The sequence below is a fragment of the Camellia sinensis genome, chromosome 4, assembly GCF_055761805.1.
Source record: "Camellia sinensis isolate YWXY chromosome 4, ASM5576180v1, whole genome shotgun sequence".
NCBI classification, from domain to species: domain Eukaryota; kingdom Viridiplantae; phylum Streptophyta; class Magnoliopsida; order Ericales; family Theaceae; genus Camellia; species Camellia sinensis.
The window spans coordinates 97,627,423-97,699,511 of record NC_138964.1 but is presented as its reverse complement, the minus strand read 5'-3'; the positions used below and the strand labels follow the sequence as shown (position 1 = coordinate 97,699,511).

Sequence of the window (72,089 nt, the reverse complement as noted above, 5' to 3'; positions counted from 1 at the left end):
GATTTCATCCATTAAGGGTTTAACAAATCTTTCCTGCTCTTGATCAATTAATCGTTGCAAAACCGGAGGAATTTCTTCCTCGTCGTTTTCATCAAAATTTTGAAAATCCTGATTTAAGCAATAAATCAAAGGCACAGAAAAATACTCATAAACCACATCCATATCATTCTCATTAAATACTTCCAAGCCGTCCGATTCTTCTGTTACAACAGACTCAAAAGAGAAAGAAAATGACGACCTAGACAGGACTGTGGCATCCGGGTTATCACGCACAGGAATACCGGACTCAGACTTAGTCAAGCTGGAACCTGATTCCGACTCACAAGACTTGGTGGAATCAGATTCCGACTCACTACCTGACCCGGTGCTGCTGGACAAAAATCCTTCTTCATATTGCCAGATGAGAGAAGGTGCGATGGATGCATCCAAAATAGCTGATGATAGGCCCGCGGTCGCTTCACTCCCAATCATGCATACCGAGGAGTTGTCCCCCAAGCACTTCTGTTCGATCGGAGGATCTGAAAGTAGACATGCCAGTGCTACCCCCATTTCATCTTCAGCGTCCTCAGATTGCACTTCCTCACTCTGCTCAGCCTCAGCCAATGAGTGTGTCTGCTCTTTGGCAGTGTCATTCTCAGGTAGTTGTAGATCAAAGAAAATCTCAAACCCCGGTACGCGCTTCCTCTCTGCGTTCAACCACGGCTCGGGGAAGCCACAGAACGGAAAGTCTTTCCCCTCCCGGACGAAGCGTCCGTTTAGGGTACCCTGAATGGGCCGGTGCATTAAGTCAAAGGGCTTCCCCATTGTTTTGCTCTGGCTCTTCCAGCCATCTCCTTTCCTTTCCTTATCCAGTCCTCTTTGGTGGGTAGGTAACCCAATCTAAAAGTGTGAGGGTTGTGTGGTACTTCGGCCAATGCCGCGACGCCCTTCCGGCCGCTTTTCCCCAATCTCATCCCGGGGATGTGCTGGAGTTTGTTCATGAGATAGACTGCTTGGGCACTGACATATACCCCTTCATTAGTTGCCATGATGTCCTGTACAACCCGAGCCTCAGCCAAGGTAAAACCTGATATGAACACATCTTCCATACCGTGCTCGATTTCTAGAACAGGCGTAGACACCTCCGGTGGCGGATGAATCGATGAATTTCCAAAAACAATGGCTACTCCCTTCCCAAAGGGGTATTTCACCACTTGATATAGGGTAGAGGAAACCGCCTTTACTTGATGCAGCCACGGCCGCCCCAAAAGCAGGTTAAATGTTGCAGGGACCTCTAAGACATGGAAATCTATCTCATGCTGTCCTGGCCCAACCTTTGTTTGAATCTTAACCGTTCCCATTACTTCCCGGCTTGTGTTGTCATATGCCCGAATCACCTGGGTCGTTGGCACAAAATCCGCGACTTTTAAACCGATCGCGTAGGCTGTTCTTGCCGGACAGACGTTGATGGCGGAGCCTGTGTCGACAAGCACCACGGGTATCCATTTATCTCTACACTCCACAGAGATGTAGAGTGGCTTGTTATGGTTTGCACCCTCAGGTGGTAATTCTTTATCAGAAAAAGTCAACATCGGGGCAGCCCCTCCCGAAAAGACTAGGCCTACCAGCTGTTCGGGCGTGGTGTCTATGGAAAGCTTGGCTTTGTCCATGGCTGAGAGGACGGCCTCCCTATGTACTCGAGAAGCCATAAGCAGCCCCCAAATGGAGATGTCTGCTTGTATCTTCTTTAATTGTTTCAACACGGCCTCATCCTCGAGTTGCTTTTCCTTTTGCTTCTCTGCCTCCCTATCCTTTCCAGACGCCTCTGGTTGATCCAGATGTGGAGGCTTGAAATACCGTCCACTCCTGGTCATGTGATCGACTTCGCCGATGTACCAGGTATCATCTGGTTGGTGATTCCCCCAATCTTCGTCGGTGTGGACAAGACACAGATCGTCATCCTCCCACCACATTCCAACTGCGATTGACAGGCACCTGTCCGGTTCTGGCATGACTGTCCCGATACTTGCAGTACCTCCTATTCCTATGCTCGCGGCATTCTCCATCTCTGTACTTGCGGCGGTCTCAACCCCCACATGGGCTTTTGCCTTCCTGATTCTCTCAGAATCTTCAAATTTTTCCTGTTCTGACTGTGTCAATGCAGTAGATTGTTCAGTAATCCCTGTACTCAAAATGCTCCATTCCCGAGCGAAATTCTTGACATCGGCGCTCCCCGGCGATGTACTTTGTTCTTCGACGTTCCTGGCTGTTACTGACATTCTTGCCCCTGCCGGGCCTTGTTCTGACTGAAACTCTCCTACCACATCTGGCTGATCGTCCAACCATCTTGTGGCCTCTGCCGATTCCTCGTAATCGAACCAGTTGACGGCTGAGTCTTCTGGATCTTGGTTACTGTAAAACTGGAACTTGGCAAGATCCTCTTCCACAGCTGTCAAATCATCCGTTTCTTGTCCTCGGCTGTCCCCTTGGATTGCACACAGCTCTCCCTCTACTGGAAACTTCACATCTGGTCTATTCTGGCCCATCGGCGAAATGTAGTCACTCGGACTGTAAACATTTCCAACATCACTCCCAAACTCCACAGACTCTGGCTTGACAACCCCCTTCTCCTCTGGAGTGTTCTCTTTCCTACTCTCGATGGTCACCACCGATGGCTTGGGCTGGTTTATGGAGACGTCCATCATGCATAAATCGGTGCAATCTAGAAGGAAAACTTCTGGCTTAGGCAGGTGAGAAGGCGTGATATAGATACTAGGATCGTAGGACACGACCCCAGTATGGATGAAATTGATTCTTTTGGGTGGTGGAGCTTGGTTATGTGTGGGGAGAGGATTTGTGGTAACATTGGGTTTCTTAGGAGGTAAAATCACCCCGTTATCAATGAGATATTGAATCTCATGGCGCAATCGAAAGCACAGGTCGGTGTCGTGACCGTGCTGTTGATGAAATGCACAATACTTGGCTGGATTGTGGGCAGCGGGGAGTCTTTCCGGTAAGGGCCGCGGCTCTAGGGGCTTCAAATGCCCTTTTCTGATCAAAACCCCCAAAGCTTTAGACAGGGGCATATAAAGCGGAGCGAAGGTTCTGGTATTTTTGGGAAGGTATTTGGTTGTTTATGGGTTGCTTCCGGACGCACCGGAGAATGGTGTGGCTGCCATATTTCTTGGGGGAGGGTTGGTGGTGACCATACTCACTTCGAAGGTCCTGGTAGTTGTAGTGCCACTCGGGCCTGCATTAGCGTTACGATTGAAAGTTCTGCGGGGTTGCTCCCAGTCGTTATCAATCAATCCTTGTTTCAAAGCGTCCTCAATCTGCACCCCCATTTCATGTAGATCTGAAAAGGTAGGGAAGGGGAGTACAATCATCTTTTGCATTAGCTTCGGCTGAAGATTGCGCACAATCATCCGAATCTGGTCCTTGTCCGTGGGCTTTAAGGTCATCATCGAAGCCTTAGCCCGCCATCTGGCCACAAATTCTGAAAAGCTCTCCTTGGGTTCTTGTCTCGTTGTTTCGAGATCCCGGGTCGTGATCTCAATTTGCGTATTGTACGAGTACTGCAAGATGAAGGCCTCAGCCATCTCGTCCCAACTTCTCTTGACTTCATCCTCCAATTTGGCATACCATGTGGCCGCTACACTGGACAGGGTCCGGCCAAATAAAGACAGCTTCTGCAGTCTAGTGAGGCCCATTGGCCTTAGAATGTCTGAAAATAATCTTAGGTGCACCATGCGGCCTCCAGACCCATCAAAACGATCAATTTGTGGCATTTTAAACCGATCTGGCAGCGTCACGGCTGCGTCGGTGTATCCGTCTCCAATGTCTGGAATGGACTTCACACCTTGAGATTTCTTAAACAGTTTTTCAAGCTTGCTCATTTTTAATGCCATGGGGTCCACCTCGGACTCGAAGGGAGAATCCGATTGATTGATAGGAATGGGTGCCTTGGATAGTTGAGGCAGAATCGGGGGCAGAGCTGGCCCCGTTGGGAGGTCAGTATCCTCTTGGACATTCTGGGTATTCGGCGTTTCTTCGGGTATCGGAACCCTTAGTGGAGGAGGGACTTGCAGTGAAGCTGACGCCCCAGTTTGCTGCTGCAATCTCACGATTAAGTCCGCGTGTTCACTCACAACCGTGGCCTGCTGTTTGGCGAACTCTGCCGGCCGAACAGCATCCTGCTGCATCATTTTCATGCTGTCTTGGAGTTGGTGCACCATCTCCTCTAAGCTAGCCATACTATTCTGCTCTGATTGGATTACTGGTATATGTTCTCTTTCTGTAGGTGAAACAGGACCCTGATCCCTACTGAACTCAGGTGGGGTAGATAAGGCCCTCTGAACTGACTGTGGAACTGATATCCTCTGCCCAGCTGTCCTCCGTCTAGTAACCGGGGGTAGGGAGTGGTACACTGGTTGTCCGTCTACCAGATCCTCAGATCGATGGAGCCGACGACCTCTGATCCAGAGTGCTTGGGGGATATTTACCGGGTTAGAAGCAATGGTGCTAAACTACCTAGCAAAAAGATAAATAAAGCAGTAAATAAACAAACAATCGGACGGCAAAACTGCTTAAAATAAACACATACAACATGCAGTTGGGCATTCACAATGCACAGTTTGGTAAACCGAACACACTGTTCCCCGATACTGATCACTGTTCCCCAGATTTCTGTTTCCCACATACTGAATCTGATACCCGCGGATATAACTGATTCTCGAATTCTGATACTCATGCCCTTAGGCCTGATGCCCCAGAATTGCAAACTGGTATGCACATTCCTGTAGAGATACACTCTAAAAGCACATAACAAGTAAGAAAAAGCCAAAACACCCCTATGTTGGGGTAGGGTTTCCCTGTCCTATTTTGTCAGGAGCTAGGGTTTCACTATGCACACAGCAGTTTCAAACAACCTAACATCGGGTGAGCAACCTGTCCTAGCTTGGAATGGTCACTATGGATCCGAATATGCACTAGGTCGAATGGTCGAAAAGGGTGCCCCGGTAAAACCGGGGTTTGTGTTCCCATACTGTCAGAGCCCATAGCCGGTCAGCCTTATGGTCATGCCTTGACAAGACAAGCCTCTGGCAAACCGTTCAGGAATGGCAGACGGCAAACACCGTGTTCCTAGGCGCACCAATGCACATGCAATGCAAAGAGACACATAAATGAAATCAAAACAGGATATCACGAGTTCGAGTCAAGCTCTCTAAATATCCCCAGCAGAGTCGCCAGAAACTGTAACAAGTCCGCGGGGGACCTCGCTACAGTTCGGACTCGATTTGTGTATCGGTTCTTAATCTGAACCAAAGAGTCCAAATCTGGCAAATCGTTTTGAGAAAAACAGATTTTTTGAAAGAAGCGCCAAACATGGACTGCTTTGCCAGATACAGAGTCGCCACCTAAATATTTTAAAATGGGAGAATTTAGGAAACCCTGACTCGGTGCCGAAGGCCACATGTCCGTCATCACCGGAGTTGTCTCAGCTCGGGAGCTAGGGTACGATTGGGGAAGGTCAGCTATGAGTACCCCCTCTTGCCCGGTCCGGAGACCGGCCTCTACTAACCGTGATATCTAGTTTTGAAAACTTTATGCGTTCTTATCCCGATTATTGGCCTAGAATTACTATGTTATGCGCGCAGCAAACAAGTATAGACTAGATCGCCTAATTTGGAAACAAGCATTGCATATCCGTTTGCTTTGAAAAGTGCTTTGGAATTTGCTACTCGCAAGTAGACTAAAACACGGATTTCAATGACTTTTCCAACTCAAACAATCCAACCTTCACCCACAGGCATTCAAACAGTTTATCATATAAGCATTTAGCCGCATGGCAAGCATACTGTCATGGCAACACTCACACGCATGCGCGATGCTAAAACATAAATACTTACATCGTACTCCGTGCCAAAACAGTACACTAGTTAGCAAACATACATGTCCTAGTTCATGTTCAGAATGGCTAATGCATCTCATGCAAAAAAATGCAATTTAGATAGGCTCGGCTAACCTAAACATGGCATGTGAAATGCGATCAACTATCACATATTCAATTTGTGAATTGAATTACAAATGCAGTTAGCGTGATGTACCGAGCCTAATGCATGCAGTACAAATGCATGAATGCACACATGCATAGCATAAGGTATGCTAAATTAAACGTGCCCTAATCTACCATCATAAGCAAGTAAATAAAAGGGAAGAAAGACGTGAGGTTGGAAGACATACATACACTCATGCACACTTATTACATGATTGCCCTCGCTCGGAGGAACCAAATAAATATTACAGTTCGAAATAATAAGCAAACAAAATTATTACAGAATTTCTAGTTAATAAAAAGAAGGAATGCGAAAGAAAGAAGAGGGTGGCCGCAGCCCCTGCCTCGGGATGCGCGAATGATGCATGCTCAAACACCGGCCCGCCTGGAAAACCCGCACCGCACCTCTGCCACCTCTGTTTATACTGCCCTGTCTCTCTGAAAATTTCCAAAGCCCTAGGACAGGTTCCTTGCATGCTGCAGAGCACCACCGGCTAGACAAAATTCCCACCGGCAGTGTAGAATTTCCATCGGCAGTGTTTGGATTTACCGGCCATTCGAAGATTGCCAACCGGCACTGAATTCTGCCGGTCGGCAGAAGCTTCCTGCAGAAGACAGTTTTGACAGCAAACAGAGAACAGACAGTGCATGGCATGGGGTTTCAGGCACATGTGAGCATGGTCATGCTTCCTATCATGTTTTAAACTCAAGGAAGCATGGTCCTCGATCCTCGAGCCATCAATGGTGCATGATAGCCCAAGGGATCAAATTTGCCACTTGATGTAAAGATGCATGCAACAAACAAAATGAGAACCAAAGCCTTATCAAATCGGAGTCAAAGGCCTCGGTGACCGAGAATCAAGGCACATTACATCACTTGAAGTATGAATGTCCCTTGATCCCCACATTTGGCTTGACACCCCAAACCAAATAATGCAATGCACGTTATGCAAACATGGCTTAAAATGCGACATGATACCAAGATGCAAGGCATGCTAAGTGTGGTGCAACTAGTATGGCAAGCATGCAATGTTAGGCGTACGAGATGCAAATGTAGTGCAAACATGGGCCATTTAGGCAATGGGATCGACATGTTACAACACTTAATGAAGCAATTATGCAACAAACATGAGATAAGCATGCAAGGGTGACCATAAACCACAAAGGGGCAGACATCAAACCATCTTAAAACAGTGGCCAAAAGTGCCTAAAATGGTGGACAAACTCTCATGCCACCATGCAAGCCAATGGTCTCGAAACTAAGGCACAAGAAAGGAGGTACCTCACTCCCATAGCATGACCAATCATAGCATGATTTAGACAAGTAAGAAACAGAATTTTTACAGGCAAAATAGGGCTCCAAATCCTCCTAATATGGCAGCTAAGATGGCTCCAAATGGGGGGTATGCACTAAGGTTCATGTGTAGGCATAAGAGGGCACGCCTTCAAAGCACAAAAGAGGTCACAAATGCACACATATGAGCATGATTTATGGATTGAAATATGGTCCTAAATGATGCCAAAACATGAGGATGGTCCAAACTATGCATGCTAGAGGTCAACATACTCAAAGCTTACAAGCCAAAACACAAAGAGATGACATCGAACAAGGCGAACATGGCTGAAATAGATGACCAACAGACCTCAAACGCGATAAAATAATACCAAAACCTTCATGGAACCATGCCAATATATGCAAGAATCATGGCCTAAGCACAAGAGGCGTTTCTAGGCCAAATGGAGCAATACAAAGCAAGTACTTTAAGCATGCAAAGAGACATAAATCCAGCCAAAAACAGAGGTCACACATAACCTAAAACACCCAAAAAACTTCTGTAATGAGGCCAAAAATGATCAAGCATACATGCTACCCTTTTAAGCCAAAAAGCAAGGAAACAAGACAATGAAGGGAGAGGGGTGTCCCTCCCCTATGCAAGACTTCAAACCACCTTCCTTACCACTAAAAATACACTGGTTTTCAGTGGTAAAGAGATCAAAACACTGAAGTAAACAAAGCCCTACCAAAGAGGCAACAAAAGGGGCCAAATAAGGCCTAACAAGGTGAGTTTGCACTCAAACTACAAGACAACCTTAATGAAAGTTCTAAAGCATGAAAATATAAGCCTTTTTCATGTTATGCACAAAAGCTAAATCAGCAAGCAAGATAGGTAAAAAAACTATTGCAAGTTTGGGGAAAATAAAGCAAGATGCTTACCCTTGAAGAACCTTTGAAGAACAAATGGTCTAGCCCTCTTCTTTTGATCAAAATTAGTCCAAAAACTCAAGAATCAACCCCCCAAGTCCCTCAAACTCGGAGCAAGGTGTAATGGTGTGTGTAATGGTGCAAAAGTAAGGTAAAATCACACTTTTGGGCCAAATAACACACACAAAGGATGAGAGGGAGAGAGATATAGATATAGGATGTATCTATATCTCTAAGCTCTGGTCTTTGCTTCAAAGTCTCTAACCTAGAGCCAAGAGGAGAGCCTTCCTCTTATAGAGGTCCCTCTTGCAAAGCTTATACAACAAGCTTGCTTAGAGGGACATCCCTCCATACACGTGTATGGAGGGAGGCAGAGTTGGTGCCAGCTATCACAGCTGGCACAAAATATCTCCATAAAGTGGATGAACAGTGGTCGGCTGCCCAAAAATGTCATTTCGACAAAATTTAGTGCCGACCGGCAACAAAAAGTGCCGACCGGCAATAAAAAGTGCCGATGGCATCAAAAAGCCAGCCGGTAACCTTTAGCTGCTGTCGGTGGTGTGTGGGGATGCCTCACAAGGCATTCTTTGCCCCTCCAAGGCAAAACACAAGTGTTTGGTGCAAAACCAGACACTAAACAGTCGAGTTCGGAGATACTGAGGCAAGGCGTGTAGCCGAGACCTCCGGGAACTCCAAACGAACACAAACATGGATGATCACCGAGTGTTCAAATGGTGACGTCCAAGTCTTGAGGACGGTCAAAAATGGGGTGTCTACACCCACCGGGCGTGCCAAAAATATATGTTGGCTTTTTTGGCTTTCGAAGTTTATTTTTGTAATTGTGAGCGTGCCAACAAGGATCAATTAGTCCTTACAGAAATTTAATTGTCAACCAATTATTAGACTATTGTGTTTTAGTTCTTTCAACCTTAATGAAAAGGACTTTTACTGGTGGCTTTGCTTAGGAGGAATAAACTAACAATGATTAAATGAAGAACAATTGCAGTATTTCATTAAGTAAAACGAAAGACTTACAATGATCCAATTCAGCCTCGTAGAGGTTTACAACAACAATCTACTTGAAACTACTCCTATAAACGAAATGCAGTGTAGGAATTTTAAAGTACAGAAATACAAAGACACAGGAAATGTAAAATTGGAAAGGAAATAAAGTAGATAAAACTGGATTTTTGGATCTAAGTCTCTGGGAGTTTTTCTGGGGCTTTCTCTGCTATTTATACTTCTCAAGGATAACCATCGAACTGCACTTCTAACCGTCGAACTGCTCCTCCATGATCGCTGATCATGTTGCCTTATAGTTAGCTCCACTATGCCAATACTTGCAGTTAGGTTTCCCTCTTGATTTTGAATTTAAATGTGAGTAACTGTTGAAGCCACATCATTTTGTATCTCTTTGCTGATCCAGTACTACACAGATCTTATGAAAACCAATACTAACTGCCACGTGTACGATCACGATCGAAGGTTTGAATTATCTTTCTATATTACCCTCAGCCTGCCACACGTCGAATTGTGATTGGCCCGTACAAAATATATAGCCAACAGATACAAATTTTTTTTTTTTATAAATATTTTTTGACGGGTTGGGAACAATTGAGTTATAATTTAAGTGAAATAATTTTCCCTTGATTGTAGAGATATCTCTCGCTATATTCTGATTGACTCTCTTTTTCTTTCTCTCTCTTTTTCTCTCCCTCACTCTATTGGAAAAAAAAAAAAAAAAAACTCATCCTCTCTATCTTTCTCTACGCTATTCTTCAGGGCTTGATTCATTATCAACAATTCTGATATTCTTCTTTCACTATCTGCACTATCATGTGATTCACAGTCTGCACTATTCTTCAAGACTTGATTCATCATCAACAATTCTGTTATTCATCATCAACAAGGCTTGCTTCATCATCAAGTTGTATTGTTTTACCATTTCAATATATATATATATATATATATTTGTATTTTTATCATTTCTAGTGTTGTGATCTTTTTTTTTAAATTTTTTTTTTAAGGAGAAAACAAATATGTCTAATCCAAAATATGAATCTGGATATAAAAAACTTAAGAAGAAAAGGAAAATAGAAAATCTTATTCAATCTAGAAAAGGAGCTCTTGATCAATTCATTACAATTAATAAAAATATAACAAAAAAGTTAGACAAAAATTCTGTAAATGAGCAAGTAATTTATTCAAAAGAATTAGAACATATTGAAACCATACAAAAAAGAGATGAAAATATTAAAAAAAAAATCTAGGCGAAAGTTCCATAAATGAACGAGTGATTGATCGTTTAATGAAACTATGCAACCAAAAAATGACACTACAAACAATTTAGGTAAAAATTCTATAAACAAACAAGTAATTGATTAAGAAGAGTTACAACATAATGAAACTATACATCAAAAAAAGAAAAGAAACAAATGATCATGTTCCTCCAAACATTTATGATCCAAGTGAATGGAATACTATTGATACAAAATTAAGAAATTTACTAGTAGAAAACGGTCCAATTAGAGATTATGATATAAATTTTCCCTAAGATGAACTCTCTAGACATTTTTTAACCGCCTATTATATTCGAAAATTACCAAACGAAGAGAAGCATGGCAGAAAATGGCTAATTTATTCAATAAATTTAGATAAAGTATTTTGTTTTTGTTGTAAATGAAGGAACAAGAGATTGGAGAAATTTGGGTGTAAAACTTAAAAGCATGAAACAACTAATCAACATATTAATAACATTAAGGCTTGGGTTGATTTGAATCCGGATCGTCCGTCGCACTTTCCTGTCGCCCTCCAAAACGACGTCGTTTTGGAGGGTTTTTTTTTCTTCTTCCTTTTGTTCTTCTTCTTTGTCTTCCTCTGGTACCCAGAAGCAACAGAGCTCAGATGAATCGGCTTTCGAAGATAAGAAATTCTCCAAGTACTTGAAAAAGGTCAAGCCTCTCTATGAAAATACCCCCAAACTAAAATATTTCTGGGAAATTTCATACACTTCTCTGCACTTCACTTTAGTTTGGGGGCATATAAAGAAGATTTCTGTGATGAAGCCGAACTGTTTCTGCGATAAGGAGATTAAAATATTCATTAGTTTTGCTACGAGTGATTTTTTGCTACGAGAAGAAGATCTGTCCCGTGCCTCCTGCCTTTGATTTTTTTCTATGAGTGGTTGATCTGTCAATTTCGAGAGTATATTAGTTTAAAAATACCCCCAAAATTTTTTTTATTTTTATTTTTTAAATTGGCCTGCAATTTGCGAAGAAATCAACTGATTGATTGCAAAAAAAAAATTTTTTTTGCGACGTAGTTGTTGATCTGTTGATTCGAAGAGTATATTGCTTTAAATATGATTTTTATTATTTTTTGAACGATAGATCTGAATAGCTTTGGAGGGGTTTTTTTTTTCTTCTTTCTTTCTCTCTCTCTTCTTATCTCCTCTGTCCTTGTTGTGTCTCTGATTTCTTTGACAATTGGTAAGTACCAATCTCCCACAGAACAAAGCCACACCTTAATCGTTAATACATTGGAATATACACTTCGATTCATCAGTTGTAAACAAGGCTTAAAGCAACTGTGTCCATTGATAAGAAACAAGGAAAGAAACGAAAAAGTGTTAAAGAAGAAACCCCATTTTTTTACAGATCTGGAAACCATTAATACATCATAATTTTTCCAGATTTTTACTGATCTGGAAACCATTACTTGATTTACTTGTATAACTTTTATACCTAGATTTACAAAATTATCGATCAACTCTCAACATCTTTTTTCCAGATTTACTTAAACCAATTCTGGGTCTCCAGATCTGCCTCAGAATAACTTTTATACCCAAAATAATTTCAAACCCAGAATAATTTCTCTGCTTCATCTTTTTTTTTTACCCATCCAAAATTTCAAACGAAGAACTAAAATCAAATTTCATCATCATCAACAAACCCAAAATAATTTCAAACCCAGAATAATTTATTTATCATCATCAACAACAATAACTAAAAAAAAAACCCATATTACCGGACAATTTGGGGAAATTATTATTATTATACTTTCAATGCCTCGTTTGTTTTTGTTGTTATGTTTTCTGAGGAGAAGTGGTTGGAGTTGTATGCTGTTGTTTTTGTTCTTATTTTTTTTTTTTTTTTGAGACAAGAGAGAGAGAGAGAGAGAAACAGCACCAAAACTCACAACCCTTGCTTTCAGAAATTGAAATTCCTCCGGAGAGGCACTGAGAACCGAGAGAGAGAGAGAGAGGGAGAGAGTTATCAGTGAGAGAGAGAGAGAGACATACGAGTGTTGGAAAGAAAGACAGAAAGAAGAAGAAGAAAAGAAAAAAAAAAACAAAAACCCTCCAAAACGACGTCGTTTTGGAGGGCGACAGAGTTGTGCCGCAGGAAAGGGCGACGGAGGATCCGGGTTCGGTTGATTTAGGCTAGGTTTGGCATCTCTTAAAAAAGTAAAAAAGTTAAAAAATCACTATCATAGTTAAGTCACATCATCTTATTTAAGTCATATCAATCCTCTACTACATCACTTCAAATCCAACTCATATTTCATAAAAAGTCAAAAAAATATACTTATTTAGAACATTCCAAACAACTCTTAGAAACAAGGTTAAAAAATAAAACAATCGATAAAAAAATCCTAGAACAAATCAATAAATAGAGAGATCATTGGAAAAAAGTAGATCCAACTATTTCTTCGCTTTAAAGTAGGTTTGAAAATGTTTTCGGTTTTTTTATTCAATTTTGAAAAATTAAAATCATTAGATGATGATAATCTATAAAAACATTGTTTTAATCTAGAAAAAAAAAATTAAAACATAACAACTTTTCTGATATGGATGGCTTTAGATTTATTTTCAAAATTGAAAGTTTTAAAAGAGAAATTTCAAACTAATCAAGAAAGCAATCTAGTTGATATACTAAATTATATAATAAAAATGCTTGACACCTCTAATTAGAGGTGCCATTAGTAATGTGGCAGTGGATCCCACCCACTGCCACTGTCAGTGCTGTGTTTGTTTTTTTTTTTTTTTCCTTTTTCCTTTTCCACCTCAATAGAGATGTGTTTAGAGCCTCTAAATTAGACGTCTCTAACATTACTGATTATACAAAACGGTTAGATTCTTTTTCAAATGCATGTATTTCTTATATAGTATTATTAATAATACCTGTAACAATTGCTTTTGTAGAAAGAACTTTTTCAAAATTAAAATTGATAAAATCTTACCTTAGATCAACTATATGTTATAAAAAATATTAAGTGGATTAATTATATTGGGAGTGTTTGTGAAGAGAGTTTGGTTAAAATTGAACTAAATGATAAAATACGTTAAAAGATAAAATGTCACATTAACTCATAATTATTTTATTTTTTCTCTCACAACTATCAAATAAACTTAAAAAATAAGAAGAAGAAGAAGAAGCTAAGTAACTTCTTAAAAACAATTATTTTAGCTAGGTTAAAATAGTTAAATAAATAAATAATCAATTTTCCAAACAAGATCATTATCAATTAAAAAAAATTATTAACAAAATTTGAATATAAAGATTTACTTAATATTTTGCATCTCAAAAAACTAAAAAAATAAATTTAAATAACTATTTTATTAAAAAAAAATTATTACATAAAAACTTCATTATTAATCATTATTTTAAGCCACAAATTAACTAGAGAGGTATTACGTGTTGGGAATTCCAGTCCTAAGAAAAAATTTATTAATTTATGATACAACAATAATAAATCCTTTAAAATTAGATGTATAATTGAGTTCTTAGAAAGTGTAAAAAAAAAAAAAAAAAAAAGCCAAGACATCACACCAGATGAGTTTTATATACACATTAAACTATTAAAATTTACAAATTAAAGTTCCAAAACATTTTCGTTTATGATAATAAGCACCATTGAATTTGCAAATGGTAGTTCGGCACGTTTGAAGCAAAGTACTTGTTTGGTATGCATTGAAAAAATATATATTTTGTCATATATATATATATATATATATATTTAAATTATATCAATTAATATTTACAACGCTGCTATACATCTCCAGTGACGTGGCGCGCTTTCATTGGCCAGTTTTTTTCTTTTTATTTTTTTTCCTTTCAATCCCGCAGTGCCACGTGGCACTGGGGGTCGCTGGGGGTGGGGTTTACTGGGGGTCGGACGCATTTTTGTAATATTTATTAACATTTCTTAACATTCTTTCTCTACTTTTCTCTATTTTTTAATAAAAAATTAAAAAAATATATATATTTAGAATATTTCAAACAATCTCTAATTACGGGAACTTTTAAAAAGTAAATTATAATCCATTTATTAAATTATAACTCACTTTTCTCTCTCACAAAAGGCTGATTATAACAATGGTAGTCTAAGTTAAGCAGGGATATAAGGTTTGGGATGTCCTAAAAAAGTGCACTTTTTGACTTATTGGTGGGTTTGAGTTGGGTTTGATGTGATGTGTTAGAGAGGTGATGTGATTTAAATAAGATGATGTGACTTAAATAAGATAGTGACTTTTTGACTTTTTGACTTATTTAGTATATGTCAAACTAGCCCTAAATTAAAGAAAATACGTTTCCAAACATAGATCCACGCGTCTACACAGCAAGGTTCCAGCACGACCCCATATCTCTACCTTAAAAAGCAGAAATCTCAGTCAACAACATTCAATCATGACAAACCACGTGTCTGTTAACCAAAATCTAACATGCCAATGATTTTCACGTGCTCAGAGGTGCGCGTGCATCTTACAAATCTACCCCCAAAGCAAGCCATAGTTTCATCTGTGTTCCTTGTCCCCCCTCCAATCCTTCCATCCTACTCCTACCCCCTCCCATAAAAACAACTTAACACACACACGCACCCCTTTTTTTTGTTTTTTCTTTTTTTCAAAGAGTCCTACTATTTGTAATTCATCAATTATTTTAAATTTTTTATTCCTTTATATTTCACTTAGAAATTCTAAAGAATAATGCTTGAGACCCCCTTTTGGGAGTCACCCCTCACCCCCCTTTGCCACGTGGCAGGGGATGATTGGTGGAGCAGGAAAAAAAAGAAAAAGAAAAAGAAAAGGTGACCAATGAGAGAGAGAGGGGGTCAAAGGGGGTGGGGAAAAAAGGGGGATGGATCATTACTCAATTCTAAAACTTTTAAATTTTTTTCTTCTCCTAAATAATACTAAAATTATCATTATAAAAATATTTCACACGTTCAATTGAATGCACACTCCTATATCCACACACCTCAAAAAGTCTCTCTTCTAAAAATCCTAACAAAACTTAAGAAGATGATTACTAGTCCATCTCCACATATTTATTTATGACCTGAAAAAATAAATGTAAGATTTTTTATTGTTGATTTAAAATTTCCATTTTATAGGTTTTACGATTTCCACGAGTTTGAATTTGTGATATCTCAAGTGGATTTTTTTGAATTATTTGACAGTTTTAATTCTTATTCCTTATCTTACCTGGGTTTTGTGATTTTATAAGTTTGAAAAAGATTTATTAATAATGTTCAGTTATCTGTTTCTGAACAAATAAGAAATTTTGATTACCTGTCCCGAACAAATAAATAATGTTCGGACTTATGTTTTTGAATTTCGATTATATGTTTGGAAGTTTAGTCCCGAAAAAATGACGAACAGTTTTTATTATTTTTGTCATTTTTTTTTCCCAAGAAACTTACCTTTACAAAACCAATATTCTCTGGGCTAAGAACACTATCAAAGTTGTGAACCTCCTTTGAATTTTTATTGTTGTACTCCTCTCGTCTCATGGAGTTGTGGTTTTCGAAAAAACTTTCACTCATTATCACTGCCGGAATAGTGTAGGTAATCAAATAGTTGCCGCTGCTACCGCTAAAATATTGCTGTTAAAGGGTTTTCAAGGTTTTGAGGGCTAGAATGTTTTGAAAGTGGAATTTGGAGAAGATGGATGTGTGATGATGGAAGTGAGTGCTCTCATAAACCCTAATTTATGATGTAATGTGTATGTGTAGGCTTAATTGTGAGATGGAGTATCCCAAAATTATTGATATTTATTTTAGTAATTTCATTTGAGGTTATTATTGTAATAAGAAAAGGGATAAAAAATAGAGGGTCCAAAATAATTGATGAAGTGCTAATAGCAGTACTTCTCCCCCAATAAGATAAATTACAAATACATCCTTTAAAATTTATTTAAAATACGAATTATCTCCTGTAATTTAGAAAATTATAAATATTTTATTATCATAATTTTTTATTTAACAGAATTAATTAAAAAATAAAATTAATAACTTCTCTTATATACAATAATAAAATTATCTAAATTATTAATTAAAATTTATTTATAATATTATTAAAAATTATTAATTAACTTGATAATTGTTAATAAAAAATAATTTATTATGAAATTAAAAATCTCAAATATAAAATATTATTTTAAAAATTACAAAAAAAAAAAACTATTCATATTTCAAATATTTGTAATTTACTCCTAAAGATATTCATGTCTCTCATCTCATCTCATCTCATGTAGCCTCTCTCTCTCTCTCTCTCTCTCTGTCTCTCTCTCTCTAAATAACGCCGTTAGAATCGGTCTATCTCTATATGCATCTCTGTTGCAGCAATCAACACTTTCAATTCAGCCCCTCTCTCTCTCTCTCTCTCTCTCTATAAATAACGCCCTCCTTTTCCTTTCAAGTCTAGGGTTTTGATTCTCCGACTACAACACAAACCTACCCTCTCTTTCTCTCTCTCTCTCTCTCTCTCTCATCATCATCACTTTCTCTCTCTAGAAATGACGACTTCAGCTGTGAAGAACAACAACTTGTTGCCTCCGGGTCTGGTCTCGAATCTCCAGGAGGTGCTTCTCAGCAGAAAAGGCGGCGGAGAGGATGAACAATCGAAGAATGCTAATAATGATGCCGATGATGATGATGAATCCACCAAACCACCTTCTTCTACTGAGCCTAATTTGGATGAAGATAATTCGAAACCTCTTGTTTTGGTCACCAATGCTGATGGAATTGACTCACCTGGCCTTACTTACCTTGTTCAAGCTTTGGTCCGCGAAGCCCTTTACAATGTTCACGTTTGCGCTCCCCAATCGTGGGTCTTCTTTTAATTTTGTATTTGTTTTGCATATGTATATGTATATCGTTAATCCATGAATGATTTTGGGTTTTATATTCGTTGCTTGATTCTCTTAATTTTCGAGTTTGGTAACGTGTGTTAAATTATTATTTTTTAAGTTTTTGTTGATATGTTGGTGGATTGGTTTTAGGGACAAATCAGTGTCGGGTCATTCGGTGACGCTTAGAGAAACGGTTACAGTGAGTTCTGCTGAGATCAATGGTGCCACAGCTTATGAAGTTTCTGGTATGATTGCGTTCCTGTGATTATCATTTTCATTTTATTTAATTAATTCCTTGTAGCAATTCGTGTTTTTTTTTTTTTGTTCAATTGTAATTTGGGATGCTCTAACAGTACATATATATATATATATATGATTAAATTGTGCTGATTTTAAATCTTTAATTTTGTGTTGTTATTTGTTTTATGCTCCAAGATTCTGCAAATTTGTTGCAATTTTTCCAACTTTATTGGCGGTTTTAATGGTATAAGGCCTTTTTTTTTTTCAAAATAAAGAAATAAAGAAATAATCTATTAATGATAATTAGGGATATTCAAACAGTGTATATATGATTAAATTGTGCTGATTTTAATAATTGTCTGTAGCTTGATCTTTAATTGTGTTGTTATTTGTTTTATGCTCTAAGATTCTACAAATTTGTTGCAAGTTTTGCACTTTATTGGTGGTTTTTAATGGTGGACTCTTGCATACAGGGACTCCTGTGGATTGTGTGTCATTAGCTTTATGTGGGGCGCTGTTTTCTTGGTCAAAGCCACTGCTGGTATGCTTTTACATGCTTTTTTCATGCATGGGATTATTGATGCTTTCTTTTGTTGGTTGTTTTATGATGATTTAAGCTTTTGATCTGATATTCAGGTAATAAGTGGAATCAACAGGGGTTCCAGTTGCGGTCATCACATGTATGTAGTTTGGATGCTGTTTTTATTTATTTATTTATTTGTATGTTTGTGTAACTAGATCTTTCTGATTGGGTTTGATTTTTTACCTTTGGGTTTGCACTCCAAAACATTTTTTGCTCATGGAGTTTAGCTACTCTTCTGCTGTAGTTTCTGAAGTTGTTTAGATGTGAATGGTGGCTTAATTGATTTTTATTTTTTATTTTTTTTATATTCATATTTGAGCTCTATTTTAGAGACTTTGTAATTATGTTTATTGCTTGGGAATTTTCTAGGTTTTACTCGGGGGTTGTAGCTGGAGCGAGAGAGGCATTGATGAGTGGTGTACCATCCATGTCGATTTCACTGAATTGGTGTGTTTTAGTCCTTGACTCATGATATTTGTTGTTGTTTTCTCATCGCAGTTGATATATGTAATATATTGTTGTCATGACCTAATTCAGGAAGAAGGATGAAAGTCAAGATACTGATTTCAAGGATGCTGTGACTGTCTGTTTACCTTTAATAAAGGCAGCCATAAGAGATATAGAGAAGGGTATTTTCCCCCAAAGTTGCTTACTGAATATAGAAGTTCCCACATCCCCTTTGACAAACAAGGTTTGCCTCTTTCAGTGTTTTACTCAGGATTGTAGTTGTTTTTACTGAAAATCACATGATACATTGATGAAATACTTGGCACCATCTATAATATATTATTGAAGATTTCTTATATAGTCTCCTTCGTCTAATAGTGATTTTCTCTCTCTTTATGGTTTTGGTTGATTCTTCACTTGTATATGACTGAACATTTTATTGTGGAATTTGATAAATCTAACAGTTCTCCTCGATGAACAAGCCCCTCTCACTTCAGTGGGTCGCACCATAATGAAACAGTGTGCTGTGAACCATAAAAAATTGGTGTGGATTTAATGTTGCCCTTTATTTTTCTTGGGAATCTAATGAGGAATATTTATTTCTTGAATTAATTGGAAATTATTGTTCATTGTTCAACAAGTAGCTACAATTCATTGGTCTGTTTCTTGAAGTATGAAACATGACTTGCCATTATAACGAGAGCTATGGCTGCGAACTGTGTGCTCTCAAGAGGTTCTGTTGGATGTGTTCTTCTGTAAAGTGTTTATATGCATGTACAATGGAATTATTAGAGTTTCTGCTAAAAAGTTATGCAAGACACTTACCCATAATCCAAGTACTACACATAGTTACACATGGAGTATACGGTACTAATAAACTACTTTTCTAGCAATGAAAGACTGGGTACTAGAGAGAATAGTTCATGTTATGCTTTTCCAAATGATATTTAGCCTATGCTTTAAAAACAAATTAACAGATGTACATTCCCTTACCATAGACAAAAGTGAAACTTTTCGGAGAAGTGTTTTTGCATAAAATTGGAACCAGCTGACCAAATGTTGAAGATGAGGATGAGCCAAAATTTCCACATAGCCCTTCATTGGTACCTGTATCTATCAATTTTCTGTTGATGCTAAGATCTTGCCTCCACTGCCTGCCATAGTTGAGAAAAGACAGGTTGCATAGGCCAGTGCCTGGTTTTCATAATCTAAATTTCATGGAATTTTTTCACTTTTTTAGTACTCTGTTGTGTCATCTAATTGGCCTTTGATTGTTGGGACGCTTTTAATTTTTGTGTAATTATTGAATAGATTTTAAGTGGTATCTGGTTCTGGTATTGTAGTGAAATTATTGTGTGAACATGGTAGCGCTCCTTGCAACCTATGTATAATTGTCCATGCAGGATGTTCTTTCAAACATGCTCATATCATGATGCCCAAAGAAGACAAAAAACCAAAATTGTACTGATATCTGCTATTTGTGGTCTTACTTCCAAGTAGTTTTGATCAAGGAGGTTAAAATCGCGATCCGGATCGTATGATCCTATGATCCAATTTTCCTTAGATGATCCGGATCGTGCTTTGGATTGAGTTTATGATAGGTTTTGACATTAAGGTTATTCTTCTGTATGAATTGTACTGATATTTGCTATACCCAAAAGTACACCTCATGCTTCTGGTTACAGTAGAAAGACTCCCTTCCCTTGTATCATTCAGTAAAAAAACTTCTTGTCAAATCAGTGAACTGCAAATCTGAAAACTTATGATTTTTCTTAGGGTGTGAAGACATGGCCTACACATAAGTGAGAAGGATATGTGTAGTGGCCCCATATAGTTGGCACAAGGATTTGTTGAGTGCATTGAGCAACTTCATGTTTTTATACGTGATCATGATTTGGATTGTGTTTTGGCAAGGTCAGTGTTAAACTGATTCACTGAAGAAATGAAGTGGAGAGCATGGTTTTTATGATATATGCTTCAGGTTGGCTGCAAACTTGATTATAAGTACATGGAATTGTATATTGATGTAATCTTCAGATTTGAGCTTATGAGGTTCAAGAAAGTTACGCCATTAGGTTCATCTTACCTGAGTTGTGAGTTTTTTGCTTTGAAGTATGAGAAACTGAGTAACCAAGTAGATTGTTTTGTTGCTCATGACAAACACTCACAAGGAACCTACCAGAAAGTTAAAGTTGGAATCCTGGAGGCAGAGTGAAGTGGGAAGCCGAAGCCCTCATTCAAAGCTTTAAAACTTATCTTTCGTTTTTGTATTTTTATTTATTTATCTTTCATGTCCATGCTTTATCTTGATTGGGTTTTGGGTTGTAAGGCATACAAAACATTGCCCCTTTGTATTGTGCCCGATTCTCCACCAGGAGGGTGGGCCCGCCAAGAGAAAAATAAAAAAAACGGCCCAAATAGTTGTATAACACCACTTTGTAGTGTGAGGTTGTAGGTTCAATTATTTTGGAGAAGTGTTTGATACCCTTTGCATTGAACAACTAACAAGCTAACTCCTATTGATGTATACAGTATGACCAAAAATAAAATAAAATAAAATTAAGTGATTGGTTGGTAGCTGTTAGTGTTGGCCGATGTTGATCTGCCCAGTGTTTTTCCCAATAAATAGACTTACTATCTTAGCTAGATCTGGCACCATATTTGGGGATTCTTGTCTATAAATCACAGCATGTACATTTCTTGATTGATTTCTCGATTGATTTCTCTTTATTGTCTTCTTAATAAAGGGGAAATGGTTTAATCTCTTGGCAAATTTTTGTCTGGTCACCATGGAAATTTTAATTGTAGAGCACTGAAAAAAAGGTTCCTTTGCTCTGTAGTTTGCAGTGAACCATTTCTAGGTAGGCAACATCTTATTGGTTGATAGCCAAATACACCTTGTACGCAGCATTATATCAGTGTCAATGGTTGAAATCTTTATTGTGCTCAGACGACCTGATCTTTATGACTGGGCCATTCATATTGTTATGCTAGTTTCATTGCTTCTGAAATCCACTTATTCTTTCAGTATAAAAATTTATCTTTGGCTGCATAGTTAAACATTGGGTTCTTCATTCATATGTTTGCGTTATATTCATTTGTTGGACAGGGTTTTAAATTTACTAAACAAAGCCTGTGGAGATCCATGCCTAACTGGCAAGCAATCTCAGCCAACAGGGCTACTGGACGTTTCATGTCCAATCAGCAAAGCCTTGGCATGCAGCTTGCTCAGCTCAGTCGGGATGCCTCTGCTGCAGTGAGTAGTTTTTGACAAGATTTGATAGCTTGTCTTTGTGGGATGAGTATAGTGACCTTTTCAGTGTGTTTCTCAAAATTTCACCTTTTTGTTTGTCAGGGTGCAGCTCGCCGTTTGACTACACACAGAAAGAATCTGGAGGTTGTTGAATCAGTTGGAGTTGCTGGAAAATCTGATTCCAATCGTTCAGTGAAGTATTTTCGATTAGAGGTAAGAAAAGTTTGACACTTGTGTTGGAAGCAATGTAACAATATGTGACAGTGATATTTTGTGGCCTTTTCAGAATGCATATGCGTAAGAGGAAAGCTATTACAATGTTTTTTTGATAAATAAAATCAGATATTATTAAAAAGTATCAAGGTGATGCAAGGAATATAAAACTAAAACCCACAAAAGGCCAAAAACTAAGAAATCAAATCATCCACAAAATCTATGAAAGCCAACACATCCGGATCCACTAACACCGTGACCCGGCTATGAAGAACCAAAAACAACCTATTCTCCAACCAAGACACCGAATGAGAAATCCTCTGAAAAGTTCATGTATTGCGCTCCAACCAAATCAGCCACATTAAGCACTGAGCAGCAAGCAATCACGCCTTTCGTCTACGCCTCCCAACTTTCGTCCCTCTTAAAACTCTAAAGAACTTCCACCGCCAACCTCTGCTGAATCCAAACCAACAATAAGTGCCCTTAGCCTAACCGTTACAAAACAATGGATAAGTAAATGATCTACTGATTCTGCATCTCCACAACACATAACACCAATTGGCCAAAATATGTCCGCGCCGAATCAAATTGTCAATAGTCAAAATACGCCCTAAAGCTATTGTCCATACAAAGAAAGCAACCTTGGAAGGAGACCCTATAACCCACAACTCTTCCAAGGAAACAATACTCCTGCCCCTCCCACAAGCTTATGATAATATGAGACTACCGACAAAAACCCCTTTGGCTTCAGACAAGCCCACATCAGAGAATTCCCCCCAACTTCCCCACACCACACCCTATATAGAAAGCTCAGAAGATCAACCAATTGGTCCACTCCACCTCCCAATCTTGCACCTCACGCCACAAAAGAATGTTCCATACAACTATCTGCCCTCGACCAATCCCATAAGAAGCCACCATCACATCTGGATCAATAGCAATGCAAAAAATCAAAGGGAACAACTCTTCTAGAGTCTCCTCAGCACACCATTTATCACGCCAAAACTAAAATTTGTCCCCCACCCCAACCTTAAAACGAATTCGCTTCCAAAACTCCTGATGCCCTAACCAAATCCCCTTCCACAAACTCCACCCATGCGACTCTCTCACCCGCTCAGTACACCACTCCCCCTGCCCCAAATTATATTTTGTTGCCACCACCCTCCATAACCTCTCCCACTCCCCTACAAATTGCCACAGCCACTTTCCCAAAAGAACCAAATTGAACGTAACCGAACTCCAAACCCCTAAACCCCCTTTCTCCTTTGGTCCCCCAAGAAAGTACCTCTGTAGTTTCTCTGTCCTCTTAGCCACTATCACCGGAATTGCATGCATCGACATAAAATATGTTGGGATACTTGAGAGCACACTCTTTACCAAAGTAATCTGCCCCCCTTTTGACAAATATTGCCTCTTTCAACATGCGTTATTGCTGCACACCATCCACCACCCCATACCATACCATACCATACCATACCATACCATTGACACCTTGAAGGTTGCTTCGGTAAACCTAAATAGGAAACGGGTAACATGGCCTCCTTACACCCCAAATTGCTACCAACATTGGTAAGCACTCCACCTTGCCCGCCAGAATCATCTAAGATTTTGCCAAGTTCACCCTAAGTCCTGACACTACCTCAAAGTACAACAAAACACACCTCAAGTAATTAATCTGATCCGCATCCGCCCCAAAAAAAATAAGAGCATCATTAGCATAAAACAAATGAGACACAACCAAGCTCACTGTTGAATCCCTCCCCACCTGAAAACCTGTCAATAGACCCCCTAGAATTGTTCTAGACAATAACCGGCTCAGGGCCTCCATGACCAGAATGAACGGAAACCAGAATGAACGGAAACGGAGACAAAGGATCTTCCTGTCGAAGATCCATCCTTGAATGTCAGAAAGAATCCCTCAGGCATACCATTCACTAACATCGACATCCGAACCAGTGTTTTTAAGGGCTCAAGGCGCACTGAGGTGCCGAAGGTCTCTTGGGGCCTAAGCGCAAGGCGTGGCACGAGCTTTATTGAAGTAAGGCGCACAGTCTTAGTAAAAAATAGATAAATTAACATAGACTAATGATTCATAGCGTGTTAGTACTAAGACAATTTATAAATAAATAAATGAGGCAAATTATAGAATAATTCTTAAAGTTATAAAAATGCATATTAAATAGCATTTCAATTTCAAAGGTAAAATAACCCACATTTAACCACACCCACAAAAAAAAAAAAAAAAACACCAAACATGCAAAACATAAATATACAACAAATACTGATCACTCTGTTTGGTTTTGATTTCCAAACTTCACTTTTCAAAAAATTCTACTTTTTTGTTTTCTGTATTTAACCATAAAAGTGTATATTACATAACATTTCAATTTTCAAAGATAAAATAATCCACATTCAACAAAAATATATATATATATATATATATGAAGCTTTTTGCAAGTGAAACACTGAAACTATATCTAAAAAAAAAAAAAAGGAAATGAAGTAATACTAAAAAAATAATGCTTAAAGGAATTTTTTTTTTTTAGGTAAGTTGATCTTCATTTGAAGCTTTTTGTAAGTGAAACTATAACTAAATTTATGTAGCTAATCAGTGTTTTCAAATTGAAAGTTAAGTGGCAAACAAAGTGGTGTCATATCATCAAATTAAAAATTCCAAGTGCAAGATGATGTCACACCTGATGACATTCTCAACTAAAAAAGAAAATCAATTGTCTCTATTTGATCATAAGAAGAAGAATAACCCAGCCCAGCACATCGAATAAGCAAAAGAAAAAAAAAAAAAAAGTAGAGTAGGGAAGAAACAAAAAAAAAAAAAAAAATTGAGATGGATGGAAAAAAAATAGAGGTAGCGAAGAAGAAGAAATAGATGAAGGAGAAGAAGAGGAAAGCATCAAAGAGGAAGAACTATCTGGTCCAGACAAGACGAGGCAAGTTGAAGGGAAGAAACACTCGGACACCGTAAGGTTTCTTCGGTAAAAAAAGTCAAAGAAGAAGAACCACGGCAACGAAGAAGAAGAAGAAGCAAAAGAAGAACTCACCTGGGCCAGAGACAGGACTAGACGAGCCGAAAGGAAGAGAAGAGACACCGCTAGATTTCTTCTTTCTTTCGAATTGATGAGGGCATTTCGAATTGATTTGGGGCTGACTATTGAGTAGTATAGCTTAGAGTTCTAATCCTTTGTGATTGAGGCCTTTAAAACACAATATCAACCATTAGATTCAATCAGAAACCAAAAAAGAACAAGTCACAAACAGTCGCACGATTTGCGCCTTTGTTCACCTGGCCAAGTTGTGCAAAGGCACGCGCTTTCTTCAACTCGCCTCGCCTTGGGTTGCTTCAGGTGCTGCACTTGCGCCTTGCTACGCCTTGTGCCTAGGCGCGCCTTTCACAACACTAATCCGAAGAGTAGATATGCAAAATTGAATCCACTGCCTCCATATATCCCCAAACCCCATCCTTCCTAAAACATGCAAAAGAAACTTTCAATTTACATAATTATATGCTTTCTCAATATCCAGCTTGCAAATAAAACCCTCCTGTCCTTGTCGAATCCTTGAGTCAACACACTCATTAGGAACCAAAACCGCATCTAGAATTTGACGCCTGCCCACAAAAGCATTCTGAGATTGAGACAACCACCCCTGGAGCACACGTCGAAGACGATTAGCTAGAACTTTCGCCAATAACTTATATACACTACCCAACAAACTAATGAAATCTCAAATTTGCTATTACAATGTTATCATTTTATTGAAAAACTTCAATCTCCATAATGATCTTTTTCTTCCCATTCTCTCTCTCTCTCAGGTGTACTTCAAGGGCAGTGAAGTACTTGAAACTTTCATATTAAGTTACATTTACAATATTTTTTGGATCTATATAGAATTTTGGTATAAAGCAATCGTCTAAGTGCATCTACAAACTTGAATTACTTTTGGAGTGGGTGAAGCATATTTTTTTCTCTCTCAGGTGTACTTTCAAGGGCAGTGAAGTTACATTTACAATTTTTTTTTTTTTTTTTTTGGGATCTATATAGAATTTTAGTATAAAGCAATAGTCTAAGTGCATCCACAAACTTGAAGTACTTTTGGAGTGGGTGAAGCATAGTTTTTCTAAAATCTTCAAGTAAAACTTTCTTCCTCTTCAAGTAAAATCTTCAAGTAAAACTTTCTTCCACAAACTTGAAGTACGATTTGGACTGCCATTGCTTTGTACCTTTTTGTTTTTCTACAAATGATTTAGGTGTTTATCAAGGAATGATTTAGTTAATCATTGGTGTTTGCAGTTTCTGGACAAGGAGCAAGAAGATGTGGATGAGGATCTCGATTTCAGAGCACTTGAAAATGGATTTGTAAGTGTTTTTACCATGTCAGATTAATGGTGTTTTGATCCAATTTCATTTGGGCGTATTTTCATTTCATTTGGGTGCCAAATGATCTGGCTGCATCTTGCATATCATTTTGTTATAAGTTGGATGTTCTTTTTCCCCTCGTGTGGCACCAATTTTACCATTCCAAACTCTAGTTGTCATTAAGGATGGTCTGTTGCATTTTTTGTCACGTTGTTTATGTGATTATTTTGTGGAAAATGCCAACAATGTAAAATGTGCATAGAAAAATGTGAAAATTCTTTGGGATCTATAAAAAATACATTGAGATTCTCACTTTTGTGGCATTTTGTTTCTCTTATTGACAGCCTATTGGGCTGTCATTGGCACGACCCTTGTATAATAGGACTGAATGGAGCAAAGAATTTCCACTGGAGCCTTTGTGACGGAAGAATCCTGGAGTCATCAATATCACCTAACCCTAATTATCAAATGAAATATTAGAAATGAGGTTGCATCTTAAATATGTTAAATTACCTTGTTGCTCAGGCATAAGAACATGAAGCTTGTTCAAAATGCTTTGGAAATGGAGGTCGATTCATTTGATATAATGTAGACGGTGAATGCCCTCCTACTTTGATTTCTTACTGTGCTGATTCTTGTTTTTACTTTTGGAACAGGTTGCAATTACTTCACACTCAGTTTCACCGCATATTGAGTTGAACACTCAAACAGCTGCTTCAGAATGGATTTCTGTCGCACTTCATGTGGAACAATGACCAACATTATTAGGGAACGTGTGTACATTTGGAGATGCAGCTTACTGTTTTAATTATCAATTCAACATGCATGCTGGTTCTGAAATTAGTATATCTTTTTTTATTTTTTTACCCTTATCCTATTTTTCTCATATCAGTTATTTTATCTATTATTTATTATTATTATTTTTTATATTTTTTTGGTTGTGGAGCAAATGCTTCCAACGTTAATTTATATGTTCGGCATGTTGTAAAATGTATGTCCCTCTCTACTACTTCATTGCTGACAAGATTGTCTCAGTTTGCTTGTCTGCATTTTCTCCGCCTCGTCCCTTTTTTTTAAAAAAAAAATTATCGGGTGATTTGGGAGGGCTTTTTTGTTTTTGTTTTGTTTTGTAGTTTGTGACAGTGTAACTGGAAACGGCCAGGTCGGAGTTATTTGGTCCTGTGCTTGTGTGTTTTTATTTCTTGGATTTCTAGTGTAGAATCTTTTTTATTCTAATGAATTGTGTGTTCTTGGAAGCAAACATTAAAGAAGTATGACTGATGAATTTGCATTTAGATTGTGGTTGATATGAACATGCTATTTAGTTGAGTTTGGCTTGATTGGAAATATGCCCCATTGGTATTGCTTATGTATGCTTTGGTTTTTCTTGTGCAACCAGGTGGGCTATAAATTACTTTTTCTTGGATGGTTGCTAAAACTGAGCTGCCTGTTGGTCGTAACATGTGTTAGGATTTGCCAAATATCGAAAGGAAACTTATGGAATTGACGTTGTAGATGATTCTCCAGTATTGCTTTGGGACAAAAATTTGGACCACCTAGCCATAGTATATTATTGTTGATTTTTTGGCTATCGAATGTTAGAAATGTAATTTGAGCGTGTCAGTAAGGATCAATAAGTTTTTACAAAGATTAGTAAATACTAACCAATTTGTCAGACAATGCTTCAAAATTCTTTTAACCTTAATGAAGAGGATTTTACTGGTGGCTTAATTTTTAGGAGAAAATTAAAAAGACTAATCAAAGTAAAAGAAAGAGGAAAAAGCAGTGGCAGAAACCAGACTTCATTAAGTAAACAAAAGTTTATAATAATACATTCGCACTTTCACAGCTTTGAAGGAGATTATATCAACAAACTATTTTAGAATTACTCCTAGGAATTTGTGAAGTGCAGTATAGGAAAGTAAAAGACTGGAGTTTAAAGGATTAGAAAATGTAAAGTAAATAAACTAGTTTTCTGGATTTGATTCTAGGCCTCTGCATTATCAACACTATCCTCTATTTATAGGCTTTGAAAATAACTGTCGAAGTGGCTGATAACCATCGAAGTAGGTGATAGCTGTCGAAGTGATCTCCATGATCATTGAGTATGGCTTTGAACAGTTTGTTTCCACTATTCCACTCCTACGGTTGGGCTTCCCTCCTGAATTTGAATTTAAATTGTAAGTAACAGTTTGGCCAAGTCACTTGGATATCTTAATTGTGCCCATATCTCGCGGATCCATTGCCACTGCTATAAGTTGCCACGCGTCTGTTGATTATTGGAGATCTTTAATGATTTCCCAAATTGCCTTTTATGATCGACGTGTCAGGCTGCGATAGGTTTGTACAAAATATGTAGCCAACATTATTCCTTGCACTAATATAGTCAATACTTGGTAATATTAATGGATCGATGCATTTTGCCCACGTCCTAGGACGTGCATGGTAATTATTTGTCCTAGAAGTGTAACCGTCTCCAGGCAATGTTTAAGACATTGAACTTCACTGAACTTCCTCTTGTGCTTGAAATTTACCCCTACTATTTGTGCAAACAAAGGGACTGATACATCCTTGATGGCTAATCAAACCTTCTCTTTCATTGATCAAGCATAGAAAGAGGGTTTGGACAATGATGATCAATCTTGAAAGAACTTCCATGCATTTATTAGCTATATTTATCCTCCTCTATTTATACAAGTTATGGAAGTTTTCGCAAAATATATGATTTTAGACCAAAAACTTGCCCAAATAGATTTTGGAAGCTCTTCATCTGCTCAAAAACCTTCTGTGTGAGATGAAGTTGCCTCCTCTTCTACTGGAACTACTGGTTGGAATGTTTGGCCACGCCAACCCAACCCCAAACAAGGGAGCGAATTCATCACAGACTTGTTGAATTCGACGACCCCACTGTGATTCCACCTTCTTTGCTCAACTCTGTGGTATATCCCTATATTCCATTCGATTACCTTCGCTGTCTCAAAGACAATTTGCTTTCGGCATGGTATACCTCCACCTTGCCGACCAACATAGTGCAAAAGACCCCTCACCTAATAAAAGCTTTGGGAATGAGCCCTTTACTCCTAGCCAAGAAAGCAAAACTTTGCTCTTCTAACTGGCTAGAGTGTGTAGATGAGCCTCAATTTCCACCTTCCTTTGGAGGGGACCCAACTGCTCCTCCCCTTCCTTCTAATCCTAACTAGATTGAGGAATTAAAACTTACCTTCTTTGAAAGCCAGCATTTCGCCCCCTATCAAGCTCCGGTTCCTCTAACTGCTTATCAGTAGTATAAAGCCCAAACCTTGCTTGTTGTCGTTTCTCACCTATCTTTCATAGTCCTTCGAGATGACACCCCCCACAAGAACTTTCTATAAGCTTGTGACATTGTCTCTCGAAGCCATAACCTCGACCTCGTGGCCCAAGTAAAACTTCACACTTTCCTGGAACAGCTCCCCTTGCTGTTAACTAGCACAAAAATGCCTTGGCCACTAGCGAATCATTAGATGAGATCTCTGCCGTTCGCGTTCAAACCCAATATGAGGTAGAGAATCTTCTTGAAGAGTATGAAGATTTCAAGAACCATGATTCTGAGTATGGAGAAGATGCCAATATGGGTGACATGTATGAGATGTATGAGATGGATGAAGTGGAGAAAGCTTTAAAACAGAATTTGAAATGAGGACCTAACACCTTTTTTACTAACTACAGGTTCACTAATTAGACAAGCCAAATTTACATAGAATAGAGGAAATGCTAGAAAAGGAACATGTATTTATTGAATTTTGCTGGACAGAGTTCCATGACCTTGTAACCTTATCCAGTCCTTATTTTTACAAGATTGAGGATGTAGCCAAATAAGCCCTCTCAATGTAAATGTTTACATTAATAGAATTGGGTTTCTGTGTTCCAATTGTATGGTTTATATTGTCAATATGCATGACTTTTGTCTTCTAACTTGTTCCCATAATTAACAAATATCAGCCTCGAAGTAACCTATTTATTTCGAAGCCTGGTCAAGTGTTATGAAGCATAGTTTCCCTAAAAAAGTGATAACATCTTCCTTCGAAGGGCTTTGTTCAGTAGAAAGTCCAAGAATGTACTTTCATACTTTTGAATTTAAAGACATGGGCTTCTCTTCAGCCAATTTACAAGTCTTTAAACTTTTATACCAATTCAGCAAACTCCAAGGCACACTTCCTTTCAAAAGATAATAAAATACTCCTTCGAAGGAAATCTTCCTTGGTAAAAAGTCTAGGAACATACTTTTAAGACCTTCGAATTGTTAAACAAGTTCTAACTTTACTCGAATTAAGGTATAGGCTTCAAAATTCTAGCAAAATACTAGCTTCGAAGCCAACTATTCATTTCAAAGCCAAGCTAAACACTTCGCAGTTTATGTTCTTCCCTTATAAGGTAACAAGATGCTGATTTGGAGGAAACTTTCTTCATAGGAGGTCAAAAATAAAGGCCTTGATCCCACATGGGTCAAAATAAAATTCAAATAACCTGGGCTTATTTGACCCGTTAGGTTAAATGGGTAATTTGGACAGAAAGGTATAAAGCCCCAATTTCTCACGCTCTTACCTATTTGTTTGTCCAGTCTTTAATCTTACTTTTATTGTTGCTGACTTCAACTTCTTACCCTTCCCTTCTTATTCTTCTTGCAATCCCTCATTAACGGCTTTCTTCTTCTTTTGAGAAAATACCACTGGTTGATCATCTGCGTCCCTCAGTGGCTTTGAGGAGGTGCATTAATGATGAGATAACCAAGTACGAGATACTAGAGGGTCGAAGTGCGATTGATGGGAGAATCTTCGTCCCTTGCCACCATGCTCAAGGGGAGTATGTTCTTGGCCCCATCTTTAAGGAGGCTCTTGCTACACTTCTTCCCTTGTACCACGCTTAGAGGACCACTACCTCCTCTACGAAGGAAATTTAACTGGGGAAGTTTGAGGGTTAATCAACCTCATCGTTGCTGGCCCACATTAAAGACTGAGTGGGAAGAGTGTATGATAGAGTAGTTGGAGCCCGACGACAAGACTTGGAGGACCTCTACATTCTTGATGCCCTTCAACTCTCTAGGTTCGTAATTCCTGAGGACCTTTTTCTCATCCCAGCTGCTCTCTGTTTTTGGAACCCTGCTTTTAACTTTTTCCAATTTCGATGCGGCATGATGGCCCTCACCATTCTTGAGATGTGCCACATTCTAGGGCTTTCACCTGCTGATGGTACTTCTGGTCCTCATTATCCAGACCTTAAGGTCTCCTTCTCTGTTCCTCCTTCTAATTCTTCTTACAGTGACTTCGTAGCCTTTGAGAATAAAAATAAAGGTCTTGTGACCGACCATGAGTTCTTTTCTTTCATCTTCTACTGACTTTGTAAATTTTTTTTTCTATACTTTTTCTCAGAAAATAATGCCTGAATTTGTCCCCTTGCCAAAGCTCTGGCTTCAGGGAAAAAGATTGCCCCGGCCCCCTATGTCCTTGGTCATGTATACAGGGTCTGCTCTCAATTTTGTGAGAGGACTCTAGAGCAGAATCAAGGGGGTCCTATTTGGATCCTTCAACTTTGGCTTTTTGCCTACTTCACTAACCTTCATTCTCGAAACCTAAGATTTCTGGTACAGGATCCTATCACCTACGGGAGAAATATGCTAGGGTTTTCTTATATCCCTCCAACTTTGTATATTATTTCTCTTTCTTTCATCACCTACCACTAGCTACTCACTCCTCCTTCTTCCGTCCCTTCGATGCTGCTGTAGGGCCAGCATGGTTAAGGGCCTTTTAGGCTGATTCCACCTGTTCCAGGCCTGTTCACAAGGAAATGTGGGCCTCTATTTTGCTGTTAAGGGAGCTTTTCATTGGCACTTTAAATCATAGAGCTTACAAGTGCATCTCTGAAGCCTACTGCCCCTCTCAATTTGCAAGGCAATTTGGGCTTAGCCAAGGGATTCTTGTCCCACTTTGCAGCCTCTCCAATTCTGATCTTGACACCGGAGACTTGAAGGTACCAAAATCCAGGCTGGATGAAGCAATAGTCAAGTTCAGAAAAGATCTTTCCAGCTTTGAATTTGTGCCTTTCACACTGGCTACAGTAGGGCTATGACTGGGTTCAAGACCTGGTGGTCTGTTAGCATAGAGGTGTAGCTTGCTACCCTTACCCTGGTTTTACTATAGAAATTGGATTTTCCATCCTAGGGAGGGCAAGGCAAATGCAAAGAGGCTGACATTATTATTACCTCTACCCCCACTGCAGCCTTCTCACCTAGAATTACAAAGGTCGTTGTCAAAAAGGGTACTTGTTCTATCCTTTCTTTTGTATTTTTTTTCCTTCCTTTATATTGTTCTTCTTACTTATAGTTTCTTTTACTAGTATAGGAACTTCGCAGGAGGCCTCACCTTAGAGAGCACAAACCTTGGCCACACTGAAGAGTAAGCAGCAGAAAAGAAAAGCCCACATCAAGCTTGAGCCTGTGGAAGAGGCTTCTAAGGTCCCTTTAGAAGAAGAAGAAGAAAAAGAGGCCTCTGTGAAAAGAAGGAAGAAACCAGCTTCCTTTAATGCCCAACCTACCATAGATGCTGCTCACGAAGCAGCTATTAAGACAGTAAAAAAGAACAGGCCAAGGAGGTCATTGTTTTTCAAAGATCTGAGAAGAAGAGGCAGCATAGGATTTTAAAGGAAGAAGCTGCTATTGTCGAGGCAGCATAACAGGAGATTGTAAGGAAGAGTAAAGTTGCTGAACATCATACCCTTCGCAGCTCTCCAACTACCATTACTACAACTGCTGGTAATTCTTTTTGCCTTTTTACAACACCTCTGGTTTTGATATACTTTTTCAGCTTTGTTTTTATGCCTATTTTCTTTTTATATCCCGCAGTAGCTAGCCTACCTATACATTCTTTGCTGCCTTCTTCTTCTCCTCCATAAAGTACTGAAAGATTATTCTTGAGCCCTGCGGATTTGAAAAAGGCCCTAAAGGGAAAAGGAAAGGCGGACATCAATTTTCCAATGAGTGCAGAGTCTTTGCAAATGATATTTCCAACTCCTGCCTCTACACTCCCTATAGCCTCTTCTTTAAAGGCTTGACCTGTCAATCGTCCTTTCCTTCCCCTCTAATAATCCTGTTGAATTTCTCAACTAGCCCTTGGTGACCATCACCTGGCCTTTGCCTGATTCTACACTTCCCAGAGTCCTAGTCACCTTTTTATCTTTTGAGACTATGCCTGCTACCCCTCCTTCTTCCTGAGTAGCTAGTACCTCCCGGGATAGCACTGGTAGCCCATTAACACTTTCTTCAATACCATGCTCTAGTCCCCTTTCCTTAGACTTGCTGGTGGCTAGGACTATTGATGCTCCTGAGGCATTTTTCTCTCCTTTTTCTCCACCGATTTCTTTAGCAATGCCTTCCACTAGTAGCTCCTCTACACTCCCCTTGTTAGAGAAAGAGATGGACATCTTCAAAGCTCAGCTAGTAAGCTTATTTCGGATATCTACACCAGTGCTTCCATCCGACAATGAAACTGGGCCCTTGGACCTAGCTAACTCCTTTCTGCAGATAATTAGAGGCTCTTCTATTACTGAATCCACTATTCCTCTTCCTCAGGTGCATTTAGGCATCTTCTTAGAGCTAATTAGGACTTTCTCAAGGATCCCATTCGAGGCTTTACAAAAGCCAACAATCAAGAATGGGTTTCTCAAATGCTGCCAATTCTTTGAGCAAACCAATGTTGCCTTTAGAGGTCATTTGTCTCAGGCAACAGCAACCATCGAATTTTATGTCAATCTTCATCAACTAGCCAATGTTGCAAAGAAAGAATTTTTAAAAGACAAGGAGTTTGTCTCTCATGTTCATTCTAAAGTCTTAATGCTGAAGGGACAACACTCCTTTGCCACACAGCTACCAAGCTCAGCTACTACATAAGAAGATAGAATTAGAGAAGGAACTAGCAGCAGTCAACCTGGCTTTGGAGTAAAATGCAAAGAAACTACATTTTTCTCACCAGGGGCTATCAAACCTCAGGCAAGAGACGAACATTGCCATTCAATTGTTCTCAGCACTTAGAAGTAAATAACTCATTGTAAGGGAACAGTTGAAACATTGTAATGAATTTTACGCCAAATTGTGGCAAAATGTACTTGATTTATTATGAAATGAAACACTATTAGCTACTCAAATGTTTCTTATTTCTTCTTGATATTTCATATGATGATCCTATACTCCTTATACTTTTCACACAGTTGGGTAATAATGCTTCAAATATCTATCATTAATTTTCCTGGGATGCACATACCCATTTAGATTCTTTAAATGGTAGGCTCCCCCAAACAGGACTCTATGGACTTGGTATAACCCCTTCCAATTAGGCGACCACTTGCCAAATTTGTGGCTTTTAATTCCTACTGAAATTATTGTTTTCCAAACTAAGCCTCCTTCATCAAAGTTGATGTGTTGGACCATTTTATTATTGCTTTTGGTTGCTTTTCTCTTTTGTAGAAGGATGTTGTTTAGTGCCAAAATTCTGACCTTATCCATATTTTCTAATTCCAAATGCATGCTTTGATAATACTGATCAGTACTTAGGTGATCTTGGCATTTGACCCTTAAGGACTTTATATTGATCTCAACAGGTAATACTGCATCATGCCCATATACCAAGGCATAAAGGGTAATTCCTATGCTTGATATTTGGGAAGTACTATAAGCCCATAACACATCTAATAGTAAGTTATGCCAATTTCTAGGATTGTCTTCAACAACCCTTTGTATTCCTTTCTTCAAGGATTTGTTCGATGACTCTGCTTGGCCATTTGCTTGTGCGTAATAGGGGGTGGAATTAACAAGACAAATTCCAAACTCTGCTGCGAAAGCCTTTACTAGCTTTCCATCAAACACAATCTCATTACCCACTGTTATGGTCAGTGGAATGCCAAATCTATGAATCAAATCCTTGATGAAATCAATTACTTCTGTCTGATCCACAGTTTTATAGGGCTTAGCCTCAACCCACTTAGTAAAGTAATCTGTAGCCACTAGTATGAAACAGTGTTGTTTCGAAGTAGGTGGGTAAATTTTTCCTATCATATCCATTGCCTACCTTCTAAATAGCCAAGGCTTCACCATTGCATATAGATCAGTTATTGGAACATGTCTTATCATACCATGCTTCTGGCATGCTTGGCAACCTTTTGCATACTTTATGCAATCCTTAAGGATGGTTGGTCAGTAATAAGAATGCCTTCAAAGCAGTTATCTCATCTTAACCCCAAGCTGGTGAGCACCACAGATGCCTTCATGCACCTCAGCCATAGCAGTCAATGCTTCATTTGGTCCCAAATACTCTAATAAGAGACCATCTACCCTTTTTTTATAAAGAGCATTCCTGTACACTATGAACTTCATGGACTATAGCTTAAGCTTTCTGCTAGCCTTCGAGGAAGGGCTAGTCAAATATTGAATGATTGGATGTCTCCAATCCTGCTCTTCCAAGTCATTCTGATTGGCTTCTACCAATAAACCCCATTTTGCTAAAGGTGGTGTCAACTTCTGATATGTTGCTTGGCCAATATCTGTTTGAGCATTATTGTCCCTTTTTCTAAAATTCAAAACTTTTGGGCCACATCATTGGCTTTGTAATTCATGAATCTTGGGATGTGAGGTACATCTGCCACTTGAAAATGGGAAAGTAAATGTACAGCAGCAACATAGTATGGCAACATGCTTACACTTTGACACTTAAAGATTCCTTTTACTTGTTTAATTACTAATTGGGAATCTCCAAATATATCAATTGCATGAACCTGTAAGTCAATAAGTAACTCAAGTCCCATAATTAAAGCTTCGTATTCAACTTGATTATTGAAACAAGTAGTTTCATCAATTCTAAAACCATGTGTGGTTTCTGCTCCTTGTGGTGATTTAATCACAACACCAATTCCTACAAGACCATTAGCCTTTGATCCATCGAACCACATCTGCCATGGCTCCAAGTCTGCTATATCAAGTTCCATTATTTCTTGATTTTCTGTTTGACATGGATGATCAACTAAGAAATTGGCTAATACCTGACCTTTCACTGCCTTTTGGGGAATATATTCCAAATGAAACTCTGACAAAGCCAAAATCCATTTGCCCATTCCTTCTCTTAATATAGGTCTAAATAACATGTACTTAACCAAATCTGTGGTTGCAATTACGAAGATAATAGTAGGTAAAAGATAATTTCTTAATTTTATTGCTGCATAGTACAAGGCTAAACATAGCTTTTCAACAGCTAAGTATTTATATTCACAAGAGTTTAAAAACCTACTAAGGTAATATACTGCTTGTTCCTTGCCTTCTTCATTGTCCTAAGCTAGAAAAACTCCTAATGATTCTTCAATTGCAGCAATGTATAACTTCAAAGGTCTATCCTTCCTTGGTGGCATAAACATTAGAGGTTTGGCCAAATAGGCTTTTATTCCTTCAAAAGCAACTTGATGCTCTGCTGACTACCTAAATTCTTCTTCATTTTTTAACTTCAGCAGAGAAGAAAAAACTTTAGTTTTCCCAGTAGTTTTAGAAATAAACCTTCGAAGAAAATTAACATATCTAGGGAATTTTTGCAAGTCTTTCTTATTTGATGGAGGTTTGGCCTCAATGATGGCTTTGGTTTGTTCTGATCAATCTGTATTCCTTTCTTGTGTACTATATACACTAAGAAGTTTCCAGCTGATACACCAAAAAAACATTTGAGTGGATTGAGCTTTAACTTGAATTTTCTCATTCTTTTGAAGGCTGCTGTGAGATGGATAAGATGCTCTTCCATAGACTGAGACTTCACCACGATATCATCAATGTAACACTCCAAGTATCCTCACAGGAGATCATGAAAGATGGTGTTCATTGCTCTTTGATATGTTGCTCCAGCATTCTTCAATCTAAATGGCATGTTAACTCATTCGAAGGTCCCAATGTTCCTAGGACACTTGAAAGCTGTCTTGTGAACATCCTCATCTGCTATGCATATCTAGTTGTAGCCAGAATGCCCATCCATCATTGACAAGATCCTGTGCCCTACTGAACTATCCACCAACAGATCCACTACAAGCATGGGGTACTCATCTTTTGGAGTTGCCAAGTTTAGATTTCTGAAATCAATACATAACCTCAATTTGCTATTCTTTTTACTCACAGGCACGATATTAGATAGCTATTCAACATACTTGGCTGTTCTGATAAAGCCTTCTTTGAGGAGCCTAGCAATCTCATCCTTCACCTTTTGAATCACCTCAGGACTCATTCGTCTAGGCTTCTGCTTGTATGGTTTAAAATTTGGCTTAATTGGAAGTCTATGTTCCACTAATGACCTATCCAATCCAGGCAGATCATTGTAAGATTAAGCAAAACAATCCTTATATTTTTTCAGAAGGGCCAATAACTGGTTCCTGGCTGTAGGATCCAACCAAGTACTAATATAGGTAGGTTGTTGTATTGATGTTTCTCCTGGATTGATCTCCTCTGAAGGATCTTCTATCTGAGTGCTTACTAATGTCCTTCCTTCAGCTTTTTTCGGCTTCGAAGCAAACCTTTCATCCTGATCTGTCACAAGCTTTCTTGGCTCAACCTCTTTGCTCTCTTTTTCATAGACAAAATCTATCATTAAAGCTTCTTCTTCCTATATCTCTTGGATTTTAGTGTCAATGTCCAATGCACAATACTTGCTTAGAGCCAATGGTTTGGCCTCATGTGGCTCATGTTTGCAACCAATCATCATGGCTTCTCTTTCTTCCTTCTAAACCTTCTGGACTATTGCCTCAATGTCCAGTGTGAAGAACTTCACCAAAGCCAAGGATCTGGTTTCTTGATCTTCCTGCTTACAACCAGGTATTGTTGGTATCCTTGATGATGTAGTCATATTCATCATCAGCACTTTCTTGCACCAAATGTTTCAGGTGTGCCAATTCCTCATTAGTTGTTTCTTCGGCTGTTCTATCAAGCTTTCTTAGTACGTTTAGTGGAACCACCCCTTTGGTATACAATGTTTCTTTTGCAAAATTTGCACAAGCAATGAAGGGCTGTAGGTCTGCATTTATTTCCTCTGTCTCCCTATTGCTCAAAGCTATCATCACCTTCTGATATAAAGAAGAGGGTACACATTTGTTGGTGCGGATCCAATCTCTATCAAGCAAAGCATTATACTTGGCATTGCTGTCTATGACAAAAAATACAGTCATACAATCCCTTGTTCCCACACTTAAATTAATGGGTAATATGCCTTTGGCCATCTACTTGTCCCCAGCAAAACCAGGGATGGTCGTGCTTGTTGGGATCAATCTAGGATTCCTTTTGCCCAATTTTTTCAAAGATGAACGAGATTTACTTCTGCCCCATTATCCATTAATACCATGTTTATCTCTATTCCATCGAAGTATGCCTTAATGTACAGAGGTTTAACATATTGAGTCATTAATGATGTGGGATATTCAAAGGGGTATACTAGAGTAACTATGCTTACCACTTCATTTTCTTCATCAGTTTGCATAGGCTTGGCTACTTTAGACTCATCCTGGACTATGCTGGCTTGTGAGTCTTCGTTGGAAACTTCTATAGGCTCACCCTCTTGACCCTCCTAATTTCCTTCTTCCACCTGAAATTTCTGAGGCAGTATGTATACCATATTAATTGGTATTCGAGAGAATGAACCAAACTGCACCACTGGCTGTATTTGCTCCTCTTCTGTGTTGGCTTGACTTGATGCCTCGGATGTATCTTCCATGCCACATTCTGGAACCTCAAGCTCCTTATCAATAGTCTATTGTTGGTCTGACTTGCATACAGACATTGCTTGTTCAACCATGAAAGTTTCGAACACATCTTCCTCAGCCAATACATGTTTCTGGCTTGGTCTAGTTCCTTCGTCTGTCTCATTGTCGTCATCACCTTCCATTAAGGCCTTTTCGAGGCCTACCAGACTTGATCTCTCTTTAGCTTTCAGTTTAGCATGAACCTTAGCCAATTTCTCTCTATTGGCACTTCAGCTGATCTTTGGACTAGGTTTTGAATTTTCTCCTTCTCCCGTTTGATCTCTTGTTTGCACCAAAGAGGTGTCCTTACCAGCTCCCTTAAGATCCCTTTGGTACTGAGTGAACCTACGTTGGATTTTCTCCTATGAGATATAGAGATCACAGGAACCGTGTCCAGTTCCTTTGTTTTCAGATTTTTGAGTAAAGCCACCAAAGGAGGCTTAATCATTCTATCCTTGCTTGCAAAGGCCTTACCCTGGGTTGGTATCATCTTAGGTTTGTTCTGCATGACAAACCAATCTAGTACTCCTGGTACCCATGAGCCCCTTGTACTAATCGTTGGGCCTGTTGTTTTTACCTTCGAAAGCCAATCACTGGTCTTGGTTCCCTGTTTTGGGCCAAGTTCAGGCTTATTTACGGGCTTATCAACTGCTGTATAGTAATTTAGTGGCCTAGCCTCATATAAAGGTCTCTTACCCTTTGACAGATTCTTGGCACCTGGAGACCCAACCAAGGATGATTGCTAGCTAAGATCCTTTGAATGTGCCCTCTTGTTATGTGTACTAACTGGCTTTCGATCTTTCTGCACATCCTTGTAGTACTGTTTCTCATCAACAGGAAGCCCTTTCAGCTATTTGTAACTTAGCCTACATCTGGGACACATTCGCTGCATGACATCTGCTTCGAGCGAATCATCATCTAATAGTTCTTTGCTAGAGCCATTTCCCTGGCCTTCGAAGCTTTACCCACTGGTTGGGAAACACTGTATACTCTTTTTAAAGGCAGCCTGGCTAGCCACATGCATCTACACATTGACCTCATCCAATTCCTTCAAAGACAAGCTCTTCTCCACCTTTTGGGTAAGCAAGTCTAGTATGCCAACATTAGTTGTAGCTTCTCTGATTTTTGGAAATAGATCGATGTTAATTCCCATTGCCTTCTCTGCTTTGGCTGGGAACTTCAGTATTCTTTTTCGAATATGCTCGTCTCGAAAAGCAATGCAGTTTTTAGTTGAATGAGGCTAAGAGTTATGCCATTTACAGTACATTTTGCCTTTTATTTCTTCTGAAGTTGGGATCTTAACTCCCTTAGGCAATTTTAAAAAATGGGCTATTAACAAATAATCAAATATGTCATTTGTTTTTTATACATCAAAAAAATATTTCCTGTGAAGATCTTTCTTTTTAAACTGTTGATTGATGGTGGTATCCTTTTGAATTAATGCTTCACAGATCATAGATTCTTGTCCTATAATCTCTACTGTATCAATTTCAAAATTAGGGTCCCTATAATAGGTCCTATAAAATGTATTACTTTGATTCTATTCTTTTTCAAGGAGAGTCTCATATCTAGTAACTTTATTAGTTAGTTCTACTAGGTCTCGAAACTCTGTTGAGTCAAACTTCTTTCGAAGCCTAAACTTTAGCTCATTTTGGGCCAACCTTATAAATTCAGGTTCAAGTAATATGACTCTGCATTTATTTTTGTGCCCTTTTGAATTTGGCAATGAATTGAGCCGCTTTCACATCAGGCCTTTGGCTCAACCTTGCCAAATCTGCTACAGATACTTTAGGCTCTATTTGGAAAAATTGGGCGTAAAACACCTTTTCCATTTGTTGCCAAGTCTGGATAGAACCAGATGTAAGGTTTGTATACTACGCGAAAGTTGACCCTGTTAGAGAGTTTGGAAAAAGTCTTAATTTCATGTAATTATTGTTAGTAAATTCACCACATTGGACTGTAAACCTAGCAATGTGTTCAACAGTTGACCGGTTTCTATTTCCATAAAAGATGACAAAGTTTGGTATCCTAAATCCCCTTGGGTATTCATGTAACCTATCTATCTATTCTGGGTAAGGCTTTCTGTAAACAAGGGTCTGGACCCCCCAGGCCATGGGTCCACAAATCTCTCTAACAATAGACAAACACAGGGTTTGAAGAAACTCCATGTGCTTAAGGCCCTTTTGGTCCATGTAAAGGCATATTCAGGATTGGTTGTCCCTGTTGTGCTGGTTAATGTTGAGGGTATGGTTGCCCTCTTGGGGTACGCATTGCCCTATGAAACAAGTTGTAGCGACCTTCACCTTACTCTTGTCATGCTTGCATACATTCATGCATGATCTTGTCTTGTTATGTTGTTTTGCAAGTTTCGCCTTGCCTTGTTTTGATTTAGTGTTGCTTGCATGATTTTGTTCCTTGCTTGGTGTGTAGCCGAGGTCATCTTGAGCTTAGTTCACCTTTGAACCTTTGTACTTAGAACTGATTTGGAACCACTTGGTCGACCCCCATCTTCACCTCGGGCATGTTTGCCGAGATGTTTTGCACTTAGTGATCATTGTCCTTGGGCAGGTATGGCCTAGACCGAGGTGTGGCACACCTCGGCCAAGGTGTGGCACAGCTTAGTCAAGTGTCGTCCTCCCTAGCCGATGTCTTTGTTACCCTGTTGCCGAAGCTTTGACTTTAGCCGATGTCATTACTTGCCGATGTGTCCTGCCTTAGCTTGCTGCATATGCTTTGTCATGGACTTGTCTTATCAATCAATCACCTTTTGAGCTAAACCAACCCGGTAGTGCCACGTGTTCGAGCTGATTGTTAAGACAACCGGCAGACCTAGAAACAAATCATTTTGTCTCAAATCTTTGCCTTTAGAGAGAGAAGCTCTAGAGAAAGGAGGAGAAGTTCTTGAGTGAGAATAGATCTTTCAAGCTTGATCTTCGAGGTTTGAACCGTTGGGTTCGAGTTTTGAGGTTAGAATCTTGATCTACTCTAGTTGTTGTTATTGATCATCTAGCTGCATTGCATGATCGAATTTGTTTTGCATGTCATGCATCCATTTGAAGTTGGTTTCGAAACAGAAAGATAGTATTCATGTGTTCTTGAAGAAAAGTCTCGTTTTAATCCGAAAGTTTGGAACAAGAACCATGTTTTTGTGTTCGTTCTTGCATGATCCTCTTGTATGGGTACCCAGGTCCATGTTTTGAACTCATGGCTTGAAATCTCAGATTTTTGTAACAAGTTATGACCTTTGCATTCATCTTCTTCATGATCATGTTCATCATGTTCTTCAAAGGGAAACCCAGGTTTTCCTGACCTTGCTTTTGAATGTGGACATCGGGACCACACCTCGGCAAGGAGGTGTGGGACCTCGGCAAGGACCTGGTTGGTACCCAGTGTGTTTTCATGAGACAGAAACAGTGTTTAAACTCCCAGCATGTTTTGCTTTGTTATTGACTTGGATTTGGTGAGAATGCCGGGATCATTTGCATGCATATAAAGCTTGTTTTGAGAATGTGATTGCCATGTGATTGTAGGTCCTTGATCTTTGCTTTGAGCCTACACCCGTGAAGATCTATGTGAGTGGTATTTTTAATGAAGCTATGTTATGCTATTTTGATAAATCTTGCTTTGCTTTGTTTTGACGAAAGTATTTGATTAAGCATGAATGAATAGCTCTGTTTTGATGTATTAAGTATAAGCTTTGTTTTGATGTCATCCTTGAAAAGTCCCTTGTGCTGGAGGACTTTAAACTTTCACAGCACTATGTATAAAAGGATACGGTCCTTTTTTTGGAAAGACTATCATGTTAAAGCGGGCTACGGGCCTAAGTAACACAAGACTATCATGTTAAAGCGGGCTACGGGCCTAAGTAACACAAGACTATCACATTAAAGCGGGCTACGGGCCTAAGTAACGCAAGACCATCATGTTAAAAGGAGCTACGGGCTTAAGTAACACAAGTCCCTTGTGCTGGAGGACTATAAACTTTCGCAGTACCTTTGAATAATCGATTACGGATCGTGCAGTCTTTGTTTTGCCACTGACGGTTTACCGCGTGGACTTGTTTGTTCGGAAAGCTTGATTTGCATTTTGCCGATGCTAGAAAGCATCGTTTGAGACTTGTAAGACTTTGATAGATGAATACGGTTCACCCCTTGTTTTGATAAAGTTTTGATGTGTTTTGCTCTGAAAGGATCTCGGCTAATATTCGTATGATCTTGGCATGTTTTGTTTGGAAAAGACTTCGGCTATATTCATGCAAAACCTTTATTACTAGTACCATTCACTGAGTATCCAAGCTCACCCTCTCTATATATATGTAGGTGATGAGCAGGACGTCGGCGACGCCTAGATTGTGTTTTGAAAGCTTGTTTTGGATCCATGGTTTTGTCGGCTTTGTTTTGTATTCACGTTGGCGATGCCATTTCTTTTATGTCGGCAAATCTTGAAAATCATGCTTCTTGGCTTGTATTCACTGTATTTTGTATATATCGGCTCGAGAAGCCTTTTGATCAAGATGTAATACATATTTTACGTTGTTGTATTCAAGTTGTAAAGGTGTATGCCATTTCATTTGATCTATGCACAGCTCTTATGGACCACTTGTATTTTGATTTATTGCTTCCGCATCTGTGAGCCCCATATACTATACTCTGATTGTGTTAAACTTTTGAAAGTTGGCCTTCAGTAATCTCGGATTACTGGCCATCACGGCACCAAACCACTAGGGGCGGTTTAGGGTCGTGACAGAATGGTATCAGAGCACAAGTTCCTCGGTATACGTTATTCACACACTTTGAGTCCTAAAAGAGCATAGGATTTCCCTTCGAAAGGTGTTAGGATTGTATCATGGTGTTTGCTATTTGAACGAGATGTGCATTGTCTTGACATACCTATTTGTTACTTGCCTACGTGGTTATTTGCTTATTTGTTTAAAAGTCACACTTTGCATGCTCATAGCATCATGAGGAGAGGTAGACCTCCAATTGGCCGCGATCAGCCCGAAGACAGATTGGACAGACTGGAAAGATTAGTTGAAGGTTTGGCCCGCGAGTTGAGGCAAACAAGACAGCAGTACGCTAGTGCTACGTCGACTCAGGCCGAGCAGACCAACGGCCGAAATGTAGTTCCGCCTCCACCTCCTCCAGTGCCGCAAGTTCCTCCGCAGCCAGCCTTATATGGGGATGGCACGATAGCTTTGATCAGGGAGTTCAAGAAAATGAAACCACCGAGATTCTCTGGGGGTATAGAGCCAATGAAGGCTGAGGCGTGGGTTTTAGAAATGGAAAAGTTATTCGAGATCTTTCCTAGCACCGACGCTCAGAAGGTGACGTTGGCATCATTCACGTTAGATGATGACGCTCGCAGATGGTGGATGATGGTTCGAGAAAGCAATCCAGATCTGACCTGGACCCGATTCTTAGAGTTGTTCTACAACAAACATTTTCCCCTAAGTGTTCGGAACCGCAAGGCTACCGAATTTCAGACTTTGACGCAAGGCAACCGAACAGTGGCGGAATACGACCGCGCTTTTACTGAATTGGCAAGGTTTGCACCTCACATGGCCAACGATGAATACATGAAGGCCAGGAAGTTCGAGAGTGGGTTTCGCGGACCAATTCAAGACCGGGTTAACTTGCATAATATGCCGACTTACGCCGAAGTGTTGGACAAAGCCATTCTGGCCGAAGCTAACCTGAATCGATACCAGAGCTCGGGGGAGAACCAGCGAAAGAGACAGAACTATGACAATCGCCGAGCACAGCTGGGCACCAAGAAGAAGACGAACATGGGCAGTGCTGGTAACCTAAGGCAAGAAGGTAATGCAAAACCGATGTGTTCGGATTGTGGGAAGCAGCATTTCGGGGTCTGTCGTCGGATGTCTGGAGCTTGTTATGAATGTGGTGAAATGGGTCATTATGTGAAAGATTGCCCTAAGACAAAGGCTGATAACAACAAGAAAAGTGAGAATACCTCGGGTTCCGTCCAGAAGGGTAATGTTGGGAAAGGACAGATGAGACAGGGCAGAGTATTTGCGCTAGTACCAGGGGACACTCAGAATGCTGAGATAGTGGTGTCAGGTATACTCCTAATTTGCTCCCAAAATGCCTATGTGTTGATTGATTCAGGTTCTACGCATTCGTTTGTATCTGCTAAGTTTGCCGAGAAAATTAATAGAGAACTAGAGCCCCTTGATTATGTATTATCTGTGTCTACTCCATCTGGGAGATCCATGATTGTTGTATCCATTTATAGAGCATGTGTTGTTGTGATTAAGAATGTTGAATTGTTGGTAGATTTAATGCCTCTGGACATAACTCATTTTGATGTTATACTGGGAATGGATTGGTTAGTTGCAAATCATGCATCTATTAATTGTGTTTCGAAAAGTGTCACACTGAGACCCCCAAACCTAGCCGAGGTTATTTTCTAGGGTAAAAGGATAGTGCCCCCACCTTACCTGATTTCGTCCATTAAGGCCTGTAAGTTAATTCAGAAAGGGTGTCGAGGCTACTTGTGTAGTATACTGGGTGATCAGAATGGAAATGTTAATTTAGCCGACATCCCAGTTGTTAACGAATTCCCCGACGTCTTCCCGAACGAATTGCCTGGCCACTTAGCCGATAGAGAGATAGAGTTTACTGTTGATATCATGCCGGGAACCCAACCGATCTCCAAAACACCCTACAGGATAGCCCCAGGTGAACTTAGGGAATTGAAACTGCAATTACAAGAATTGTTGGATAAAGGATTTATTAGGCCGAGCACTTCACCATGGGGAGCACCTGTCTTATTTGTTAAGAAAAAGGATGGCACACTGCGTCTTTGTATCGATTACAGAGAACTTAATAAAGTCACCATTAAGAACAAGTACCCATTACCTAGGATTGATGATTTGTTTGACCAATTACAAGGAGCCCAAGTCTTTTCTAAGATTGACCTTAGGTCTGGTTACCACCAGCTTAAAGTTAAAGCCGAAAATGTTGAGAAGATTGCTTTTCGGACAAGATATGGCCACTACGAGTTTTTAGTAATGCCTTTTGGAGTGACCAATGCCCCTGCTGCATTTATGGATTTAATGAACAGAGTCTTCAAGCCATATTTAGATGAGTTTGTAGTTGTCTTCATTGATGATATATTGATCTATTCCAAGAGTAAAGCTGAACATGAAAATCATTTGAGACTTGCCTTACAGATTTTGAGAGACCGGAAATTGTATGCTAAGTTTAGCAAGTGTGAGTTTTGGCTTCCTACTATCTCATTCTTGGGTCATGTGATTAATGAAGAGGGTATCTCGGTTGATCCTAGCAAAATTGAAGCCATAGTAAATTGGCCGAGGCCGACTAATGTGTCCGAGATTCGTAGTTTTCTGGGTTTGGCAGGTTATTACAGGAAGTTTGTGAAGGATTTCTCAAGGATTGCAATTCCATTGACGCAATTGACTAAGAAGGGAACACTGTATGAATGGACTAAAGATCGGGAGTCAGCTTTCCAGGAACTGAAGACGAGGTTAGTTACAACACCAGTACTCGTACTTCCATTAGGTAATGAAGAGTTTCATATCTATAGTGATGCATCGCGTAAGGGTTTGGGTTGTGTATTGATACAAAAGGGTAAAGTCATAGAATATGCATCTCGTCAGTTAAAACCACATGAAAGGAACTATCCTACCCATGATTTGGAGCTAGCAGCCGTCGTATTTGCTTTAAAGATTTGACGTCACTATTTGTATGGAGCTTCTTGTCAGGTTTTTACAAATCATAAGAGTTTAAAGTACCTATTCACTCAGAAGGAATTGAATTTGAGATAGAGAAGGTGGCTTGAGTTGTTGAAAGACTATGATATGCAAATTCAATATCACCCAGGTAAAGCTAACAGCGTGGCCGACGCTTTGAGCAGGAAGTCAGATGGAAATTTAGCGTGTTTGACCATGATAGCAGTGGAGCCGACTATTGTTGATGAGGTGAAGACAAGACAGATGGAGGATAAATTCTTCAAGAAAATAGCCGAGGAGATTGTCACAAAGCCGAGATCAGGATACACCGTCGAAAATCAAGTGCTTAAGTTCGAAGGAAGGTTATGTGTGGCCGACATCCCAGAGTTAAAAAGGAAGATTTTGCAAGAAGCCCACAACTCCAAATTTGCCGTTCATCCAGGAAGCACCAAGATGTATCAAGATGTGAAGCGGACCTTCTGGTGGCCAAATATGAAAAGAGAGATAGCTGAGTTCGTATTCCAGTGTCTGTGTTGTCAGCAAGTGAAGGCAGAACACCAGAGACCAGCAGGACTTCTACAACCATTGCCAATTCCTGAGTGGAAATGAGAACACATCTCCATGGATTTTGTGGTGGGTTTGCCGAGGACGCAAAGAGGTATGGATTCAATTTGGGTTATCGTTGACAGGTTAACTAAGTCAGCACACTTTTTGCCAGTTAAAACTACGTTCAATGCCGACCGACTTGCCGAACTGTATATGAATGAGATTATTAGACTTCACGGTGTGCCGGTGTCCATTGTATCAGACAGAGATTCGAAATTCGTTTCTAGATTTTGGCAGGGCCTGCAAGGAGCCTTGGGGACCGAGTTAAGGTTTAGCACAGCTTTTCACCCCCAGACTGATGGGCAAACGGAAAGAAACATTCAGACACTTGAGGATATGCTCAGAATGTGTGTATTGGATTTCAAGGGAAGTTGGGAATCGCATCTGCCATTAGTAGAATTCACATACAACAACAGTTATCAAGCCAGCATTAGAATGGCGCCGTACGAAGCTTTGTATGGAAGGGAGTGTAGGTCGCCGATATGTTGGACCGAGGTGGGAGATACAGCTTTGATTGGCCCCGAGTTAGTTCAAGGAACGACCGAAAAGATTAAGCTCATTCAGCAGAGGATTAGAACCGCGCAGAGTCGACAGAAAAGTTATGCCGACCAGAGGAGAAGGGAGCTAAAATTCGAGGTTGGGGATCATGTATTTTTGAGGATCTCGCCGATGACAGGAGTTTCAAGATTTGGAAAGAAAGGTAAATTAGCACCCCGGTATATTGGACCGTTTGAAATTCTTGAGAGAATTAACCCTGTTGCCTACAGACTTGCTTTGCCGCCAGATTTAAGCTAAGTCCACAATGTGTTTCATGTTTCGATGTTAAAGAAGTATATCCGAGATCCACTACATATAATTGATCATTCTGGGATTACGGTTAATGAGGATTTGGGCTACGAGGAGAAACCAATGAGGATTATTGACAGGCAAGTGAGGCAGTTGAGAAACAAATCGATACCAATGGTAAAGGTCGAATGGAAGGAGAATTATGGCACAGAAGCCACGTGGGAAAAGGAAGAGGATGTGAGAATCCGTTATCCGGAATTGTTTTTAGAGCAAGGTAATTTAAGTTTGGGGACCAAACTCCTTTAAGGGGGGTAGACTGTAGCAACCCTCACCTTACTCTTGTCATGCTTGCATACATTCATGCATGATCTTGTCTTGTTATGTTGTTTTGCAAGTTTCGCCTTGCCTTGTTTTGATTTAGTGTTGCTTGCATGATTTTGTTCCTTACTTGGTGTGTAGCCGAGGTCATCTTGAGCTTAGTTCACCTTTGAACCTTTGTACTTAGAACTGATTTGGAACCACTTGGTCGACCCCCATCTTCACCTCGGGCATGTTTGCCGAGATGTTTTGCACTTAGTGATCATTGTCCTTGGGCAGGTATGGCCTAGACCGAGGTGTGGCACACCCCGGCCAAGGTGTGGCACAGCTTAGTCAAGTGTCGTCCTCCCTAGCCGATGTCTTTGTTACCCTGTTGCCGAAGCTTTGACTTTAGCCGATGTCATTACTTGCCGATGTGTCCTGCCTTAGCTTGCTACATACGCTTTGTCATGGACTTGTCTTATCAATCAATCACCTTTTGAGCTGAACCAACCCGGTAGCACCACGTGTCCGAGCTGATTGTTAAGACAGCCGGCAGACCTAGAAACAAATCATTTTGTCTCAAATCTTTGCCTTTAGAGAGAGAAGCTCTAGAGAAAGGAGGAGAAGTTCTTGAGTGAGAATAGATCTTTCAAGCTTGATCTTCGAGGTTTGAACCGTTGGGTTCGAGTTTTGAGGTTAGAATCTTGATCTACTCTGGTTGTTGTTATTGATCATCTAGCTGCATTGCATGATCGAATTTGTTTTGCATGTCATGCATCCATTTGAAGTTGGTTTCGAAAGAGAAAGATAGTATTCATGTGTTCTTAAAGAAGAGTCTCGTTTTGATCCGAAAGTTTGGAACAAGAACCATGTTTTTGTGTTCGTTCTTACATGATCTTCTTGTATGGGTACCCAGGTCCATGTTTTGAACTCATGGCTTGAAATCTCAGATTTTTGTAACAAGTTATGACCTTTGCATTCATCTTCTTCATGATCATGTTCATCATGTTCTTCAAAGGGAAACCCAGGTTTTCCCGACCTTGCTTTTGAATGTGGCCATCGAGACCACACCTCGGCAAGGAGGTGTGGGACCTCGGCAAGGACCTGGTTGGTACCCAGTGTGTTTTCATGAGACGGAAACAGTGTTTAAACTCCCAACATCTTTTGCTTTGTTATTGACTTGGATTTGGTGAGAATGCCGGGATCATTTGCATGCATATAAAGCATGTTTTGAGAATGTGATTGCCATGTGATTGTAGGTCCTTGATCTTTGCTTTGAGCCTACACCCGTGAAGATCTATGTGAGTGGTATTTTTAATAAAGCTATGTTATGCTGTTTTGATAAATCTTGCTTTGCTTTGTTTTGACGAAAGTATTTGATTAAGCATGAATGAATAGCTCTGTTTTGATGTATCAAGTATAAGCTTTGTTTTGATGTCATCCTTGAAAAGTCCCTTGTGCTGGAGGACTTTAAACTTTCGCAGCACTAAGTATAAAAGGATACGGTCCTTTTTTTGGAAAGACTATCATGTTAAAGCAGGCTACGGGCCTAAGTAACACAAGACTATCACGTTAAAGCGGGCTACGGGCCTAAGTAACGCAAGACCATCATGTTAAAAGGAGCTACGGGCTTAAGTAACACAAGTCCCTTGTGCTGGAGGACTATAAACTTTCGCAGTACCTTTGACTAATCGATTACGGATCGTGCAGTTTTTGTTTTGCCACTGACGGTTTATCGCGTGGACTTGTTTGTTCGGAAAGCTTGATTTGCGTTTTGCCGATGCTAGAAAACATCCCTTGAGACTTGTAAGACTTTGATAGATGAATACGGTTCACCCCTTGTTTTGATAAAGTTTTGATGTGTTTTGCTCTGAAAGGATCTCGACTAATATTCGTATGATCTTGACTAATATTCGTATGATCTTGGCATGTTTTGTTTGGAAAAGACTTCGGCTATATTCATGCAAAACCTTTATTACTAGTACCATTCACTAAGTATCCAAGCTCACCCTCTCTATATATATGTAGGTGATGAGCAGGACGTCGGCGACGCCTAGATTGTGTTTTGAAAGCTTGTTTTGGATCCATGGTTTTGTCGGCTTTGTTTTGTATTCACGTCGGCGATGTCATTTCTTTTATGTCGGCGAATCTTGAAAATCATGCTTCTTGGCTTGTATTCACTGTATTTTGTATATATCGGCTCGAGAAGCCTTTTGATCAAGATGTAATACATATTTTACTTTGTTGTATTCAAGTTGTAAAGATGTATGCCATTTCATTTGATCTATGCACAGCTCTTATGGACCACTTGTATTTTGATTTATCGCTTCCGCATCTGTGAGCCCCATATACTATACTCTGATTGTGTTAAACTTTTGAAAGTTGGCCTTCGATAATCTCGGATTACTGGCCATCACGGCACCAAACCACTAGGGGCGGTTTGGGGTCGTGACACAAGTGTTGTTTCTCTTTCCACCGCAGAAATTCCTCCCCCCCATCCGAGTGTGAATTTGAACACATGATTGGTGAACAGTCGTGTAACAAGCATGGGTTGAAACATAGGATTTGAAAATACTCACATGCCATTTCCCTGTGTTAGACCAGACCCACTAATGTGTATGGTTTTGCTGGTAGGCAAAGCTGCATTTTGACTTGCCAGAGGTCGAGGAGGAACTTCATACCATGATTGAGGCGCAGGTAAGGTCTCTCATGATTTTTACTATTAGTTTGACCACTAGGTTGATCATTATTTTGCCCATTATTTTGCATACATTATTTATCTCAAGCCAATCTTTGCTAAAGGAAATTTATGTAATCTTCAGCGTATCTTATGACAGGTGGTTGATATGAGTTCATCCAATCCAAAAAGGATGTTGCCCACCTTTCCATTGTATACATTAATTACTGTCCTATAATGTCGGCCAATCCTCTTCATGGATTCATTGGTTGGGTGAAGGGAACAGTAGAAGGTCCAGTTTTATGGCCCTGTCTAATATTCTGGACGTGTGTTACATATCCTGCAATGCTGGTCTCTTTGACAATTTTTGGAGGATCTGTTGAGATAGGCACATCCATGGGATATGATATTACATTATCCTCTGGGTTATGTGCTTCTAAATCTCATTCTACACCTTCTTCGATGCATTCATTTTCTTCTTATCTCCTACGTCTAACCATTATTAGAGTTCCATTGGGCGTGCCAAAAATATATGTTGGCTTTTTTGGCTTTCGAATGTTAGAAATGTAATTTGAGCATACTAGCAAGGATTAATAAATCCTTACAAAGATTAGTAAATGCCAACTAATTAGTCAGACGATTGCTTCGAAATTCTTTTAGCCTCAATGAAGAGGACTTTACTGGTGGCTTAGTTTTTAGGAGAAAATTAAGAAGACTAATCAAAGTAGAAGAAAGAGGAAAAAACAGTGGTAGAAATTGAACTTCATTAAGTAAACAAAAATTTACAATATTACTTTTGCACTTCCACAGCTTCGAAGGGGATTACATCAACAAACTACTTTAGAATTACTTCTAGGAATTTGAAGTGCAATATATGAAAGTAAAATACTGGAATTTAAAGGACTGGAAAATGTAAAGTAAATAAACTAGTTTTCTGGATCTGGTTCTCGGTCTCTGCATTATCAGCACTCTCCTCTATTTATAGGCTCTGAAGATAACTGTCGAAGTGGCTGATAACCGTCGAAGTAGGTGATAACTATCGAAGTGATCTCCATGATCACTGAGTATGGCTTTGAACAATTTGCTTCCACTATTCCACTCTTACGATTGGACTTCCCTCCTGAATTTGAATTTAAATTGTAAGCAACCCTTTGGCTACGTCACCTTGGGTATCTTGATTGTTTCCATGTCTCGCGGATCCATTGCAACTGCTACAAGTTGCCATGCGTCTGTTGATGATTGGAGACCTTTAATGATTTCCCAAATTGCCCTTTATGATTCATGTGTCAAGCTGCGATAGGTTTGTACAAAATATATAGCCAAAAATTATCTTCCAATGTGAATCATTAATTAATTCTGGAAGAGATCAATAATCACATAGGTACTATGGACTTCTTTCTAGTGTAGTTAGTAGTGTATCTTTCAGCTTTATTTGGTTCACTGGAATGAGATGGATTGGAATTTGAATGATTATTTCTTAAATTCTTTTATGGAATGATTATTTCCTTTACAGGTAAATGATGATTCTATATGTAAAGTATTTTTGAATATTATTTTAGTCAACCAAACATGGGAATGTATATTTTGATGGACTGATCATTTCATCTTATCTTATTTCAGTGAACCAAACACTACCTGAAGGTAATGTCCCAATAGTTTTAAGAGTCACGCTATTATGTAAGTCTCTGTATTGATTCCACACTGTGTTGGCTACAGGTAGGGCAAGTGCTGATTATTATTAGAAAAAATGAGGACACTCATGAAGTAGTAAGGGACCCATTAAAGTTGACCATTGAGCATTTGCTTCATCAACAAGATTTGGTGACCACATTCCCAAAATCTTTAACCTTTTCAAAGTACCAAATATAGGATCACTTTGCATTGCAATCTTCCATTTTCATTCTCAAAGCTTGAATGATGCTTTGAGGAAAAATAGAAATAGACCTTAGTTGAGCAAACTGGATATGGAATGAGTGAGACTTGGTCTGCCATGGATAATATTATTTTTCACTTAGGTTGGGCCACAATACTTCTTTTGAAATGAACTGAAAGGAATTAAAAACTAGGGTCAATTACATTGGCAGTCCCTATAGTTTGTCCTATGTATCATTTTGGTCCTTAATTGGCTTAATTTTGAGCCTAGATTTTGAAATTTGTGTCATTTTAATACAATTGAAAATAAAGGTTAAGAAATTAGACCAAAAATTTGCATGTGAGTATGGGGGATGGAAATTCAAGCCCAACCCAACCAAGGATATGGACCCAAAATTGTTTAGGAAAGGTCTAGACCCAATAAGGCCCAAAAAAAAGGGCCAACCAAGCCCACGACATATCAACAAAAGATAGGATACGATTCAGAACATGTCAGATTAGCTTAATGACAACCGTTAGATAAACATGAATCCAATGGCAAGGATTACAGAAAGTTGGCCATCACTTAGACTGACACTGATAAAGAACAATACCGTCTGATCAATTCCAAATCTGACGATCAACTTTCAATATAACTTGGCCACTATGGTCTGACAATAGCACAACCGTCCAATAAGCAGAAATCCTACAGTCCACAATAGATACAAGTTGGCCGCTAACAAAAGTGACCCCTGACAGAAGTTTAACCATCCAATCAGGGTTGGCCTTGAGATTTATGGGGCCTTAAGCGGACTCCAAAAATGGGGCCCTCTTATACAGTATCCACAAAAAATTTACTTACAGATATAATTGTTAAAATTATAAATTAAAATTTACTTTCATATATTAAAATATGAAAAAATCATTACAAAGACTAAAAACTTATAAAAATTTGGTCTTATTGCTTTGTAGTTTAGCAATAATCAATACAAATAACATAATTCACTAATATTTGATAACAAAAAGATTATGTTATTGTAATATGATAGCACAATCACAATTCAATTCACAAATCAGATTCCATTGACTATATGATTGCAAAACACAAATTATTGAAACAAAATTATGGCAAACAAAATTAAGGGAAAGAAATTAGGAAAAAATTATTCAATTAAAATATGATAAAGAGGGCACAAAAATTTAGGCAAAATTATTTATTCCAATAAAATCTAATATATACATCTATAAAGAGTGTGTGAAAGACATTTATGCTGACGAATGATAATGCTCACATTATACTATTTGGACTGCTTATATATATAATATATGTGTTTTTAATTTCTTTGGACTAATTATATAAAATAATTTTTGGGGGGGCCTGTTAGACTGGGCCCCAATCAATAAAAATTAGATTGAGCCTATTTGAATATAGTATAGAAATAACAAATTTGGAGCGTTATATATTTTGTACAAAATTTTTGGGACCCTTACTTGCCTTAGCCCAGGGTTGGCCTTGCATCTAATCAAAAGAAGATCAGCAGTTTAGGATAAAGCCTAAATCAACTATAAAAGGAGAACCAAATTGTCACACCCTAAATTTGAGGCATGATCGGCCGTAGCCCACAAGGCCTTAGCCTAAGGCACACGTAAGCTTAAATAAGAATCCATAGTCCTATAGAATAAATGCAACAATAATTCAATCATAATTAAACAAAAACCTAATCTAGTAATATGTCACAAGTATAAACGAGCAAAGCTAGCCCTAATCAATACTATGCATATATCTAGTGGGACACAAACAATTCACATAACAAAATAATCCTAAATGAATCTTAACCAAAATATATGCTCAAAACTGACATAACAATCTAAAAATAACAAATGAATGTGCTAGAGGCATATGCAATAGAGTCCTTGCTATGCTATGAATTCACTCTAAGTCCTTCTGTCACTTGGAAATGTTAAACAATTAGGTCGGTTGATAGCTCAGTGAGTAGAAGCATAAATAGTAAATATAGTTTAAAAAACATGGCTCAATTCCAAAATAAGATGTATATAACATAAACTAGATTGACATACCGTTTTGACAAAACTATCTGATTAAAAAATAAGGTTCCACAGTTTAATAAGAAGTATTAATTCAAAATATCAATGGATCTCCAGAGCTGTCAAATCTGTCAATGTGCGGCATCTTGAATTTTTCTAAGAGACACAATCACGTCACCCAAGCTAACATCCAAGTCCGAGATGCAGTCAGGCCCTTTTGTGTAGCTTATACTCTTATACATGTGTTGGAGCATGAGAATCTCTCCATTCTCATTAGAGTTTCTCTTATTTCGTTGTTTTGTTAATTTTTGTTGGTATAGAAGCCTAGGCAGGGTTTACTCTACGAGAATAGACTGAATCTCCCCTCTTGTCACTATTTCATGAACTTGGGTAGTTTATACCCTTTTTAATGTGTTTGAGAGTGAGAATCTCTTTATCCTCGCCGGAACCTTCTTATTTCATTGTTTTGTTGATTTTTGTTGCTATAGAAGCCCATGAAGTGTTTCCTCCACGAAAATAGACCGAATCTCCTCTTGTCACTATTTCATTTGTTTGGGTAGTTTATACCCCTTTTTATGTATTTGAGGGTGAGAATCTCTCTATTCTCATCGGTGCCTTTTTTATTTTGTTGCTTTGTTGATTATTGATGATGTAGAAACCTAGGCATGGTTTTCTCCACGAGGATAAGTTGGATTTACCTTTTCACAACTTTCTTTCATGGATTCGGGCAGTCTATGCTCGTTTCCATGCGTATGAAGGCTAGGACCTCCTTATCCTCGTCGAAATACTTGTTTTAGTTATGATAGTTTTTATGCTTATCGTGTGTGTTGGAATGGGTTTCTTCTCTCCCTACCCTTACTCTTATCTCGCATTTTAAGCTTATTCACTTTTCTTTAATTATTGAGTTGTCATCATGACATTCACATGATTATATTAGGCTCATGCATCTGAACCCGGATTATTATGTCTTAACAAATATCATTATGTGGTGTGCTTTTCATAATAATCCATATGCAATCCTTAGTAGCAATTGGTCTCGTAGGATTCATTTTATGTGTATGTTCGCATTTCGTAGATTATTGCATCTAGGATCATGAATATTTCTAACTAGCTATCTTTTGTTGCACTTGGCTGAAGTATTCGATGAGTTTTCTTCTTATTTTCTTTGCTTATCATTTAGTCTTACATCTAAGATCATGCATAGATTACTAACCCCTTACACTCATGGCATGGTGCAGAGGAGTACTTAGTGAGCCTTTCATCTTTCTCTTGAATCATGTGTGTGTTTGCTTCTTACTATGTCTAGCATACTGCCATGAGGCTACTTGCTTATGTGTTATTTTTATGATTGCTCATTGTGTAAGTTGGAAAGATTTTGATCTTTTTGCATGTTGGTTATCTCGTATTTCTACAAGATTGCTACTTTTAAACCCTTTTCAAATCATGAGATATTAGAGTATTCCAAAGTAGGTGATTCAGTCTATACTTGTTTGCTTCACATAGTAAAGCTAACATTAATAGTTGGGTTATATGATCATATTATGTTAATAATTCTCATATCAAGAACTAGTAGAGGCCGATTTTTAATAAGGTGAGTAGGGATGCTTAATTCATGACCTTCCCCTCTCATACCGAAACTCTCGGATCAGATTCTTTGGTTGTGACGGGCAGTGACCTTTAGTTTGAGTCAGGGTTTCTTAGTTTTAGTTTTTCCTTAAAAAATTAGATGATGACTCCACGTCTCATGTTTGATCTATATTTATGATTAGTGGATTTTCATCAAATATGCTAAGTCTAGACCATTCACTCGTATCTCACATTGCACCTCGGTTATTTTCATGAGCCGAAGTTTGGAAAGGGCTGAGCTGTTGGGAAATGGATCCCATAACCGTATCTACAATCAATCAAACAATGATTAACACAATCCTAATGAAACTGAAAGCAACAAAAGTAGTACGTCCTAGTGTAGGACGAATCCAAAATAAGACTGGTATACCCACTCAAGGGGTTTCAAGTTGGGGTAAAAACCCAAGATGCTACAACCTTTCCACCATATGAAATTTTATTCCCGAAGTTTGTGAAATGACTAGGCCAACCACCGATATCATCACCAGGGCCTCCACTCCTAAGAATGTTGGGTTAATCCAAGTGGTTTTGCTTTGATATAGAGCTTGTCATAGTCCTCCACAATGATCCTTGTTGAGTGCACACCGAACTCATCACGACTAGGTATACACCAAAACCATATCTAGGTATTCCATGCTAGAAACTAGCTCACATGAGCTAAAACTAACATGCAAAAACACTTATGCTAAAAGTTGTAACCCTAAACTTTACGCTAATATTACGATGACTGACACGGTCAAACCTAAGTTCGATGCAATCCTACCAACACGAATCTATATGGTGACTAACATCGATACCATTTTGATGTCCAATCGATTGAGACTCGACATTTCATCTTCAATGTACCACAAAATAGTCATAAAGAAAATACCTAGAAGACTATTAGTCAATTCTAGAAGTTAAACTACCCCAATTTTACACAATGTAAGGAAATGAAAATCTAATTCTCATAACTATATGAGTCACACTACAGCAGCACCAACTATCGTCTCAACCAACACATGAAAGACCAAACAGTCTTAAGACAAAAAGAGCTCAGTCTTAAGGGCACCATAAGTACTCAAAGCCAGAAGTTATCATCTCATCAAGCCCAATAGGCTATAAAGAATTCACCATTCAGTGGATTGGCTAAGGTTAGCAATAACGACAAACGTACATCATTTTTTTCATAAGACGCACAAAATTCAATGTCGCCAATTTTTGAGAAAAAAAAAATGTGCTTGTAGCATTATTGTTAGTTTGCAATAGGAACATGCAGCCTCGGGCTAGGGAGTCCCATGTTCAAAAGACTAGGTGAGAGGTGTATTTTTGGACTAGGCCTTGGCGAAGGGATCGGTCGAGTGCTCGATGACAAGGGTCCTGGATTGATTCGAGGAGATAAATTGACATGTTCTAGTGCCTGAAATTGAAGCTCCGGAGGGTATTCCCTTACACAACCAATACGTGGACCAGCTCCAGTAGTCCATTTAGACGATAGGTGCTTCCCCAACTTAAACACTGGTACTTTAACATCGTCCACAGAGATGTCAACATTGTGTTCTTGTTGAATGGCAGATATTGTGGTGTCCATTGTGAGCTTTCTTGCGTCAGTAGTTTCGATGTTAGTGGATTGCATAGTCTCTTTATTGGACCCCCTCATGAACTCTAACTTCATCTCCTCGCTTGTAATACCTTTCAATGATGGGTCATCATCATCTATTGCACATCTCTGTACAAAACAACCATTTAAATGAAATTAGATTCATTGATTTGGGTATCTATATATGCATGTCAATGCATAGGAGCAAGAGGATTCCAAAATATATAATTACCTTGACACTAGTCAAGTCCACATTGTGCTCCTCAAGAAAGCTAATGAACTCCATGAAATTCTCTTCTGTTGGGTGATAATGACCACTATATGGCCATATAGCCTGAAGAAAATCGAAATAAATAAATTCAATAAATCAACAAACCAAACATAACTTCAAGGTCACTTGGTTTGCGTCTTTGCAATATATATATATATATATAATAAGCATCTGTGAGAAAGGGCTCAGATACATACCTCAAGAAGGCCATTGTGGGCAACCAATCTCCCAGCTGCAGTTGTGGCACCTCCTGCTAGAAAACTTGAGTGTTGAAATAAGCCTTTCTTCTTCTGCCCAACATATAAGTTTCTTGATGTGCTGAGGACAAATATCCACTTTGAACCCTCAATGGTCTCCAAAAGTACCCCACTTTGTTTGTAAGCAAGCTTCCCACCTTCTACTATTACTTCATATGCTTCCCTCTCTTTCTGTCATACCAATCAATGAACACCCCACAACATTCACTCATAAGAGCACATTAAACTCTACCTATAAATATTTGAAAAATAATTAATTGACAATCATATTGGATAAAATGAAAATGTTTATGATCCCACTTGTCCTTTTCATTTTCTTTCCCCTTGACAAATCTCTCAACAAATCCAAAATCCAAATATAACCTTAACTAGAAAATGGTTACTCTAACAAGGGAAATAAGCATAAAGGGGAAAAAATAAACAGTAGCTAGGTTTGGTTTTAGTTTTTTGAAAATTGAATTTTTTGTTTTTCATTTTTTTTGGTTATCAGTGAATATTTTTAAAATTTTAAGTAATTTTTTTACTTTTTTAGATGCACATTACTTAGATATATCTAAAATAGTAAAATATTTGTGAAAAAATATTTAAAAAAATAATAAATACACAAAAATATGAAAAATATATTGAATTTTTGTACGTTTTGGCATTTAGTGTATTTTTTAAAGATTTTTTTTTACAAATATTATAGCGATCCCGGTTGTCCCTTTTCTGCTCTGTTGTATTCCGGACTCGGTTCCGTGGAGTTGGTAGTTGTATCTATCTTGTTGTCGTCCTTTAATTCCATTTGTTTGAGTTATAGGATGTGTTGGGCTTGTTTCGAACAAGTGGATTGAACCTTGGTCTGAAATCTTGTTGCCGGGTTTTTGGTCGTTCCGCTCGAGCGGGTCTTGTTGCGCTCAAGCGGATATTGCACACTCCCAGTTTTTCGTGTCCCTGCAAAACTTCTGCAGGTGTGATTTTTACGCTCGAGTGGGTTTCTTTACGCTCGAGTGGTGGAGCTCGAGCGAGTACTTTGGCGCTTGAGCGGGTAGTACCTTTTTGGTGTAAGTTCTGAGAGGAGAAAATCTACGCTCGAGCGGACTGGTTTTCACGCTCGAGCGGATGTGCTTTATTCTTGTGTCTTGGCGCTCGAACGGGTCTTCTTGCGCTCGAGCGTACCTAGTTTTTTGTTCTTGACGCTCGAGCGTTGTGTTCTCCGCTTGAGCGGGAATGTCGTATATCAGTTGGCAGCTGGCGTTTTAAATTCACTTTTTACTTTCTCTCTCTCTCTTACTTTCTAAGAAGCCCTTTTGAGAGTTCTTCTATCTAGAAACTCCATTCTCTCTAGGGTTTGATCTAGTTAGAGTGTTTCCTTTGCCTTCGGTCTTTGTAAAAGTTGGGTTGATCGTCGAGGGCTATCCATTGATCCGAGAATATTGAGTTTTGGAGCACGTTGAGTTTCTTCGCCTTCTTTCCTTGAGCTCCGAATTTGAGGTAGGGATTCCTACTCACTCTTATGGGTTTTAACCCAGATTTTGAGCTTATTGTTTAAATGGTTGATTTTGGAACTTAGGGTTTCAAATTGTGTTAAAGAGGGTTTTGTGATTTTGGGCTCATAATATGTATTTTGGGTTTCAAAATGATGATATAGTTGTTGGTTGGTGACGTTTGAACCCTTGAGTTGATAGTGAGAGTTGGGGGTAAAAGCCCTAATTTGTTGTTTAAAATTAATTGGTATAATTAATTTTGGAAAAATTGTGACTTTATGGAATTAAGTTGGAAATAATGAAATTGGCGCATTATATGGTTGAATAGTGGAGTTAGATTTATTAATCGCTCACCTTTGAAAAAATTGATATTTTATCTGTTGGAGCTTTTATTATCTGTTTAGAAATAATTGCTTGGGTTACCGGTGGAGAGTAGTTTTGATTGTTGTAGACAATGCATGATGATTAGGCAAACTAAAACTAATCAATTGGACATGTCATAGAGTATGACGGTTGATAGAATACATTAACGTTATGCATTGATTGATTATATATATGACCTTTGTGTATATACGTTGTGTGTGTGGGAGGAGATAGGGGATGTACTCCACGGTTTAGGGGAAGATAGGGGATGAACCTCTAAACCAAATGTTGTTTGGGAGGACATAGGGGATGGACTCCACTGATACAGCTCATATGCTTGTCAGATAATGTGTTGATATAGCTCATATGCTTATCTCTGGAAGTGTTGATACAGCTCATATGCTTATCATTAGAAGTGTTGATATAGCTAATATGCATATCTGTTGAAATGTGGATACAGCTTGTATGCTTATCTGTTGAGATGTTGATACAACTAATATGTTTATCTATTGTAAAATGAGAAATGTTTAATATGAGTCACTGTCTCATATAAGTGGTTGGCCAGGTTCTGAGCCGTTGATGTAGATTGTGAAATTGATAAGAAATGGAAATTGAAATGAAACATGAACATAGTGGTCATGAAATGGAAATGGGTTATGAATTAGTTTATGGAAATTAAACATTTATCAATTGCTAATGTCTTAGTTATTACTCATACTGTGTTTAGCATATCTCTACTGGGCGTTGGCTCACCCTTTATAGGACATTATTTTCAGGTACAGGTAGTATGCCACCTCCAAGGACATATCTTGGGTGAGGATGAGAGTTGAAGACTCTTTTTGTTTATTTTGATATATTACTTGTAAATTCAAGCCAAGGGCTTAATATGTATTGAGTTAGCACTCTCCTTTTTGTAACCAAGTGTTAACTTGGAAAGCTGTAAGCCCATAGGGCATTTACTTTTGTTGTTAACATGTAATACAGTTGTAAGAATTACTCTGATAAATAGAAATGGTTAGTTTCTTTTATATCAATGCATGTCTAAAGTGATGGGTTTTATGTATTATTTTGAAGGCGTTACAAATATTATACTTTTTAAGTATATTTATGTTAGGTGTGGTTAAAAATTTTAAAAAAAAAATTTGCTTAAAATATATATATAAAAAAAATTCATTGGAAACATTAAAATACAGAAAATAAAAAAATTGAGTTTTTTGTTTTTCATTTTTTTTTTGTTATTAGTGAATATTTTTTAAATTTTAAGTAATTTTTTTTACTTTTTAAGATGCATCTTACTTAGATGTATCTAAAATAGTAAAATATTTGGGAAAAAATATTTTAAAAAAATAATAAATACACAAAAATATGAAAATATATTGAATTTTTGTATGTTTTCGCATTTAGTATATTTTTTAAAGATTTTTTTTACAAATATTATACTTTTTAAGTATATTTATGTTAGGTGTGGTTAAAAATTAAAAAAAAAAATTGCTCATCTCATCAATAAAGTTTTGCATTTAGTATATTTTGATGTACATTGTTGCGTGTTTTGCTCATCTCATCAATAAAGTTTCATTTTCTTTGCTGATCAAAAAAAATTAAAAAAAAAAATTGCTTAAAATATATATATAAAAAATCATTGAAAACATTAAAATACGGAAAATAAAAATAGTTGCTTGGTTTCCAGTTTTCCAAAACACTTTTCAGAAAATTCTACTTTCTTATTTTCAGTATTTTTTTGTTTTTATTAAATTTTGTTAATATTTTAAACAATTTTTTTACTTTTTAGACACACCTAACATAAATACACCTAAAAAGTAAAAAAATTGTAAAAAAAATCTTTTAAAAATTCACTAAATACCAAAAATATAAAAAAAATACAAGAATTCAGTATATTTTTTGTATTTTTATGTATTTATTAATTTTTTAAAATATTTTTACTTTTTAGATACATCTAAATAAGATGCATCTAAAAAAGTAAAAAAAAAAATTAAAATTTAAAAAATATTCACTAAAAACAAAAAACACAAAAATTAAAAAAGTCAATTTTCAAAAAACTTAATCTAAAAAACTCAAACCAAACACAGTGAGTAGAATTTTCTGAAAACTATAACCAAACAAGCTGAAAAGTATTTCTCCTTTTTTTTGGTACAATAAGGGTATTTTTCTTTCAGCTTTTTTATTTACTTATTACTTCTTTCCATTAATAAACAATGGAGTCAACTCTTGTGCAATCCAATGCCTCCCTTTAGCAAAATCAAGAACCAATATTAATGCATATAACCATGTCTATGATAAGATCATAAGACTATTTTAGATACTTACCGGTCCCAAATATTTGATGCACTGATGTTGCAAAATAGTCCTTGGACAATTTTCAAGATTTATTTCTTTACCATCTCCAACATCCAACCTTAATTTTGACAAGGAAAGGAGTTAGTAGATTTATGACAAGAGAAGGTAGAGCTTCATTTAAAAATGTATAATTCTGTAGTTTTTGGGCTTACCAGTAAAAGAAGGGTTGCGAGCTCTGACTATTAAACCAGACATTATAATATAAGTGCAGATTGTGTCCGTAACGATGGCGTGGATCAATCTATATGAGAAGAAGAAGAAGAAGAAAGTATAAGGACAACTTTTGTTTTTCAGTTAAGCACATAATCTGGAATTTGTGTTGGTTGTAGACTTGTCAAAGTTTTGAGCATCAACACGGCCTGTCTACAACGGAAGATGAAGTAGTCCATAATGAACTTTACTCATATATGAATCAAGTTAAATGATTAATGTATTAATCAAGTTAAATGCCTATCTTAAAAATAATAGTAAGTTGTTGGGGGATTTACGTGTAGGTCCTAATAGGTGGACTTATTATCCAATAAGTCCTATGATAAATAATTGTGTTTTTCATCAAATACTATTAAAAAAAGTTACTAATTATTAATTTTCAACAACAATTTAAAATTTTGGTTGCAAAAAAGTCACTAATTATAAGTTTTAGCGATAATTTAAAAAAATTGTCACAAAAAAGTTACTAATTTTTAACTTTTAGTGACTATTTGAAAATTCATCACAAGAAAATGTTATTAATTGTAAGCTTTAGCGACAATTTATAAAAATCGTGACAAAAAAAAATCACTAATTGTTAACTTTTAGCGATATGCAAAAAATAGTCCCAATAAATTATTTTTAGCGACGATTTTTATAGGACTTATGTTTAATAGGACTTCATGGAAATTAAGTCCAATTATTAAGACTTATTGATAGTTTATTCTAAGTTCTAAAAGAGGCTAGAATTGTCTTAAAAATGAACTTGATCTCATGTAAATACATAATGGTTATTGTACTTACAGCTTCTAGCCAGTGTCTCAGGGCTAGTTTTTTAGCTTTCTCATCCTTAGATAAACCCTTTCCAACCTACAATCATAGAAAAGTGTATACATACAAATATATATTACTACTTAATATAAGAATTTGTCATTAAAAAAAACATGTTTCAAGAACAAGTAGTTTTGGTACCCATTTGGTAACCTTTTTTTTTCCTTTTTTTTTTATTTTTTTTTATTATTATTTTTTACTGTTTTTGTGTTCAAAAATTTTAAAAACTTGAAACAAAATACGTATGGGAATTGTTTTCGTTTCAAAAAAAAAATGGCATATTCTTCTTGGTATATTATGCTAGTTTAAATTGGCTTGTATGTATAATATCAAAAGAGTACCTTAGCTGCCCTAGTCCTAGCTCGTGCCCATCGCGAAACGGCACTTTCAGGTTTCTCAAGGTTAAAGAATGATACTGAGCTCTGCTTAAGAGTGGCAAAATCTAATGCCTTCCACCTACAAGAAGTAAAAAAAGCCATTGAATCAAAGAATAACTAAAAGCAGCCCAAAGAAGAACATGAGATTACTAAAAGAGGGTACCAGAGCTCCTCAACAACAACAGCACAATCTGCAAGGTTTCTTCTAGTCCTGTAACTCTTGTAAACTTTCTGCACTTTAATTGCAGCCGCTTGAAACTCACTGGCCGGCCTTGGAGAGAACAAAGTTTCCATTTCAGGGAATGATTTTGCAGTAATTGATTCATCATCTTTAGTCTTTGAATTTAAATTTTCTCCATACAAAACTAGATCCTTATAGAAAACAGTTGTCTCGAGTTTTAGCTTTTCAGGCTTCCATTTCTGATACCTTAAAGTTTCTTCAATGACCAAACTTTCAGGACAGTCAGATGCATTACTCTTGTTCGAATTACTTCTTTTGAAGCTAACTTGTCTTAATGTTTCCATATCATTTGAGTCAAAGCTAATTGATCTTATTATAACTGTATTCTCATCTTCTGTCAAACAAAATGGGTTGTTATTTAAGATTTCTTTTGAGGTTGATAAGATTGAAGACAAGGACAATCCCATTGGTTCACAAAATATAAGACTTCAATATCAACTGCTCACCCTGCTCAATAAAAGATTGAAATCAATTAAAATTATTAAAATTTTGTTCTTCTATGCAATCAACATATTTGATAATTGTACCCAAAAAAATATAAATAAAAAATAAAATAAAATAATCAGATATACTTTGAAAGACCAAAGAAATACCCTTAGAGCATCTCCAATGTTGTGCTATATGGCATGCTATTGCTATATTTTGTCTTGAAACTTCCAAATTCGCACTCTAATGATAAGTCATTTGGCTTACTATTACCTATAGGTAAACATTGTGTTAAATATAGAAGGTTTATCTATAGTTAAAAGCTTCATGTCTATATTTCTCTTCCAAGGACTCACATATAGCATTTTGATTTGAAGAAGTTGAAAACATTGCATCATATCATTGAAGCAAGATTGTTAAAATCAAACATTTTAACACTATTCATTACTAAATTATAGCAATAAATAGCTCTTTATTTATCGAACCATTGGAGATGTCCTAAGATGGCAACATAGTATGCCTAAGATAAATATGAGGCAATCTTTTCTCCCTTTATTTCATGAATTCTGAAAAGACATTTTTCAGAAACCAGCTTATAGCTTATCAAACTTTTAATAAGGTCCTGTACATCTCATCGAACCCACACACCTAACCCTCCTTTTACATTACAGTGATAGCAGTCTCTTGCATTGGAACTGTCCTTTAATTTCACCAATTTGGTTAATTTTTTCTTTCAACCACTTTAATCTCACTTTATAAAGCTTCCCATTTTACAATTGATCAATACATGAAAGTTGACAGAACACAAAAGCATTAAGCAGGAGCATGTCATGGTGCACCGAAATAGAAAGAAAGAAATCAATAAAGATTGGAAAATTAGAGAGAGAGAGAGAGAGAGAGAGAGAGAGAGAGAGAGAGAGAATTGAAGGCTTGTTACCTAAAAGTCCAACACACCACCAGTGTAGAGTCTCTCCAGAAAGGCCCTCGTAGTTCTACCTGAAACAATCATTCAAACATATATATAGTTAAATTTCAGCCTCATCAGTTTGCCTCCCTTTGTAGATAAATGCGCAAGCAAAAGCTATACAGCCTATACGGAGAGAGACACGGAGAGAGGAGATAAATGACAGGGAAAATTATTTGATAATTCTAGGGCAAGTTCATGTGGTGCTCTAAATTAACAAGTTTCAAGTAATAAATGGTTCGAGATTATTGTTCAAAGTCCACCAAACATCGAATTGAAGTCCCCACCTAGATTGGAAAGTTGGCTTCAAAATACGTAGGCAAAGGGACAAGGACTGTTCAAAAGAGAAAGGTCTTCGAAATGGCGGACCCATCAAATGGGTTTGTTTGAATACACAAAAAGAAAGAGAAAGAAGAAAAAAATGATGGTGCGACAAAAACGGTTTCTTTTCCTGCTTGAATCCACAAGGGTTTGAACATAGAAGAGTTCAAACATTTTAGTTTTTTAGATACTACATTGTTTTTTATTTTTATTTTTATTTTTTTATAACAAAGTGTTCGGGTTAATTTATACACATCTTGATTAAATGTAGAATCTATGTAAAACGTTCATTCACATAAATTGGACAAATTTCAAACAGAGCTCGCTGATGTAATCCCAAGAAACAAATTACTTCTAATAAGAGTTAAATCTGATACTCAAGTTATACGCAAATTGTACCTACTAAACCAACCCTTAAAATTTAGAGACTACATTGTTAGGATGTACTATACTATATAATATGAGAGAGAGAGAGAGAGAGAAAAGTATAGAGTAGGTAAAACTGTTGACTAGATAGAATGGTGGAAGAACAAGGAAAGGAGTCGGTATATTAGGGAACACTATAGTACACACTTTTGTGTACGATATATACCTATTACACATTGTTGTGATAAATATTATATATTTTGGTAATTATTAAGAATTATGATAATTTGTTATTTAGAATGAAATTACGCATTTTATAATATTATTATGCAATTTTGTAGTAATGCTATATATGTTTTTTTATCCAAATGTTCTCTAACTATAAATGTGTAACAATATCATAAAATATGTATTGTTATCACAAAAATGTATAATTTCTTTTCTCAAACATAAATTGTGGTAATTCTTACCAAAAAAAATGTAATATTTACCATAATATGGTGCATATGATACACATCTTTATAAAATTTCCTTTCATGGTAATAGCACATCGGTCAATAACTTGAACCCTTTTGATTTTGTGTACGTACAAACAATCAATATATATTAAGAAAAATGATATATAGGTTCACTTTCTAAATCTATTTTCTAGACACAATGATATGTAAATGATCTGATTAGTTAATGATTAAATAAGATATGAAAGAGAGTATTACCTTAGATATTTTAATTGATTGTCATATTATTAAATTTGAAAAATAAATCTAATTTTTAGACTTAAATAGTAATACTCATATATTAACTCAAAGTGTAGTTCAATTCACTCTCTCTCATGCGTCGCGTCGCACCTTTCATCTAAGTTTCCATCCAGCATTAAAATCAATTCGTATTTTGTTTTATTCACTAAATTTTTTGTATAAATTATATATTTTTAAAATGTATTTAAATTAGAATATTTAAAAAGTTAAAAAAAAAAAGTCAAAATACTTAAAATATTCAGTAAAAATAATATATATATATATATAAATTGAAAACTCAAAAACCTATTTTGCAAAAATTTCAAATCAAACAAAATAGTTCTTTTTGTTAGGTTGTTGTTATTGGTAATCTCGTTTGACAAAATTCCTTTAAATTGTAATTTTATTCGATTTTTTATTTCAGTGAGGTTATGAGTATTTAAATATGAATCTAACCTGAATTGTACCTATACTTAGGTGTTTCTGATCTTAATCCTATCATGTCTGCTACTTTGCTGACTATGTTGGAGATCACGACTTTTTAGAAATTACACTCGCCTGCAAAAGTACTGTGAGTTGTATTTTTCTGCTCGAGCGACCTTTCCTACGATTGAGCGTAGACGCTTGTTCTGAAACATGCGTTTTAATCAGTCCGCTCGAGCGGCCATTCTTACGCTTGAGCAGAGATCGCGTTTTTATTTTCTATAAATCTGCGTTTCAGTTTGTTTTTAGGGTACGATTTTCAGATCTTCTTATTGGGTATTAGGGTTTTCATCTGGAGCTTCTTTGCTTGTTTCCTTTGATATTTGTGAGAGTTTATATCATGAATTGAGTGGATATATCAAAAGGTTTGTTTGTTTTGTTTTATTTACAAAAGAGATAGCTGTTCTTCGGTGGATTCTATAGAACTTAAGCCTAAAGCTTTGGTGGATTTCAAACTGACTCATCGTCGTGGATTCCACATTGGTGTTGTGAATTCAACGTTAGGCAAGACAATTCCAAGATGAAGACGGTGGTGGAAGAGGCACATAAGAGTCGGTTCAATTTGGCATGGATTCTCTAGATAATTGAGAATACACTTGTGTAATTCTTTTGTGTCTTCTTAGTGGATTATTTTGTGACTTTTATCCGTGATTTTTTTTATCACAATTGAAGGTGCTCCAATTGTGATTTTTCCACGTAAAATCGTTGTATCGATTTGTCTTTGATTGTTTGACTGAGATTTCTGTTTACTGGTTAAAATTGATACATAATCACAAATCAATATCTCGGGGATTTTAGAATTTTCACTTTTCAATTGAAAATTTTAAGAAAAAGATGGATTGTGATCCTCTTTATTCCAATATTGTAATGGAGAATCCTCGTTGTATTATCTAAAAATTTGTAATGATTTTTTTTAAAGGTGCTCGGGTCAAAAATCCAAAATTATATTTTGTTTAGCCAAAGGTCTAGCCGCTCAAACATTTTGTCCATAAAGGCAAGTTTAGATAAAATGACCAAAATACCCCATATATATATATATGTTATAAACGAGCCAAACCTAGCAGCTCACAAACCATCTCGCTCTCTCTCTCTCTCTCTCTCTCTCTCTCTCTCTCTCTCTCTCTCTCTCTCTCTCTCTCTCTCTCTCTCTCAACTCTTCGTCGATCACTGCCGTCCATCCTTCACCTTCGCTTCACCCACCATCCCTTCCTCCACCGTGGTTAGTTGGTTGGAGATTTCCTAAAAGCTTAAAAACTTTATTTTTTATTTTATTTTATTATTATTTTTTGTATTTATTTATTTATTTCTTTCTTTTAATAGTCTTATTTGTTTGAATTTTTAAACTTGTATTTGTTTTCAAAATGAATGGGTGCGTCTGTTCCCAATAAACATCAAAGAGTCTATTCAAAATAGGAATTCAGGAAAAAAAAAATGTACTTTGATTTCTTTCTCTTTCTCTTTTTTGTTGTATTCTCCATATTTCTGGGCAACTGATACAAACTTGGCAAATCTATCTAGTGCAACTGTGCATTGTGTCAAATTCCTATGAATTCTTGGGTTATATCTTGGAGTCGTTTGTGATTGTTAGAACTTGCATGAAGGGAGTGCATAACGACTTTAGAACAGCATCTTTGACGTGTCTCTCTGAATCACACAGACTATTTTCTAAATCTTTTTCTTCATCTTCTTCTTCAGTATTTTGATATATGTATGTATGTGTGTATATATATATATAATTTTTGAAATTGTATAAAACCTACTTTCAGAATCTATTTTATTCAACATCATTATTCTGTGAGATTGATTTATAGTAATTATTATTCATTCCCACAACAATCTAAAGTTGTTATTCTATAACTTATTCAATCTGTGCTTTATCTATATTCTATAATTTGATTTGTTGGTTGTGCACAAACACTGTTAAATATTTTTTGAAATTAATTTATTTTTCTTTTTTCTTTGGTTAAATCTGTTGCATTGCATTGTAACACCTAAAAATCTTTTTTTTCCCCTCTCGGTCAATTCGATAAACGTGAGTCCCTTGTTTGATTACAATACAATATAAAAATCTATTTGTATTGTAGATGTGACCTTGTTTGATTACATTAATTTGGATGTAGTATTAATTCTATTCAATTATTTTCGAAAATATAACTGCGTTTGATACATTGACTTATATATATATATATATATATATATTCAAGGAAATTGCAAAATTTGTTGATTTTGTGTAGTTTTCTTTATTAATTATTCTTAGGAAAGTTGTTGAGTAAAATCAAAATTTTCACATGATAAATTATTTTGTTTAGATTCATGATATTTAATTAGCATTGTTTATGTTGTAAATTATTGTGTTCAGATTTGAATAAAATTGCCACATTTTATATCTATCCTTAAATTGTTGGCAATTAATTGTCAATTACAAATTAAATAACATTTGTGATTGTTTGATTGTTATCTTTTACAGGTTTTATAATTGTTTGCTCTCTTGTACCTTAACTAATTTATTTTTATGGCTAATTTAGAAGAAACTGTTAGTGTGAAACTTGAAATATTTAATGGTAACAATTTTGAAAGATGGCAAAAACAGACAAAATATTAGCTAATCGTGTTGGGTGTTATATCTGCCATAGAAGATTAGGATTTTGTTGGATCTTGGTTGCCACCCCGAACAAATTGAATTTCATTGTTATAACAGAATCCTTAGTGTTTTGTCTGAACATTTGTATGATGTGTATTAGTCAACCACCTCGACTGCAAAAGAACTATGGAAAACCTTAGAGGCCAAATATGGAACTGTAGTGTTGATATGTTCATTGTCTCTAATTTTAATGGGTATAAAATGAAAGATGACATACTTGTAGGAGACGAAATATATGAGTTTCAAGAATTACTTAGAAAAGTAGAAAGAAATTCACAACTCTTAGACCTTATACATAGTGACATTTGTGATTCTAATAAGCCACTAACTAGAGCAGGAAATAAATATTTCGTAACCTTTATGGATGATTGTTCTAAGTTTTGTTATTTATATTTAATTAAAATCAAAGATGAAGTTTTTAGTAAATTTAAAATTTACTAAGCTGAAGTAGAAAATCAATTAGAAAGAAAGATTAAAAAACTTAGATCTGATAGATAAGGCGAATATAATGTAGGTACCCTTAGTAGTTTTTGTGTAGAACATGAAATTATTCATGAAATAACCCCATCTTATTTTCCACGATCTAATGGGATAGCTGAAAGGAAAAATAAAACTCTAATGGATATGATAAATGCAATGCCTATTAGTTCTGGTTTACCGAAGAGCTTGTGGGGGAAAGCGATACTTACTGCTTGTGTTATATTAATTAGAGTAATTGTGAATGATAATGATAAAACACCTTATGAAATCTGGAAAAAACGAGTACCTAATCATAAAATGCTGAAAATGTGAGGGTGTTTACCAAAGTAACACTTCCAGAATCTAAACTAAGAAAATAGGACCTAAAACTGTTGATATCGTTTTATAAGGTTATGCTCAAAATAATAGTGCTAATAGATTTCTAGTAATAAATTCTGAAATTAGTGGAATTACTATTAATACAATAATTGAATCTTGTGAAGCTACATTTTTTGAAGATATTTTTCCATATAAAACTAGGATCTCAAATTATATTGTAAATAGAACTTCTATAACTAGTGCTAGTGTTATTCGTTTGAGAGATGATTATGAACATCTAGACATAGAACCTAGAAGAAGTAAGAGAACTAGGATAGAGAAAACCTTTGCAGATGATTTTTATACCTTTTTAACAGGAGGAGAACCAAATACTTTTATAGAAGCTATGTCGTCTTTAGATGCACCATTTTGGAAGGAAGCCATTAATAGTGAGTTTGAATTTATACTTCAAAATAATACTTGTGAGTTAACTAATCTACCTCCTGAGAGTAAAGCTATCTGTTGCAAATGGGTATTTAGGAAGAAATTAAAACCTGATGGAAATATAGATAAATATAAGGC

At 37.4% G+C, this 72,089-nt stretch overlaps 3 protein-coding genes across 4 annotated transcripts; 1 reads left to right on the top strand and 2 right to left on the bottom strand.

The window, feature by feature from the left end:
* Window positions 1–16,734: 16,734 nt before the first annotated feature.
* On the top strand, window positions 16,735–27,775 carry LOC114317088 (uncharacterized). 2 transcript variants are annotated; one of them, XM_028263786.2, is made up of 10 exons: window positions 16,735–17,346; window positions 17,522–17,616; window positions 18,085–18,152; window positions 18,248–18,291; window positions 18,564–18,641; window positions 18,732–18,885; window positions 21,751–21,897; window positions 21,997–22,107; window positions 26,415–26,480; window positions 27,137–27,775. In XM_028263786.2, the coding sequence occupies exons 1-10, from the start codon at window positions 17,036–17,038 to the stop codon at window positions 27,233–27,235; spliced, it is 1,173 nt and encodes a 390-aa protein (XP_028119587.2). In that variant the 5' UTR covers window positions 16,735–17,035; the 3' UTR covers window positions 27,236–27,775. The 2 variants fall into 2 exon arrangements, with proteins under 2 accessions (XP_028119587.2, XP_082781507.1); XM_082925381.1 differs by having other exon boundaries at window positions 26,825–27,775.
* Window positions 27,776–36,077: 8,302 nt separating this feature from the next.
* Window positions 36,078–36,611, bottom strand: LOC145823912 (uncharacterized). Its single transcript, XM_082923469.1, has one exon. The coding sequence runs from the start codon at window positions 36,609–36,611 to the stop codon at window positions 36,078–36,080; it is 534 nt and encodes a 177-aa protein (XP_082779595.1).
* Window positions 36,612–57,947: 21,336 nt separating this feature from the next.
* On the bottom strand, window positions 57,948–65,225 carry LOC114312290 (IQ domain-containing protein IQM1-like). The gene is made up of 8 exons (XM_082925380.1): window positions 64,715–65,225; window positions 64,516–64,630; window positions 64,148–64,213; window positions 63,307–63,395; window positions 63,125–63,212; window positions 58,911–59,141; window positions 58,675–58,776; window positions 57,948–58,571 (listed from the first exon to the last, which is right to left on the bottom strand). Exons 1-8 carry the CDS (start codon window positions 65,197–65,199, stop codon window positions 58,098–58,100), a joined length of 1,650 nt encoding a protein of 549 aa, XP_082781506.1. The 5' UTR covers window positions 65,200–65,225; the 3' UTR covers window positions 57,948–58,097.
* Between the last annotated feature and the right edge of the window lie 6,864 nt (window positions 65,226–72,089).

Coding starts and splice junctions, on each gene's coding strand:
- LOC114312290 (XM_082925380.1), bottom strand. CDS start 65,199: ATGGGATTGTCCTTGTCTTCAATCTTATCAACCTCAAAAGAAATCTTA. Junction 64,214..64,515: donor CTAGGACTAGGGCAGCTAAG/GTACTCTTTTGA, acceptor CTATGATTGTAG/GTTGGAAAGGGTTTATCTAA. Junction 58,777..58,910: donor CCCACAATGGCCTTCTTGAG/GTATGTATCTGA, acceptor GATTTTCTTCAG/GCTATATGGCCATATAGTGG.
- LOC114317088 (XM_028263786.2), top strand. CDS start 17,036: ATGACGACTTCAGCTGTGAAGAACAACAACTTGTTGCCTCCGGGTCTG. Junction 18,292..18,563: donor TCCAGTTGCGGTCATCACAT/GTATGTAGTTTG, acceptor GGAATTTTCTAG/GTTTTACTCGGGGGTTGTAG. Junction 21,898..21,996: donor GTCGGGATGCCTCTGCTGCA/GTGAGTAGTTTT, acceptor TTTGTTTGTCAG/GGTGCAGCTCGCCGTTTGAC.
- LOC145823912 (XM_082923469.1), bottom strand. CDS start 36,611: ATGGGCAAATGGATTTTGGCTTTGTCAGAGTTTCATTTGGAATATATT.